The 72,089-nt window shown below is 44.0% G+C and overlaps 2 protein-coding genes and 1 long non-coding RNA gene across 3 annotated transcripts; 1 reads left to right on the plus strand and 2 right to left on the minus strand.

Moving 5' to 3' along the window:
• Nucleotides 1-21,381: 21,381 nt before the first annotated feature.
• On the minus strand, nt 21,382-23,966 carry rassf10.S (Ras association (RalGDS/AF-6) domain family (N-terminal) member 10 S homeolog). Its single transcript, XM_018260299.2, has one exon. The coding sequence runs from the start codon at nt 23,096-23,098 to the stop codon at nt 21,761-21,763; it is 1,338 nt and encodes a 445-aa protein (XP_018115788.1). The 5' UTR covers nt 23,099-23,966; the 3' UTR covers nt 21,382-21,760.
• A 60-nt stretch (nt 23,967-24,026) lies between these two features.
• On the plus strand, nt 24,027-44,752 carry LOC121393191. Its single transcript, XR_005960823.1, has 3 exons — nt 24,027-24,135; nt 43,381-43,435; nt 44,619-44,752. It is a non-coding gene; the product is annotated as an uncharacterized LOC121393191 (long non-coding RNA).
• On the minus strand, nt 43,795-47,289 carry mgat4g.S (MGAT4 family member G S homeolog). Its single transcript, XM_018260298.2, has 3 exons — nt 46,210-47,289; nt 45,763-45,910; nt 43,795-45,476 (listed from the first exon to the last, which is right to left on the minus strand). Exons 1-3 carry the CDS (start codon nt 46,318-46,320, stop codon nt 44,335-44,337), a joined length of 1,401 nt encoding a protein of 466 aa, XP_018115787.1. The 5' UTR covers nt 46,321-47,289; the 3' UTR covers nt 43,795-44,334.
• Between the last annotated feature and the right edge of the window lie 24,800 nt (nt 47,290-72,089).

Consider the following 72,089-nt stretch of genomic DNA (forward strand, 5'->3'; position numbering starts at 1 on the left):
GCGGCATAAAGGTGCACTCCTCGCTCCGTTGCCAGTCATTGTTATCCCAGTGCCACGCAAGCTGTCAAAATAAATGTCTGGGTCAGTCGAGAAGCAATGAGTCTCTGAAGGGAAAATGTATGCAGAATGGAAAGAAAAAAGCAGCGAGGACAAAAGATGTGCCTACTGCACAGTGAAATATAATGTACAGAACAATTACTGCATGAAGGTGGGGAGGGGGTAAGCAACCTGAACAGACGCTCTTTGTAGATAGTGCCCTGGCTGGGATCAAACTCAAGACTCCAGCATCCATTCAAATACAAACTTCAGTGCATCCCTAACACACTCTGGTTGCTATGAAAATAGGCAAAACATTACATGGATCACACAGAGATGGGCAAAGTAGAAAAGGAAATATTAAAAAAAAATCACACAGTTTTCCAATTTTCCTTTTATTCCTAGCAATAATATCACTGTATCCTCGCAGGGCAGTATCTGCTCATTTCCTAATCTTCCCGGCAAATCTGTTTCCAAGTTGCACAGGTCAGTGGCTTGTATTGGCACAAACCATTCCATTAGGATGGAAACGCATTCCGCCTGCAGGACTTCAGGGCAAGACTGGCCCCCGGCTCTGGGTGTTTCCTGCACAGGCTGCCGGAAAGCTGAGATAATAAAGAACATTTCTAAATTATATGGGATGTTGGGAGTTATATTAGATCTCTTTCATGTTTTTGTCTGGTGGAGAAAGTGACTGATACAGAACCAGACGGGAGCTACCCTATTTTTACTCTTAGACAGTACAGTATGAGGATAAAGCTTATTGTGTGCCCAGAACATTCCTTCTCTGTATATTTGTATTTATACATATGGGTAGGATTTAGGGATGCACCAAATCCACTATTTTGGATTCGGTCAAAACCCCCGAATCCTTTGTGAAACATTCGGCCGAATACCGAACCGAATCCTAATCCTAATTTGCATATGCACATTAGGGGTGGGAAGGGGAAAACATTTTTACTTACTTGTTTTGTGACTAAAAGTCACACAATTTCCCTCCCCGCCCCTAATTTGAATCCTGCTGAAAAAGGCTGAATCCTGGCCGAATCCCGATCCGAATCCTGGATTCGGTGCATCCCTAGTAGGAGGTGCCATATTGATTCCCTTAGTTATTGTGCTTATTGTGTGCCCAGAACATTCCTTCTCTGTATATTTGTATTTATACATATGGGTAGGAGGTGCCATATTGATTCCCTTAGACAGTACAGTATGAGGGTATAGCTTATTGTGTGCCCAGAACATTCCTTCTCTGTATATTTGTATTTATACATATGGGTAGGAGGTGCCATATTGATTCCCTTAGACAGTACAGTATGAAGGTATAGCTTATTGTGTGCCCAGAACATTCCTTATCTGTATATTTGTATTTATACATATGGGAGAGAGGGAGGTGCATATTGATTCCCTTAGACCAGTGACCCCCAACCAGTAGCCTGTGAGCAACATGTTGTTCACCAACCCCTTCGATGTTGCTCCTAGTGGACTCAAAGCAGGTGCTTATTTTTGAATTCCAGTCTTGGAATCAACTTTTGTTTGCATAAAAAACAGGTGTAGTACCAAATTGAGCCTCCTGTAGTCTGCCAGTCCACACAGGGTCCACCAAATAGCCAATCACAGCCCTTATATGGCACCCCCTGGAACTTTTTGCATACCTGTGTTGCTCCCCAACTTTTTTTTTTATTTTTGAATGTGGCTCAAGGGTAAAAAAAGGTTGGGGACCCCTGCCTTAGACAGTACAGTATGAGGGTATAGCTTATTCTGTGCATAGAACATTCATTCTCTGTATATTTGTATTTATATATATGGGAGGAGGTGCCATATTGATTCCCTTAGACAGTACAGTATAAGGGTATAGCTTATTGTGTGCCCAGAACATTCCTTCTCTGTATATTGTATTTATAAATATGGGAGGAGGTACCATATTTTTTCCCTTAGTACAGTATGAGGGTATAACTTGCTGTTTATACAGGCTATTTCTGCATATGTGTGGGTGATGCCATGTACCTGTAGTTGATTTTACAATTTAAAGATAAAGCTTATTGTATCCACACTGGAACTCACTCTAGTATAGGTGGAAGTGATTGGCCAAGCATTTACAGAACAATAAGTTCCATCTATTCAAAAGCCAATGGTGTAATTCAGGGGTGCCCAAAAGGTAGATCGGGATCTACCAGAAGACCTTTAGCTGTTGTTCAGTAGATCTCAAGACACTGTCAACAAATAACTGGTCTAAATCACCCTCCTGTTTCATGCTTTTCATTCAGATATTTATTACTGTATGTTAAGGTCACATAAGAAATAGTTGTTTGTTAAATAAAGCATTATACATTTGTGCCCCTCTGGCCCATCTATGTCTCCTATGCCCCCCCAGTCTATAGCTATACCCCCCTTTATTTTCATTTGTTTTTGTTGATCTGGATCTATTTTCTGCCTTTCTTTTTCTTGTCGGTCCTTGGTATTAATACCAAATGAATGGAATTACAAGGTATTTGCCCATGTGAGCCAGGGAAACAATTAGAGGTGGATAATGTTGTGATTTCCTTGATTGCACACTCATTTCCATGCCATTCTTTCTCCCATGATATCTGCCTATGCACATCCCCTGCCCAAACACTGCTCCTAAATTCCATATTGTCTGGTCGTCTCCCACTAGGAAGGATTAATTCCCCCCCCCCTCCATGGTCGGATTCACTCCATTGGACAGAGGATATGCTAAACTCCAAGCCATTAGCCAAACAAAATGCACATTTATTTATAGATCACTCTTTCTATAAATCACTCTTTAATTTGCAACGGACCAGGGAAGCTCAGTGTGTTTCATTTCCATCCTACAATAACTGTATTATATATATATATATCTGTCATAATAAAGAGGATAAAGGGGGATTCATTGATACAGCCTGTCTGGTCTTAAGGCTTTGTAGTGCAAACTCACCATGAATGTTTAAGGGGATGGAGGGGCTCAAAGAAAAAGAAAGTGGGGCAATGACCGGCTCACTGGAATACCGGGGAAAGTCCAGATGGGCCCTCCTGCTTGTAAACATTTGGCCTATTTCATGGTCATTTCTTAATTCTGTATGGGGACAAAGATGGATGGAAGAACAGAAACTAGGAGAATATAAAGGTTGAGTGGGGAGAGCGGGAAAATAGTTGAAGAAAGGGCCTATGTTGTAAGGTTTTCTGGTGGGTTCTTGGCATCCCACTCAAACACTGGACCCAGGTATCAGTGGAGTGCCCAACACTGGCTCTTTTAAAGGGTATTATTACATTGTAATAAGAAGTAAAAATTTGTCTCTTGTGTAGGTGGCCTGCCAATCACTGCTCTGCTTTCTGACATTGCCCCCCCCCCATAATTCCCTCATCCCCATTTATAGAACCCCCAGGAGGTCCCACAATGGCCACCAACTTTACTACTGCTGGCCTGTGAGCTGGAAAACTTTCCGCGTTGGTGGTCGGACTCATTTAAATCTAACCACATGCAATTGCCTGTCCACCACCCAACCCCTTTTGGCCCGCCATTTGTGTTTATTAAGATTGAAGACTTGCCTGGCTGTTTCATTGTGGGCACATTATTACTTTTCAAAGGCAACTTGTTCCTCTGCCGTGTCAAATGGCATCAGCCCAGCCTGACAGCGCTATTTATCCCAAAGCAAGTCAATGGTCTTGCACCAATTTATGGAGACCCCGGGCTTAGGAAAAGCCCAGAATCTCCTCTTTCATCCTTTTCATCTCACTGCCCATAAATAAAACAAATAATCTGGACTACAGCTTGAAATAAAAGCCCCCTCATTGTGCTCCCAGAAGCAGTCAGAGACCTTTTGTTATTTTATGGGAGACCATGTATCTTGGTGGGCTCCCATGTAGCCTTGGCGCACATACTCAGCTGTGTTGGTCGCACAATGCAAGACAATGGGCAAAAAAATCTGGTTTTTGGCCCTTCTAAAAAGGCAGGCACATCAACCCGTAGGATCATTCCTATAACCCTCTGGCCGTAGCCTGTGTGTAAATGTCCAAATCCATATAGATGGCCATTGTAATAGTCAGATCCAATGACCCAGAATTAATTAGGGAGTGTATCCAACCTCATATCCCTTTTAAACTTCATGTGTTCCATTGCTTCATCCCCTTGCTGACCCCTCTTCAAGGCTGGCAGGAAGCAGCAATATTTATATACCGACTGCCAAAATTCAATGCAGGTGCTTTTTCCCCTTGAATTCCTATCGCAGGAAGCACTCGGGAGAAACCAGGTTTTGCATACAAGCTGCCAAGTTGTCGGCACAATACGTTTCCATATCCATTGCCCAGGGCCGTCCTCTGGTCTTTATGCTGCAAAGAGTTAAATTATCCCAAAATGAGCTTAAAGCTGAATTTCTGAAGCAGACACAACAAATTCCTCTGTCTGGTTCTGTTGGGAATATCAGCAATAGGCAGAATATTTAACCTTGGGACAGAGAATATCCAAGTGTGTATTAACCAAAATAGGCAGCACTGGGCACAAATATGGATCCAGCAAGGCAATGACACAAAATCCTGGACATTTTGATGTTTTTGCAGAAAAAAAAGAATATCCTGCACACTCAGTAATATGTTCTGTGCAATGGTAATAAGAAGCATAACAGGCTTCCTGGCCCCAGAAGAGTTAAACACATATACATCATAAATACTGCATGTTAACATTTCCTGGCATGCAAGCAATCTCTCTGGCCTCTGGGATGAAGATTATTATATTACATATTTGCTATTACACGCCACGCGTTGTGGTTGTGTGAAACTTAATACTTAGTGCTATGATTGACTAATAATGCTTTGCTTGCTCCCCCCCAAGGGGTAACAGTAAATAGACACCCATCCATCCTCCCTACTATACTTGCTATACAACAGTCACACTCCCTTCCCAGAGACTATTATCCCACTGCTACTATAGGCACCATCTCTCCCTACTATACCTGCTATCCCACAGTCACACTCCCTTCCCAGAGACTATTATTCCACTGTTACTATAGGCACCATCTCTCCCTACTATACCTGCTATCCCACAGTCACACTCCCTTCCCAGAGAATATTATCCACTGTTACTATAGGCACCATCTCTCCCTACTATACCTGCTATCCCACAGTCACAGTCCCTTCCCAGAGACTATTATTACACTGTTACTATAGGCACCATCTCTCCCTACTATACCTGCTATCCCACAGTCACACTCCCTTCCCAGAGACTATTATCCACTGTTACTATAGGCACCATCTCTCCCTACTATACCTGCTATCCCACAGTCACAGTCCCTTCCCAGAGACTATTATCCCACTGTTACTATAGGCACCATCTCTCCCTACTATACCTGCTATCCCACAGTCACACTCCCTTCCCAGAGACTATTATCCCACTATTACTATAGGCACCATCTCTCCCTACTATACCTGCTATCCCACAGTCACAGTCCCTTCCCAGAGACTATTATCCACTGTTACTATAGGCACCATCTCTCCCTACTATACCTGCTATCCCACAGTCACACTCCCTTCCCAGAGACTGTTATGCCACTGCTACTATAGGCACCATCTCTCCCTACTATACCTTCTATCCAGGTCTGGACTGAGAGTCAAAATAGGCCCTGGCATTCCAAGTAAAGAGAGGCCCAATTAGCTCCCCCCAGGCCACTAAATAGTTACTTTTTATGGCATCATATGGCAGCCCCTTTGGCATTTGCCAGAACCCACAGATTGTCAGTCCGGGCCTGCTGCTATCCCACAGTCACACTCCCTTCCCAGAGACTATTATCCCACTGTTACTATAAGCACCATCTCTCCCTACTATACCTGCTATCCCACAGTCAAACTCCCTTCCCAGAGACTATTATCCCACTGTTACTATAGGCACCATCTCTCCCTACTATACCTGCTATCCCACAGTCACACTCCCTTCCCAGAGACTATTATCCACTGTTACTATAGGCACCATCTCTCCCTACTATACCTGCTATCTCACAGTCACACTCCCTTCCCAGAGACTATTATCCCACTGTTACTATAGGCACCATCTCTCCCTACTATACCTGCTATCCCACAGTCACACTCCCTTCTCAGAGACTATTATCCACTGTTACTATAGGCACCATCTCTCCCTACTATACCTGCTATCCCACAGTCACACTCCCTTCTCAGAGACTATTATCCACTGTTACTATAGGCACCATCTCTCCCTACTATACCTGCTATCCCACAGTCACACTCCCTTCCCAGAGACTATTATCCCACTGTTACTATAGTCACCATCTCTCCCTACTATACCTGCTATCCCACAGTCACACACCCTTCCCAGAGACTATTATCCCACTATTACTATAGGCACCATCTCTCCCTACTATACCTGCTATCCCACAGTCACAGTCCCTTCCCAGAGACTATTATCCACTGTTACTATAGGCACCATCTCTCCCTACTATACCTGCTATCCCACAGTCACACTCCCTTCCCAGAGACTGTTATGCCACTGCTACTATAGGCACCATCTCTCCCTACTTTACCTTCTATCCAGGTCTGGACTGAGAGTCAAAATAGGCCCTGGCATTCCAAGTAAAGAGAGGCCCAATTAGCTCCCCCCAGGCCACTAAATAGTTACTTTTTATGGCATCATATGGCAGCCCCTTTGGCATTTGCCAGAACCCACAGATTGTCAGTCCGGGCCTGCTGCTATCCCACAGTCACACTCCCTTCCCAGAGACTATTATCCCACTGTTACTATAAGCACCATCTCTCCCTACTATACCTGCTATCCCACAGTCACAGTCCCTTCCCAGAGACTATTATCCACTGTTACTATAGGCACCATCTCTCCATACTATACCTGCTATCCCACAGTCACACTCCCTTCCCAGAGTCTATTATTCCACTGTTACTATAGGCACCATCTCTCCCTACTATACCTGCTATCCCACAATCACACTCCCTTCCCAGAGACTATTATCCCACTGTTACTATAGACACCATATCTCCCTACTATACCTGCTATCCCACAGTCACACTCCCTTCCCAGAGACTATTATCCACTGTTACTATAGGCACCATCTCTCCCTACTATACCTGCTATCTCACAGTCACACTCCCTTCCCAGAGACTATTATCCCACTTTTGCAACTATTGCAATGCAAAATGTCTATTAAAAAATTTACGTAGAAGCAAATGTATTCTACCTTGAGTTACAGCCACAACAGTGGCAAAGGATACAAATGACAGCCTTTGGCCCCAACCCCGCACATTGCAAACATTTTTCTTTGGAACATTAAAAAGATTACAGAGTTGTATTGAAAACTGAATGGCGTGTGGTTATAGGGAGGAGCCTGTGCTTTGTGTTCATTACCAGACAAATGGCATGTTGTGGTACTTAGAAAGCATTTAGTGGCATATTTGCTGTCGAGACGTGAATGAGTATAAAGAAACAAATTCCTTCAACTGCTCATGTGGTTTGTACTGCAATTGCCTATATTCTGCACTGAAGGTTTTAGAACAAGTATGTTTTATTGGTTTCCAATGATATTTTAAGAGGAAAGTGTTGGAAGGGTTACTGCCTGCTCAACTCTCATTTCCCTACAGAAATAGGGATTGGTAGCACTAGATAGGTACCTAATATATAGGGACAGAGACAAGAGGAAAGTGTTGGAAGGGTTACTGCCTGCTCATTGGAAATAGTGCAAGATTTAATTGCCAGATTAACAGAATGGAAAATGTGATGCATGTCTGGGCCTGGCTACTGTGCAGTGAAGAATGTTTTATTCATTTAATTAATGATAATAAATGCAAAACATCTAATGAAAACATGCAGTGTTAATTACTGAGATGTCGGCCAGCATTTGCTACCTGTAACACTTAAAGAGATACTGACAACAGAAAATAACCTTTTTTTTTTTTATATCTATTATAACATTTTCTTTGAATGCTATTTATAATTTTGCCATAAAAGTATTTGCCTGATGCGTTTACATTTCCTTTCTTACCCCCATGTTCCTCTATGAGGGGGATGCCATATTTGTACAGCAGGGGTCCGTTAGCATTAAAAACTCCAACTGACATTCTGAGAAGAGACAGTCAGGTTGGCAAAACAGTCAGGTTTAGGAACTTCAAGTACTAATTACTTACAAAAGCAGAGCTATCAGCAAAAAATGATCAACATGACCTATATCTAACTTTTAATGTAGATTAATATTTTGAAAAGAAAATTATTAGTGTCAGTATCACTTTAAAGGGGATATTGTAATGAAATATCTGCAACTGGTTAAGAAACCCAAAGCAACCAATCAGGAAATATTTGATTGATTGCTACTAGGTTGGCCCTGTATAAGGCTTAATACCCCTATGGAGAGGTATTCCCACTATGTAAAAGGAATGAGGGTATAACGTGGGGGTGCCCAGAAGATAGCTCAGGGCCCCCTAGAACTTGAGAAGGTAGATTATAACATCAGAAGACCATCGAAAAACATCTTCACCATTTAAGCCTCCTAGCTACCTCTATGTGATACCCCACAGATACTTCGCTAAATTAGACCCCACTTCAATAAAGTCAAGGCACCCCAGATAAAAGCCTTCTAAGGCATTTAGTCAGCACAGGGAATAAAGAGTTAACCTTACAGTAACACCTGCTTTCCTGGAAGCTCAACCAATCGTTCTTTCAGTCCATCCAGTTCTGATCACACAGAGACATTTATTTATACCTGTTAATAATGGTGAAGGGTAACACACCCAGCACCAGAAGGAGGTAGAAGGGATGTTCAATGATTCCCACTAGTTACAAACTGGTTCCACCCAATGCCAATATGTCAACTTTGCTTTCCTTGATCTCTCCTCCATACAGATGGGACAGAACCTGGAGATGGGCACAGCACGTAAATAATAAAGAATAGGGTGTGCCTGGTGCTTCATTATGATTGGCTCCATTTATAGATTGGGAAGTGGCCATTAAGTCCCCCACCAAGTTTGACTTAAAATAGAGTAGGAGTTTAACAGCAAATATGTTAAAGATTTTCTAACAATTCAATTTCTTGTTGATACTTTTATCAGAAGAAGCATTATCAGCCCCTTCTGAGCATGCTCAGTAGTTTCCCTGGTCTCGCTGAGCTTTCTTATCTTAATGCCTTTGCTAATTAATTCTGTTAAATGTTCAGATTTCTGCAAACTGTCAGTTTAAAGTGACATATTATGGGTCATGTTGATCGTTAATTGCTACTTGAAGTTCCTAAACCTGACCGTCTCTTCTCAGAATGTCAGAGTTTCTTATGCTAACTGACTATTGCTGCACAAATATGACTGAGGGGTAAGAAAGGTAATGTAAAAGCATCACACAAATACCTTTATGGCAAAATTATAAATAGCATTCAAAAACAATGTTATGACACATACAAAAAAACATATTTTCTCATCAGGTCAATGTCAGTATCTCTTTAAGGCAAGATCCGTGTCCACTGCTTCCCCCGATATCAGTGCTCAAACAACTCCTGATGACAGAGGGGCCTTTAATTTGGGTTTTCCATCCCCTTGCCCTTCCATGCTTGCATGGACACTAAGGGCAGGCTCCTGATGGAATGACCTTTTGTAAGAGAGCAATACAAAGCAAGCCTTTATTCAAAATGCCATGACCCCATGTCCATTGAAGCAGGTAATGATTAGCAAACTTGGTGCATTTTGGCTTCTTGTAAAAGTCTGCAAAACAGCTGCCAATTTTATGAAATGGCAAATTTGAAGTCAATGGGAAGGTGAAATAACATTGGGGTCAAGCAATTTTTACCCCTACTATAGAGAATATATTGTATGACCTAGATAGAGAAGCTACTGGGCTTCATAAAAAAACAAGGTTCCCATGTTGCCAATATATTCCAAACATGGTGGCTTTGGTCCCATTGGTTGACATTGAAGGCAAGGAGAATTCTAGCACAGAGTTGCAATGGGAATGCTGGGCAAAAAAAGTTCACTCATTCCTAATGGCAAGGCAAGGTACAGACCATTGGGCAATATAGAAACAAGAGGACAAGTTAAGGAATGAAAGGCATTATAGAAACAAGAGGCAAGTTAGCTACAATAGGGCAACAGAAAAAGTAGGGCAGGATGGAAACTATAGAGAAGATGGAGACAGTAGGATGCAATAGAAATAGTAGGACATAATGGAGACAGTAGTTCATGCTGGAGATGATGGAGACAGTAGGACACGATAGAGATGATGGAGACAGTAGGACAAGATGGAGACAGGAAGAGAACATAGAGACAGTAGGGCAAGATTGAGATAGCACAACAAGATGGAGACAGTAGGGCAAGATGGTGACAGTAGGACAAGATGGAGAAAGGAAGACAACACGGAGACAGTAAGAGAACATAGAGACGGAATGGCAAGTTTGAGACAGCATGACAAGATGGAGACAATAGGGCAAGATGGAGAGAGAAGGACATAATGGAGAAAATAGGACATGATGGAAACAATAGGAGAATATGAAGACAGAAAGACAACATAGAGACAGTATGGCAAGATTGAGACAGCACAACAAGATGGAGACAGTAGGGCAAGTTGGAGACAGAAGGATACAATGGAGACAGTAGGACATGATGGAGGCAGTAGGACAAGATGGTGACAGGAAGACACATAGAGAGGGTATGGCAAGATCGAGATAGCACAACAAGATGGAGACAGTAGAGCAAGATGGAGACAGAAGAACACAACAGAGACAGGAAGACATGGTGGATAAGGAAGGACAACATAGAGATAGTAGGGCAAGATGGAGACATAATGACATGATGTTGAAGGGCAAAAACTAAGATGGGGATAGTTAGACAAGAATGACAAGAAAGGGCAATACGTTTATAGAGACAGTAGTGGCAATAACAATTTTTACCACTGTTGCACAAACAGCAAATTCCATCCAGTTTCTAGCAATGTTTTTGTCACCCCCACGTATGGGTTATTGTGTTGATGTCTCTGTGTATGTATTTATATCTGGCTGTTTGTAGAACTAGTTTGTTCCACTGCACTCGCGGAATGAATAGGTAAAGTTTTCCTATTGCAATAAGTGTCTCTTAGTTCATTTTGCAGAAATAGTTGCCTCTTCATACAGACACTGCCTATTCATTTATAGTTTTCATTCCATACCCAGAACATCCTGCTGCACATCTCTGTGTTTTAAAGTGTATTTAAATAGCTACTATATTCTATTTGTAAGTAGTGTTCCATTTCCATTTGTTTTCCCTTAAATAAACAGTAGTGTATGAGGATGTACCTTATTGGGTGTAGGGAGTGTTACTTTGATCTATTTGCATATATATTTATATACAGACAGAAGTGTATATATATATATTTCCGCAGTAGAAAGCTTGGGCATCGGTGAACACCGGCATCCACCTGTGCGTCTGAAGGTAACAATCACTGTGCAAGGTTCCCAATAACATGAATGTTACAGTGGCATGAAATTCTGTGGTGACTGTTGCATGAAATGCTGGGGACACGTGCCATGAAATTCTGGGGACGCTGTAGCATGAAAATTCTGGGGTGAGTATGCCATGAAATAATGGGGTTATTGTGGCAGAAAATGCTGGTAGCATTACTTTGTTACTTTGATCTATTTGCATATATATTTATATACAGACAGAAGTGTATATATACTGTATATATATATATATATTTCCGCAGTAGAAAGCTTGGGCATCGGTGAACACCAGGATCCACAGGGTCCACCTGTGCGTCTGAAGGTAACAATCACTGTGCAAGGTTCCCAATAACGTGAATGTTACAGTCAGCGCCGGATTTCAATAAGGGACACGTGCAATGAAATGCTGGGGACGCTGTAGCATGAAAATTCTGAGGTGAGTATGCCATGAAATAATGGGGTTATTGTGGCAGAAAATGCTGGTAGCATAAAATTCTGGGGTGACTGTGCCATGAAATGCTGGGGACACTGTTGCATGAAATGCTGGGGTCACTGTGCCACAAAATGCTAGGCTTGCCAAAAATGGTTGTGGTCAATACTTGCTGCAAAACGCCACATTTCCTGAGGGTCCTGTATTTGTAAATGGCCGAGGACCCATAGTTAACTTCATCTGCCCCTGGGCACAGAGATATACATCGCTTTGCAGGAACTGCCCATTAGAACAACCCAAATACTCTGTAGCCCTCCGTAACCAACTCCAGCCCTTCTCTAGACCAATTCTTGTTACCCAGACGTATATCATATCAGCCAACACCTAAAGGGGATGCTGGGAGTTTTGTATTGGCCAATAAGAGGCAAAATGCAACATCATTCATTTACACTAAGGGCAGAACAAAGGGCAAATTCCTGGCGGGTTATTGAGCGTTGATCCTATTGTCACCTCAGATGTTGGCTTTTGTGTCGCAGTCTCTATTTTCATCTCGCTCTTTATAGAACATCAATCTGTCTGCCCGTGCTCCCCGGACTTGTTCCACTGCACGGGCGGAATGAAAGGGTAACATTTTTTTAGTTCTTAGTTCATTTAGCTGAAATTGTTGCCTTATATAATCTCTTTATTTTTTTCTTTAAATTCACAGTAGTGTACTACTATTGGGAGCTGCAATATTGTTTGCTTTAAAGGGTTGGTTCACCTTTACGTTAACTTTTAACGTGTGTTATAGAATGGCTAATTCTAAGCAGCTTTTCAATTGGCCTCCATTTATTCTTGTATTATTGTTTTTAAATGATTTGCCTTTTTTTTCTGACTCTTTCCAGCTTTCAAATGGGGTTCCCTGACCCCATCTAAAAACAAATGCTCTGTAAAGCTACAAATATATAGTTATTGCTACTTTTTTATTACTCATCTTTCTATTCAGGCCTCTCCTATTCAAATTCCAGTCTGTTATTCATATTGATGCATGGTTGCTAGGGTAATGTTGTTTTCCAACAATGTGGACCCTAGCAAATAATAAAAAAATGAAAACCAATTGCAAATTGTCTCAGACTATCAATCTCTACATTATACTAATAAATTCATTTAAAGGTGAACAATCCCTTTAAATGAACATTTTCCCCAATGGGGGGAAAATGTGGTGCTGCTCCTTCTGGTTCTCGGCCTGAGAATCCCTGGTTGTGTTACTTTGTGGTTGTGTTGCTGGTGAGGGGGACAGTCACGCAATGTGAACATGTGAAGGATTTCTCAGCGCTTTCTTCTTTTCATGTTCTTTATTGCATAGAGACTTCACAGGAGCCCAAACCGGCATCTGCTCCCTGGGGCCGGGGACAATTATCCACCCACTTTCAGAGACAGATTCCGGCCCAAACAAATTCAAGGGTTTCTTATCCTTCTTAAAAACTTATAACAATCTCATTCCCTTCACTTTTTTTCTGCTAAATGCTTTTCCCTCTATTTTTGGCTCAGATAACGTGCCGCTGATTAGCCTTCAGGCATATCGGCCTGAGGGTTCTGCCATTAGGAATGTCTATGCCCTGACACTGTTAAAGGGAAACTACCAATGCTACGAATATCCATCTGCACAAAGGGGAAAAACTCAGTTATAAGCAGCGTTCCACTATATATTAAAGGGACTGTTCACCTTTAAATTAACTGTTAGTATGGGGCCCTCCGACAGGCTTCCCCTATTGATATCTGGCCAAATGTCGATTGGGCAGGGTTAAAAATCCTGTTGGATATGTGGCTGCATCTGTGTGTTGATATGGTCCCACGATCTGACAGCCCGTTTACCCTTCATTATTACCAGATCGTTGGGCTCTAGGGCCAGCGATCGGATCAGCCCGATATCGCCTCTCTCAGTGTATATTTTATTTTTAATTTTTTATGGTTTTTCTTTTTTTAGTTATTTAGCTTTTTGTTCAGCAGCTCTCCAGTTAGGTATATTAGCAGCTATCTGGTTGCTAGGGTTGCATTTACCTTAGGAACCAGGCATTGTTTCGAATTATAGACTGTAATATGAATAGGAGAGGCCTGGTTAGAAAGATGAGTACTAAAAATAATAACAGTTGATAGGAATAGGCCATTCTACAAAGGGGTTGTTCACCTTTAAATACATAGTAATTTAGGTTGAAAAAAAAACACACATCCATCAAGTTCAACATTTTGCCTCTATTTTAACCTGCCTAACTGCTAGATGATCCAGCAGTTCCACAGTTTGCAGTTTCAGCCATCTGATTGCTAGGGTCCAAATAACCGTAGCAACCAGGCATTGATTTGAATAAGAGACTGGAATATGAACAGGAGAGGCCTGAACAGAAAGAAGGGGAATAAAAAGTAGCAATAACAACACATTTGTAGCCTTACAGAACATTAATATATTAGATGGGGTCAGCGACCCCCCCCCCATTTTAAGGCTGAAGAGAGTCAAACGAAGGCAAATCATTTAAAAACTGTAAGAAAGAAAAAATAGAATTAGCCATTCTATAACATACTAAAAGTTAACTTTAAGGTGAATTACTCATTTTATTGTAAATTGTAGGTTAGATTCCCATGGCTCAAAGAAAAATGGAGTAGAATCTGGGAGAGTTCAACAGCAAGAGCAGTTGGCTGTACCAGGTGACAACCGTCAGTTGGTCACCCAAAAGAAGAGGTTATTAGTCACCAAGAGACTAAATCTCCCCGAATCTCCAGGTGTGTCCTTACCCTTAGAGAAGAAGTGGTCGAGATACAGGCAAAAGGATCAAGGCAGGCGGCAAGAATCGTAGTCAAAAAGTCAGGCAGGAGTCAAAAACCAGGTATTCAAAAGGCAGAATAAATGCTTGGGCAGGATCAGTAAACTGAAGCCAGCTTGGGCACTGGAGGACTGGGCCGGGAGGTATGAGACCTTGGCAATCTCCCGGCGCGTCTTCAGTTTTATTTTTCACATTCTAAAGCAGCTCTGTGGGGGGGGGGGTCGTCTACTCTATAACTGTTCTAAATTGATACATTTATTTGATACATTTTTTTTATCTCCATTCCTGCTGAGCAGAATCCCATGAGTAAAAAAATAAAAGATAAAGAGCAACTGAAAAAAGGGTTGGTTTATGGGGAACAATCTGAAAACAAATTAACTGGAAGTGGTAGGAAGGTGAAGAACCCCTTGGTCAGGTTCACTTATTTGGAGCGAATCCCTAAGCAAAGGGCATAAACAACCTCCATTGCTGTTCACCAGTAGCACAGGTGGAACTGAAACAAGAGACACGCAAATGTCACCCCTTTAATTACACCTGCGTTTCATGCTAACGAGCTGTTTCATCTACTCTCCAATTAAACAATAAAAAGTGTCATCTGGTCCCAGGCCAGCTGACTCTGCTCTGATATTCCTGGAACCCCCAGGTTCCACTGCTCTGATTCTCCAACTCCCTGCAGCCTTTAATTTATTCCCCTTGTCAGTAATGGATATGTTCGCTCTGCTGATATCACACGGCCGACATGTAATGACACGTTTCTTGTCAACATGTCAGTGTAAAGAGATGTCAGGTCCTTATCATTAGATCTACATGTACGGTGTGCAGAGATCTCAATCTTAAGGGAGAGTGAGGAGATACAGAATCGTTAGGCAGAGATAATTATAACTGATCTTATAAATGATCTTGTAGTATTGACAGGTACAGTTGTATTCATGGGCTGTTTTATTGCTGCTAATGATCCAACTTATTTTCTACTCTCATGTTGGACAAATTAGCTTATAAAGAACAGCAGGAATCTGTATAACAGAGCATTCTGTCCCAGTGGCTGCACAGATTCTATCTGATCCCCATTGGAAGCAGCAGTCCTGCCCTGCTTTATGGCTGAGATTCTAGCTATCTGTTTAACAGAGCATTCTGTCCCAGTGGCTGCACAGATTCTATCTGATCCCCATTGGAAGCAGCAGTCCTGTCCTGCTTTATGGCAGCTGAGAGTCTAGCTATCTGTATAACAGAGCATTCTATACCAGTGGCTGCACAAATCCTACCTGATCCCCATTGGAACAGCAATCCTGTCCTGCTTTATGATTGAGATTCTTCCCTAATTATTTATTGAGTTAATTATGGAATCACTTGCATGACCTACAGAGAACTTTAACATCTGTGAAATGACTGTTTGTGCTGAAAAACAATTATTATTTTCTCTTTACATTTTGTGAATTTGACTTCAGGAGTAACTGGGACAGTGATGTTTCTGGTTGAGGTGCCTTGGTTATCATTGACCTTAAAAGAAGGTCAAATGCCCCCAGTAATTGGCTGTAGTGACACATAACAACAAATACACAATTTAAGAGCTCAGTCCTGATTTTTTAAAGGTGCAGAATCAGTGCCGGGTCCCTATCTCGTTGGCCTGGGGTCTACATGGGAGGCTGGCCCTGAGCCCTTTAGTGCTAATGGGGTTAAGCAGCTGGATACTGATAAAAAGAATAGCTCTGTGCTCCACAAATGAACGAATTGTTGATAATCATTTGCCTCAATTCTGACTCATCCCCCCTTTTATTTCAGTTAAGCCAAAGGCATTTGAGGTTCCTGATTTTTAAACAAAACCATCAGGCCCCAGCCGGGGGCTTCTCACTCCCCCCCCCAATGTAACTGACTCACTGGCAGAATTGTTCCCTTTAAGGGTAAGGCCACACGAGGAGAATGGAGAATGCATTGTAGCCTATGGGGAAAAACGCTGAGGCAGTTCGGGGTGATAGTCACGCAAAAGACGAGGCGATTAGTCGCCAGGCGACAAAATCTCCTTGAATCTCCTCGTGTGGACTAGCCCTTAGTCATTTGCCATTATGTCTGCTAAATAATGATACACAGTCGGAGCGTTTTATTTCAGATTTAGTCTTTTCCACTGAGGTCTGTGGCACAAGGGGTCCTGCCTCCTCTTGATAATTGGCATAGGGGGATATAAAGCCAAAAAGAGTGCCCCCAACTCCTCCCATAACGTTGAATGGCAGTTACCACTTGTAAAGTTGCAGATACACTAGATAGGTTTAATTGCAACTGCCACCCTATTCTTGTACAGCACAACACCTGTACTGTATACCTGCTGGCATTTGTACCAGTGACTGTCATGTGATGGACTATATGGGTCTATATTCACGGAACCAGAGAAAAGCAATTAATGCAGAAAATAAAATAAAGATATTTCAAGCTGGGGGGGGGGGACTGTTTGTGCTGAAAAACAATTATTATTTTCTTTAAAGATATTTAAAGGGGAAGGGGGGGGGTTGGCATTCTCACTGCTTTCCAGGAAGTACAAAGACTCTCCCACTCCAGCACCCAGGGGTGCACTCTAGGAAGCTGCTCTGACAGATGTTGCAACAGGTTTGTATCTTTCTAGCGATCAGCAGACACTGCACAGACTGATTAGTACAAATTACTTTCATTTTGGAGAGCAAGTTGGGACAATCCCCAGTGTAGCAAACAGGTGAGTTTCACTCTATGGCAATATTCATAACCACAAAAGCAAATTGTCTCCCTGCTTAATGGCACCCGGGGCTCATGCCCATTGCAACTTGTTGCTTTCCCAGGAACAGCAGATTCTTGTCTTATTTTGTGATCTGTATTAATAACAATACTGGTTGCTAGGGTCACTGACCACTGAGCCTGAATTTTAAATTGCAGGAATTCATTCATAGAGGGTCTTGCTGATAGGACTCTTAGTTCATATTCTAGGGTCCCCCTTCAGGGCTTAAAGGGGAACTTGTTTTTTTTGCATGATAAAAGAAAATGCCATTCTAAGCAGGTCTGTTAATTAGCTGTCTTCTGCACGGTTTCAAGAGTCATATCTAGCAGTGCCAAGAACATCAACAGCGTTCAGCTGCAATTACCTTTACAAATATCTTAAAACCATTGAAATGTTTTCATAATATATATATATATATGGCATGACATTATGCAAATATTTGGGTGGAGTCCCCCTTTAATTGTTCCTAGGAACTCAGGGTGACATTAGTCAGCTATAATATTGTGCATTTTCCCCATCCAGACAGTGGCCTTGCCACTATACAGTTGTTTTTCTGCTGATGTGACTGCGAGACTTTTGTACAGATTCGCTGACCCGCACTTCCCTGAATGCTGCACTGCAGTCTCCATTCAGTAACAATAGTACACAGCTCAGCCAGGGTAACAGTGCAGAACGAGGCACAGCTCACCGACATGATTTGTAAGGCAGGAAAAGCAAATTGCCCTTTAAAGGGGTGTTTCATCTTTAGGTTATAATGACCAATTCTAAACAACTTTTCAATTGGTCTTCATTGTTTATTTATTTATTTTTTTATATAGTTTTTGAATTATTTTCCTTCTTCTTCTGACTCAGCTTTCAGATGGGGGTCACTGACCCCTTCTAAAAACCAATGCTCTGTAAGGATACACATTTATTATTAGTGCTACTTTTTATTACTTCTCTTTCTATTCAGACCCTCCCCTATTCCAGTCTTTTAGTTAAATCAGTGATTGGTTGCTAGGGTAATTTGGATCCTAGCAACCAGAGTGCTGAAATTGCAAACTGGGGAGCTGCTGAATAAAAAGGACAAATAATAGAAAAGTAAAACCAATTGCAAATTGTCTAAGAATATCACTCTCTAAATCATACTAACTGTTAACTCATACTGGACCCTGATTATAAGCAGGTTATGTTATATATGAGTGGGAGCTGCCATGTTGGTAGTCTGCACAGAAAAGAAACTCTTCTCCTCCTGTAGCATAATGAATAATAAAGTTTCGCTGTTGGCAGGGTCTGTAGGAAGCCGTGGTCATGCCAGTTTATACCAGTATGAAAGAAGAGCGGAGCAGCTGCCAAGGTCAGACACAGGATTGGCCTCGGTGTTTATAGGGCTGACTAAATCACCCTCTCGGGTTGGCTAAAGAAAGTAAACACTATATACAAACAGAGCGTGATTGCCCCAGACTGTGAGTCCCCGTCCCGCAGGGTACAATGCCTACACAATGGCAGCGTCCAAACCCCCTACCCTCCCTTTGATACTATCCCTTATGTTTATTGGCTTAGCACAGACTTATCTTTGTGCGGGGAGCAGGTGCTTTCCCCCGTTTAATCCATTCCCAGAAGGTGAGGCCTGCAACGCCATGCAAAGTCATGCTGCAGGGGCACCTCAGTCAGCAAAGGGTTAGAAGCTGGATATGGCTAGTACAGGGATAGGAATGTATCTTGGGGTTAATCCCAACATGGAGCCGCCAGCAGATTAATCTCTATGGCACTGTGTGAAAAACCACCAATAAAACACTATTCTTGCACCTGTTGCTTCCAGTGACCTTAAAATCAAATCCTCTGCCTCCCCAGATGTTTCATACAACACTGTGGTTTTGTTTGTTCTGCCTGTTCTTAGTTTTCACTCCATCTCCTACTTAATTCTGTTAATGTTTCCCTGGGCTGCAGCGCTGTGAACAATATACACCATAAAGAGGAAGAACATGACAGTCATCAGCCATAAGGTTTAACAAAGGGTCTTTGGCCAAACAAAACTTCACTATAATCTGTTGTCATCACTCAACTGCAGAACACATTCTGATTGGCTTATTCCTTCCCCCCTCTTATATTTATGGTGTTTACACTATATGTATACATGCAAAGGGTTATGTTAACATACAATAAGCTACAGTATACACAGGGGCCCTTCTTGGATTTTTGCTGCTCAATGCGTCCAACCCAATCACGCAATTGCATTGTCCTGCACGTAACAGAGTAACTACGCTCTAGGGGAGTCAATATGACAGCTCACACCTTTAGGTATAAATACAAATATACAGAGAAGGAATGTTCTGGGCACACAATAAGCTATACCCTCATACTGTACTGTCTAAGGCAGTGATCCCCAACCAGTAGCTCGTGAGCAACATGTTGCTCTCCAACCCCTCTGATGTTGCTCCCAGTGGCCTCAAAGCAGGTGCTTATTTTTGAATTCCAGGCTTGAAGGCAAGTTTTGGTTTCATGAAAACAAGGTGCACTGCCAAACAGAATCACAATGTAGGTTGACAATCCACATAGGGGCTACCAAATGGCCAATCACAGCACTTATTGATACCCCACAAAGATTTGTCATGCTATTGTTGCTCCCCAACTCATCTTACTGCTGAATGTTACTCATGGGTTCAAAAGGTTGGGGATCCATGGTCTAAGCCTAGGGAATCAATATGACACTTACTGCAATATGTATAAATACAAATATACAGAGAAGGCATGTTCTGGGCACACAATAACTGTACTGTCTAAGGGAATCCATATGGCACCTCCTACCCATATGTATAGATACAAATATACAGAGAAGGAATGTTCTGGGCACACAATAAGCTATACCCTCATACTGTACTGTCTAAGGGAATCAATATGGCACCTCCTCCCATATGTATAAATACAAATATACAGAGAAGGAATGTTCTGGGCACACAATAAGCTATACCCTCATACTGTACTGTCTAAGGGAATCCATATGGCACCCCCTACCCATATTTATAAATACAAATATATAGAGAAGGAATGTTCTGGGCACAACTATACCCTTATACTGTACTGTCTAAGGGAATCAATAGGCACCTCCTACCCATATGTATAAATACAAATAAACAGAGAAGGAATGTTCTAGGCAGTTCATACATCTGGATTCTACAGCCAAGCAGTGTGAGGGTTACAGGTAGAACTGATGCACCCAAACCTGCTGGCTCAGAGAACAGCACCTGTGCACATTCACCTAAAGGGTTACAAGGGAGCGCCTTGGCATTCACCTGCCTTAATGGCAGTTTGCATTGACAGTTCATGTGACAGCTTAAAAACCTGCACCCTTAGTTACAGAACAAGCAATGCTGGCCAAGTGTGAGCTCTCATTGTACATCAAACCCAGCCAAAATCTGATCCAACTCATTTTGCCAATACTTTTTACCACTAGGGACAGTTTCCTAAGTACAATGATGCAGATAAGCAGGGGACTTATTTACTACATGGTGCAGTAACCCATAGCAACCATTCAGCATTTGATTCTGATCAGTCTACTGCATGCATTATAATAGAAAAACTGCTGGTATTGGCTGCAATTAATTACTGTACTACTTTTGCTGATTGGTTGCTGAGCAGAAAGAACCCTGGGAAGAAAACCAGGTTTCGCTTCTTAAATTTTAATGGCAAAATAATGCATGCGTATAGAAGAAGGCAGATTTTGTTTTAATGGGGAACCTCACCCAAAAACTTTTGTTGTGGCCTAATCAAAATAACTATAAGTCTAAGCAACTTCCCAATATAGATCCATCCCTCATGCTCACTGGTTTTACAGTTATCTGTAAATGTCATTGCTTTTAAAAAACAATGTCTGTCTGGGCTCTTTATATTCACTGTTGGTACAGGTTACAGCACTGCTGCAATTTAACCCATATTTCTGCAGGGTCTAGCATTCTATTCTCAGAGCCTAGTAAATAAAAAAATAAATCAAATATATAGTTATAATCACATTTAATTCAGCTAAAGGTTTATTAAAAAAAATACAAATGTACAAGCAAATCAAGTTTCAGTAGTCGTAACCCAAAGACAGTGAATTCTGGGGTCTGTGTCGGGAGGACAATGTATCAAAGCAGATAAACTACAGTAACAGGCTTTCCATTATTCACTGTTCTCACCTATAAAGAAAAGGTTAAACATGTAAAACCTCAACATGCAAAGCCAAGGATACTTAATGAGGTGCAACTAGAACTCCCACAAGCCACATGGTTGGAAGCAGATTATGGGATCTGTAACTGTTTTAACCCTTCCGGTGCCAGATTAGAGGGCAACCAAACACTGTTTAGATATCCCAGGGAACAAACAGGTGTCCATGTAAAGTGAATATTTATACCAGAGATTCACATACTGGTCCAGAGTCCGAATCCTGACTGTGCATAGAACTCAGTCCAGTGTCTGAATCCTCATCGTTTGCTTCACAGTTTGTTTGTCGCCCCAAGTCTTTCTCTACCCAACTGTCTGTGGGTGACCCACTAGTTGTCACCCCCAGACTTGTGTCTTCGCATGGCATCTCAGCCAAATCCTGACACTCGTCGGTGTCCAGGTCATTAAGACTGTGCAACAGGCTCTGCAGTTCCTGCTCTTTATCGTCCCACATTTTTTGGGTATAATCCAGATCAGCCTTGATAGCCTCCAAGTCTGTGTTCAGCCTCAATCCGATGTAGAGACTGGCGCTGAGTTCTGTTTTAACCCTTTCCTGTTCTAAAAGTAACTGAGGCTCGTCACCCCCTTGATCTGCCCCTGAGTCCGACAAGCATGACTCCTGCTCTTTAGCGCTGAGCTCCTCCTGACGCCTCTCCATCCACCTTTTGTTGAGCTCCTCTTGGATCTGTACGGTGATGTGCTCCATGGCCTCCTCCTGTTGGCTGATCTGTTCTTGCAACAACAAGACCTCGTCACACTTCTGTGCATAGTCAGCAAAGAGTTCCTCCTGGGAGGACTGATCACTCAGTGGGTTGCTGTCACTGGCCGAACCCTTGTCAGACGCCATGCCCACCAAGTAGGTTTCTTGGACGTAGTTGACCCCGTGCCGTTTCATCCTGTCAAAGTGGGTTCTGGCCTCAAACCTCTCAATCTCTCTGTCCAGCTCCATAATTCTCTGGACCTGTTGGCGGATGGTATGGTCCTGAGAAAGAACAAGATGCACCAACGTTTCCATTTTCTCCACTGAGGAAGACTCCTTGGGTAAGGTCTCGTACCTCTTTCTGTTTATTTTAGCCAGTTTCCTGAAAGCTTTCCTGACCACTCTGCGCTGTTTGTCTTGGGTCAGTCCTGTGCTGGTCTTGCTGAGCGTCCTCTGGTGGCAGGGGCTCTCCTTGCTTAGGACCACCTTGGCTTCTGCACTCCTTGGCCCAATGTTGGGCAGAGAAGCCTCGCTCCGGACCAAGACAAACCTGACATTGTCTTGTTCCTCTCCCCATGCTGTCCATAATCGGAGGATTTTAGTTTTGTTGGGTAAAATCCTCTCAAATCCCCTCCACTTTTCCACAATACAATAACACTGTGGTGGTCCCAGCAGCATGGACCCCTCCTCAGCCTGCTTCTGGTTGTGGTCTTCCAGCAGGACCCTGACCACATCAGCACAAGTGGTGCGCCTGGTAAGCCCTGAGACCAGCTTCTCCTCCTGGCAAATCCACACAGACACTTTCCACTCCTCATTTTCCATGGTGGTGTGTGCAGGTCAGAACTTCAAAGCAGCACTGGTTGGTTGTCACTGCTGCTTTACCCTGCACAGTACTCACTTGTTCATAAAGACATGACACCAAAGAGTTAAATCCAGAATGTTTGAACCTTCTGCACTCCAGTAGGTAAATTGAGACCCCCAGAGAGAGTTAGGAAAGCCTAAAAATCTCCAAGAGCAGAAAAACCAAACAGCCGCTGGGGGAGCAGGGTAACTAGTGCCCAGATTTATAGAAGACAAAAATAACGTTATTCCTGGAACAAATCCTCATGCAGGGCTGCAGGTTTGGGTAGAGACCCACTAGCATCAGAATCTCCACTTGTAGAGTGTAAGCTCCCAAGGTGCAAAAGTGAGACACCCTGTCTCTGGGTGACAGATGTCCAGCTGCAGCGTAAATACCCCACAATCAAGAGTTTCAGGGGTTCCAAGAAAAGAGAATCAAGTCCGTATATTAAAGTTTAGAAAAAGTCCAGTTCTGGGGTGCAAGACCCCTAAATTCATAGGTAACAGATTCTCATTAGCAGTGGAGGGACAAGTCCAGTCTCTGAAGCAGAAACCCCAAATTCTAAACTTGGAGGGGTCCTTGTTCCAAGAGCGAGAGGAAAGTCCAACTGTAACCCCTAAAGTCCGGGGGAACAAACTTCCAGTCTCAGGCGAGGGAGAAGCCCCCTTTCCTAGTTGTCTGTTGACCCCCCAATTAAAAGGGAAGGAGAAGTCCAGTCGCAGCGGCAGAGCCTCAGTTGCAGACTATGAGAATAAGGCAGGAGCGAAGCCAAAATAAACCTGCTCCTTCCCCTGTTCCTCTGTGTCTGAGCCTGCACCGCTCAGTCTGACTGCTGCACCCCCAGGCACACGTGACTCCAGCAGCCCCGCCCCCTGATTTAGGATTCGCACAGCTGAGCCATTAGACACTGAGAGGTGCTGCGCAGCGCAATAATCACCGGCCTCCCAGGCGCTAAAATAACACAATCGGCGCCACTGCTTTCACTTTAGGGGAGCAGTGAGAATTGTTTTATAATCAGGTCAGTATAGTGTGTGGCCAATGGGGCTGCAGTTATATTTGTTGGGCTCTTCTGGGGTGTTACTGTGTTCTTCTGAGCAGGAGATTGTAAGCTCTTCTGTTCCTTCTTTTCCACTATGATATTGCATTGCTTCATAGGGGGAGATTTGGGGTGAGTGCTTATTTGTGCCCTGGGTACCCCTGAAACTATAGCAGGATGACTGTTACCCCAATGTTTCTATATATCTGTATCCTTGTTATGAGCTAAGGGGGCCCAGCCTGAAGGCCAGTTAGGAGGAGATTTGGGGTGAGTGCTTATTTGTGCCCTGGGTACCCCTGGAACTATAGCAGTGTGACTGTTACCCCAATGTTTCTATATATCTGTAACCTTGTTATGAGCTAAGGGGGCCCAGCCTGAAGGCCAGTTATGTGGAGATGTGGAGTGAGTGCTTATTTGCTGCCATGAATACCCCCAGGCTGAAGTTTCGGGTGGTGGTAAGTCTTGCAGTAAACCTCACCCTTCAATGACTACACAGATAAACGTTTAAATAAAATATCAGTGTATATCAGTTCTTATTACATACATTATATAAAACAGTCGCTGTCATTTACAGTTATATGAGCTATTTTGTAAAACTGAAAGGTGTATAAATCAATTCACATTCATACTGTTGAAAACAGAATATAACAGAACATTCGGTGTTGCACAGATCCTATCTGATCCCCATTGGAAGCAGCAGTCCTTCCCTGCTTTATGGCAGCTGAGATTCTAGCTATCTGTATAACAGAGCATTCTGTCCCAGCAGCTGTACAGATCCTATCTGATCCCCATTGATTATATTACACTTTAAGATCCCCAGGCTACGTTGCTGGTGTTAATGGATCTTCGGATTTGTCCCAATAAATAATTCTAGTATTCTGTATTCATGGCTGGGAGTAAGAAAGCATAAAGCTCTCACGTAATTATTGCAAGCTGCGCACCCTGCATTCTTGATGCAGAATGTGCGAGGAGATAAGCTGACAAGAGTTGCACTTGGATTACCAACAATACTGATCTGCTGAAATTTCACTTACCCTCCAGCTTATAAATATTTCAACCAGATGAATAATATATAATGAGGGCTCACTGCAAAAAAAAAAAGAAAAAAAGACTTTGTTTTGAGCCCTTGTATCTGGGGGTGTGGCTAACGGCACAGTCATTACTAAAAGGGGGCGCTCAATTTCACTGGTTTTAAAGTTATTTGTAAATGTAATTGCTGTTAAAAACCAGTATAGGTCTATTGTCTGCACTGCCGGTCCTGACTACATGTCCTTTTGTAAAAGTAGCCTGCTCTCCTCCAGGAAAGACTACATTTCCCACAATGCTTCTGTGTGTGTGTGTGCCTTTGCTCCAGCTCCCACACGCAAAGCACTGTGGGAACTGGAGCACTAACTGGCAGGGAGCTGACAATTCGTTACAATGGTATTTGCAGCCAGAACCAGCAGTGCTGAGAATAGAGAAGGGCCAGATGCTGCTTTCAATAGCAAAATAACATTTAGAAATAAACAGTGAAATTGCTTAGAGTTTAAGATATTTTCTTAAAGCAACATTTTGCATTTGGGTTTACATCCCCTTTAATTAAGTGTAAATGGCCTTTAATTGCTTTTTCTTTTGTGGCTTTTGCTCTATTTATGTTTCATGTTCCTTGGCTGTCTTGTTTGAAACTGAAACTCTTTTTCTGTTGCTATTGTCCCACCAATCCTAGCAACCAGGCAAAAAGAGGAAATATATCTTCATAATGATCAATGTTTTTTCTTCCAAATATACAGAGAGGAGCGATGATCTTGACATGCAAACGTCCTTAATACCAGTATAGCATTATTTAAATGATATATCTGCTTTTAAAAAGACCCTGCTTAAGCTCTGACCCGTCACCGGGCGACAATGCGACTTCGGAATCAGGATTTTTTGTTTTGTTCTTTTAATGACAATCTATAGCTGCCTTGGTAATGATTCACTGTGCCAGGTGACTCACATTTACCACCAAGATCCAATGCAAGGTCCCTTTAATTCCCCTGGGAATCATGGGAAATGGCCATTGAGTAAAAGAGGCCTCAAAGTGGAACATTTGCGTCACTGAGCCAGAGCCATAAATGATTTCTTTGAGGCTCAATATCCATGGTAACCCCCTAGATTACTATGCATTCTGCACTCTTTTCTTTAAAGGGGAAACCCACCCAAAAACTGTTTTATTTTTTTTGCCCAATTCCAAAACTTCCAAATATCCCATTCATTCCTGATTCTATAGGCTCGTGTAAATGCCAAAGCAGTGTTTGTCTATCCCTTTCCGTTCTTTGGTTCTGACTCTTGATTTTGTGTAGTTTTGTTAATCAGCCACTTTCTGCTACATAGTTTCAGGAGTTGGAACTGTTGGTGCGGAGAAAGTGAACAGCCATATTCTGCTTTCAAAAGCCATTATATTGACTGCTGATTCGCTTTTGGGTGGAGTTCTCCTTTAACAGAGTTCATGTCGGTGCGAACCCGGCACCAAGTTTCAGGGAGATTTATTAATTGGGTATTTTCTAATACAGCCCACGCCCTTGTGGAAATGAGAATCATGCATCAAATTTCAGTTCGATATCCTTACAGCTCCCTCGCCAGTTATTTACTTGGCTGCTAATCACTTTTCAGGGTTCAATTGGCAGCCTTTCCAGTGCACCCGGGGGCATTCTTATTGAACCGACTCCTGGATGCCTTGAATATTAACCCTTAGCGTTACCTGGTATGTAAGTCGGCAAATTCGGCAGGTAGAGTGAAACACAGGCTTAGTACCCTAAGGGGGTTCTGCCATCACTTTAATGGAACAGGCAGTGGGGCAACAACTGCCACCCTCACCCGCACATGCTGCTTTTCTCGTGCCCAGATGTATTGGGGTGCAGTGGGAATCACTAATAACTTAGCAGGGTCCACTGCGTCCAAAAGTGTCCAGTGGAGGACTGGGGTTTTTTAAAGCTTTTTTCTATATAGGTCCCCCAAAGCTGCCACCCTTGGCACAGAGGTGAGTTGTCTATATATGGATACGACCCTAGTCAGGAATCCTTAAAGGGCCCCTTCTGTCTTTGAGCTCCCCTGTGGTCTGCTCGCCCGGTAGATATACCCCCCAATGGCTTGATATGCCTTTAGGGTCGGACTGGAGCATTGGGGGCCCACCGGGACTGCAACCCAAAGGGCCCTCCTGGCAGTCACTGGGCCTCCCCCCCCCCCATTTTTACACTATGGCTCCCACTCATGTGCATGAGCACTGCGCTTATCAGGGGAGCAGGTCCACCGGGATTTTTCCTGGTGTCCCGCAGGCCCAGTCGGACCCTGGATGCCTTGCTCCATATACACTTAAAGATCAGAGCATTAAGCTGGCCATAGACGCAAAGATCCGATCGTATGAATTCTGGAACGATCGAACTTCCCCATCTCCCGACCTGCAACTAACTATTCAGATCAAATAAAGTAGAAAAAGAACAGATCAGCCGATGTGCTGCCCCTGACAGCAATCGCATGAAAGTTATGTCCGACAAAAGCTAGTGACAGTCTCCCACTGAAAATCGTCAGATCGGCAATACATGCAGAAGTTTTCTAACCTGATCGACCAAACGACTGATCTCCGCCGGACGAAAAATGTTGGGACTCTCCACACACAGTCCGAAAATTGTACGAATCCTTAATTCGTACGATCGGATCTTTGCGTCTATGGCCAGCTTTAGTCTCACATGACAGGGAAGGATTAGTTCCCTTTATCTGGAAGGCTCATTTGCATTTGCTACCCTGCTTGGGGGGGATCTTAGCTGTGAGAGTGGCTGGGTCAGGACAAACAAACCCATATATCCTTTGAATTACACCAAAGTCTGAAATCTGAACCTTTAATACGACAGAAGACAGAACTATTAAGACCCAAGCTGGACCCAGTCTCCCAGCCTTTCGGGGACGAGTGTTAGAAGATAAATCTGATCCGTTACAGACGCATTGTGAGCCGGCCAGCTCTTGAGATCTGTGAATGGAGAGGGGAGCACTCAAGTTCACAGAAGCGCCTTTTGTTCTATGTGTTGAGTCCCATGAAAGTCCGGCGTTCTCACCAAAACGGGGACACTCTATGGGAGTCAGATGGGTGCTGCTGGCAGTGAGAGTGTGCGCTCTCTTTCTCTCTCCCTTTGTTCCCAAAGCTCGGAACAAAACGGGTTCTTTCAGGATCTCTCGCATAACACGGCCCCCTCTCTCCGCTGGACACTGAGAAGGAAATGAGCTCTTTGGCACAGGTTGTCTAAGTGGGTAACACAATCTGCTTTAAAGAGGCGGCAGCTACAACAATTGTGGGAGGAAAGAAAATGCCTGTTAAGCCATTGGTAGTTTTATTGCCGAGTGATTAGTCCCATCAGAGGCTCTTAAGGGGCCACCCGGTTCTTTCCACAGATCCCAGCCTTTGGCTATTGTTAAAGGACAAGTAACTCTGCATTAGCCCTGTCTTACAGGACATATGGGAGGAAAACCTTGTTGATAAGAAAGCTTAGCAAAAGCCAGAGCTAACAAAACCACTGCACTTTTTAAAATTCAAATGTGACCCTCTAATGGGAGAGGAAAAGCTGCTGTAGGAGGCCTGACAATGGGATATATTGTTTGCCCCAAGAAGACAACACCATTGCCCGCAAATATTTTCCATAAATTACTAAGAATATTGCACACCAGGTACATTTTAATTACTGAAGAATTCCTCCCCCCCTCCACAAACCACACATAGTACAAGCCTCTATACGTTTTCTCTATGAAATAATGGACTTTTTTTTCATTATGACTTTAATTAATGAAATTTGCCTAAAACACAACGTTCCCCTCCCCCCCGGGCGGTTGAGCTCTTCCCTTGTTCTTTGTCAGTATCTTAATCTTTAGTGCATAGAATCAAAGAAAAATATAATTTATGCAAAATGGTATTTGAAAATGGGCCACAAAAGTCACAGCCTGACACTGCTTATAAAGTGGGGTACAGAGCCCCTTGTGGTTGCACCTTTCTTTCTGGCGTTAATCTTGCTTTATGGCAGTGATGTTCATTCAGGATCAAGTCTGTCGAGGCACGTGGCAGCTTAAGTTACCCTTAGCTGGGAGAGAAGAACTACAGAGACTCAGCAGTGACAGAGCCAACAAAACCACCGAACCTTTAAAACAAAGCAAATCGTAAACCCGTATGAGACTGAATATAACATCCCAGTTAAAGATTATGTTAAGCAGGGTGGTTATGTGATAAAATGATCCCCATCTGGACTGGATTTTGTTTATTGGAACGGCACAAGGGCAGCTTGATTTACACATTAACATAGGGATAATAGGGAGTTTATCCCCACATGTCGGCCCTCCCCATCCATCAGCCGCTCAATCCAGCGGAGCCCTTGTCCCTTCATGGCCCTCTGCAATGTGATCTTGTTGTTATTTAAAAGAGCTTTCCTGGTCTGAGAGCTGCATTGAGTCCCAGGGAAGTGCCTGCGGGGCCCATTCTTTCTCTTGGTGTCGGGGTGGCTCTGATGGATCAGGGATTATTTTCTTTCCCCCAGGAATGAATGTTTTTTCATGATAGATGGAATCCGCAGGGGTTTTAAAGATTTACCCCCTCCTGCTGTGTGGGTTCTGCTGACTTGAGAGTTGTATGGACTGCTGAGGGCCCCTGTACCATGCAGGGCCCCTGGGCATCTACACAGACTATATATGTACCCATGCTCACAGATGCAGAAATGAATTACCAACATCCAATGAGGAGCAGACATGAAACTCATTGGCGGTTTCAGTCACCGAATCTCCGTCACCCAATGGAGGCAGGTAATGGTGATTTGCTGTATTGTAATAAGCAAGTAGGGCAATTTGTCCCAGCAAGACACATTCAGGTGAACGTGATGAGTCTGATAGCGTCTTCACTTTCCTGATCCACCAGTCACTTGATACCCTGGCGATAAAATATTTAGATGCCCAGGAACGATGCCTGCCAACTGTGTGATGCCGCCCTTTGTTACAGCCAATCTGTGGGTGAATATCAGTCACTCCTACTGTGTGATTAGCACGAGTTACTCTCTGTCTGCTTCAGCATTGTTGTATTAGAGGAAGAGATGGAATGGGCCCTTGGCATGGTAGTAAATTGGGGTCCCATCATTTGCATGCCAATGCAGTATCCCTCTTGTATAGAAATACACTGCTCTCTGCGGGGAGTTTATTGGCTCTCCATAGAGCTGCTGCTGTTGGTAGGGGAATGATAATAGCAGGTACGGCAAGATGAAGACAGTAGGGCAAGATGGAGACAGTAGGGCAAGATGGAGACAGTAGGGAAAGATGGAGACAGTAGGACAATATGGAGGCAGTAGGGAAAGATGGATACAGCAGGGCAAGGTGGGGACAGCAGGGCAAGCTGGAGACAGCAGGGCAAGATGGAGACAGCAAGACAAGAAGGAGACAGCAGGGCAAGATGGAGACAGTAGGACAAGATGGAGACAGCTGGGCAAGATGGAGACAGTAGGACAAGATGGAGACAGCAGGGCAAGGGGGGACAGTAGCGCAAGATGGAAACAGTAGGCAAGAGGGAGACTGTAGGACCTAGATAGTTTGTGAGCTCTTGTGAGTAAATCCTACTGTAACCCTTGGCTGCCCCATGGCTCATCCAACTCCAGGTGTAACTTGTCCTGTGATGTCTCCAGGGATAAGTCACCGGCTGGTTCCACAGAACAGTTACTCATTGTGTTTGTAGTCAGGGAATTTAAGGAGGGCTCCTTGGATCCCACTTCCCTATGGGGGCAATTAATGACTCATCGTTGTAACCGTCACTGTTTTCTTTTTATGGAGATCAAAGGCCAAAGAAACAGAAGTTGTCAGTGAGGTGTCACTGTGCCTTTAAGTGCAACTAAATATCATATTATTGGCATTTCCCAGGCTTGGGACTTCCCCCCCCGTCTGTGTCTATTCTATGCCACCCCTTGCTGAAGCCTGGAACCCAAAGGCAAAATCAGCACCCAAGTTAAATGATTATAGAGCCTCATAATACCCCAATACCTATGAGCCCCCAAATTGATACAGCACCGGGAATACCAGACTGTCCCAATCAGATCCAGACAGGTGGCAGTTCCTTAACACAGAGCAGGAAGTTGGGATATAAAAAGTGACCTTGGATGAGATAACAACTCTCAGACTTTATCTCATTTCCCAGTTGTTGAGAAAATAAGCCCAGTCCCAGGCTGATAAATGGATTATTCCACCTAAACTCCCTGGGTGCAAGTTAAATCCATGCGGTGTCCCTCTTTTTTTATCCGATTCCTAAGTAGCCGGGAGTTGTACCTTCCACACCTCGATTGAATTATTAGACACGTCTGTCACCTAGTGGGCATTTGATAATATTGCCAATGGGGAATAAAGGTGTAACTTTTAGCTTGACCTGTAAGTGGAGCAGACACTGTGTGAAACAGTAAAAATAGTAGAAAGAAAACAGCTGATCCCAAAAAAGATAGTGTCCCTTTGAATATAAAGTATTTGTGTCCCTCCAAGTGTCTGGTGTCACTTTAAACATAGGGAATTCTCGGTAGTTATTATTAATAACAAGATGTGCACTCGTAGTGCTTCTTTATGACCACCCCCCTCATTGTAACCAGTTTCTAGAACTCCACAATGAATGTTTTGTTTTTTTTTTGTTATAATGAGATTTTCAAGTTATAAAAAAATAATAACAGTGCCCATATCTGTATTATATTCCCATGAACTCCTTTATTGTCACATAAGACATAACAAGGCACAGAGATGAGGAGAGGGGAGAAGATGCAGGGGGCACAGAAATTGGGAAAGGAGCTTGGAGAAGATAGGACACTGGGATTGGGAAAGGAGAGGGGAGGGGGCATGGGGATTGGGAAAGGAGCTGGGAGAAGATAGGACACTGGGATTGAAAAAGGAGAGGGGAGAGGGCATGGGGATTGGGAAAGGAGAGGGTAGAAGATTGAGGGGGCACTGGGATTGGGAAGGAGAGGGGAGAAGATTGAGGGGGCACTGGGATTGGGAAAGGGGAGAAGATGGAGAGGGCACGGGGATTGGGAAAGGAGAGGGGGGAGAACATTGAGGGGGCACTGGGATTGGGAAAGGAGAGGGTAGAAAATTGAGGGGGCACTGGAATTAGGAGAGGGGAGAAAATGGACAGGACACTGGGATTAAGAAAGGAGAGGGGAGAAGATTGAGGGGGCACTGGGATTAGGAGAGGGGAGAAGATGGAGAGGGCACTGGGGTTAGGAGAGGGGAGAAAATGGACAGGGCATTAGGATTAGGATGGAGAGGGCACGGGGATTGGGAAAGGAGAGGGGGAGAAGATTGAGGGGGCACTGGGATGGGGAAAGGAGAGGGAACAAGATGGAGAGAGCACAGGGATTGGGAGAGGGGAGAAGATGGAGGGGGCACTGGAATTGGGAAAGAAGAGGGGAGAAGATGAAGAGGGCATGGGGATTGGAAAAACGGGAGAAGATGGCGGGGGCACAGATTTTTGGAAAGGCAAGAAGATGGAGGGTTTAGGACTGTAGGCGCTTCCTGTAATAAAAATTCCACCAAATTCTAAGTCCCTCTTTGTCAGAACACCTTTGATGTCTCTTAGATCAAGTGCCTCTCAGCTAGTAAATCGGTTGCCGTTCTCTCCCTCCGGACACACAGCACCTTGCCGCTCAACCTCCGAGACACAAGACAAAAAAGAGAGCAAATTGTACACTGCTGCAATATAGACACAGGTTCCCCGCTTAGTTACTACTTAATAGCATGTAGGTGCTTATTCACAGTGCAGCCCAGTTTGTGGTCCTTTCGGTGGCCTCCTATTCCACATGCGTCTATACACTTCCTGGATCCTCTGTCGCGACTACGGAATGTTACTTGGTACAGCGAACAGCGAAGTCCAGATGCTCTGGACTGGGAAACCGTTTCGGGAAAACAGGAAGAAGGCTCAATAATACGGTTTATCTTTCATTACAATAAATAATACACACTCTTGAAATCAAAGTTTCTGGCCCAACGCGTTTCGTGATTATTTCAATTCATCAGAGGCTGTAATTTACCTCACTAGATTGCTCCAATTAAAATACATATATCAGCGAATCAGAATATATGTTACATATTAAATATAAATCCATAAGTATTAAATAAAACAATTAATATCCAATTCTATATTTAAACCACAAGGCTGTAGTGTTTTTAAGGATATTATCCACCGAGTTTCCTCCTTGGAAATTATTTGAACATTATTCCCACCTCTCCAATTCCTTGTCTTTTTTTGAAAATACAACATCCAAAAATTCCGGATATATATATATGTATTGACAAAATGCAGGGATTGACAGCACTCCAAGGAAATACATCAAGTCAATAATTCAAATGAAAGTGGAGATTTATTGGTGATCCAACGTTTGGGCTTCGCACAGAAGCCTTCGTCAGGGAAAGAAAAGCAGTGCACAAGTGTTTGGGGCTTTAAATAGGGTAAAAAATGACTCCAAGACACCTGTATACGATGCCTGTCACTCATCGTTTGTTATGCAAAGCAGTATATACATGTGGATACAAAGGCAAATGTTGTTATCCATGTTAGGTATGCCCCTTTGTATGGGAGAGTTCTGCTTATACACAGGGTGCGTCCTACTATTACCCCACTCTGTCACATTATTCTGATGTGTAGCGAGCTACCCGTCCTATGCCCTGTATAGATGGGCCGGAAATGCACCAGAAACCCACAGTGAGCGGCGTTGTACCGTTGCTAGGCAATCCATGTCCGTCGCCGAGCACTCAACTGCTAGCAACTGCAAAGGGGAGCCAGCAGAGACAGCGCTTGTGGGCGAATGTTAGTGGAGGGTTTTGCGGAGTGTGCAGTCACTGAAACCAACGGCTGCCTACTGCCAGCGGTTCTACCCAGCCACATCATTAGGGTTACATGGGTGCCACCGGCCTTCGTACTGCTTGTGCTCAGCTCACCTTGGTATAGGGACCCACATGCAGGGCAGGGTAGTACAAACACGTTAGGGCCATGCAGAGTTATGTTAGGGGAATTGACTAAAGCACCACCGCGTCCTTAAGCCAATTAACCTCCCAGTGGTCATCAGTGGGACAGACAGACAGGGCAAATATGGATACATAACAGTAGTAAAAGTCAATATTGTTTCACAAAAAGCAACCCAAAGGCAGGGTCTCATTGAGATCTCGGGGATCAACTGTGTCCAGTTTCAAAATCCAGCGGGACTCCATTCTCAGTAGGGCCTGGTCCCTATCACCCCCTCTTACCAAGGGGGGTTGATGGTCAATTGCTATGCACCTGAAGGTAGGGAGAGAGTGTCCTTTGTTGAGAAAATGTTTTGCCACTGGTTGTAGAGCCTTACCCTCTTTAAGAGCCCTGCTGATGGCAGAACGATCGTTTGCTATTCTCTCCCTTAGAGTCGTACAAGTTTTTCCCACGTAATATAGTCCACATGGGCAAGTAATGATGTATATAAGATAAGATGAGGTACAGGTAACCAAAAATACACAAGTCCTTATCCTCCCCACCTGGCAGACCCATAATATCAGCAGTTGGCTCTCTATACCAACCAATTTCCACTTCCATTGACCACCACCTGCAACCATTGGTCCACGCAAATGCCCTCCTATACGCAAGATTCTAGTCACGTCATCAGGAGACTAAAGGAACTGGGGGATATACCCACCAAAGGCATACTTGCCACAATGGATGTAAAAAGTCTCTATACAGTGATACCACATGACCAAGGAATTGTATCCTGCAGGAAGGCACTGCCATCTACACCACCTGGAACAGTACCTATAGAATTCTTACTGCATCTGTTAGAACTCACCCTCACCAGTAACTTTTTTAGATTTGAGAACTCTTTTTATCTACAAGTGGCTGGGACCGCAATGGGCAGTGCCCTCGCACCCTCATATGCCAACTTGTTTATGTTGGACTTTGAGAACACCCACATAATTCCACGACTGGGGAACTCCATATTGACATACTTTCGTTATATTGACGATCTGTTCTTCATTTGGACAGATACAGAACCAGCACTGTTGGCATATCATCAGCACTTGAACTGTTTAGACACACCAATCAAACTCACCTTGAATTATGATATGACAAATATCGATTTTCTTGACCTAAACATTTTTATCCTGGACTCCAAACTGGAGACTAGACTATACAGGAAACCCACGGATCGGAATTCAATACTGCACGCTGCCAGCAACCATCCACCGTCAACAATTAGAGGCATCCCTTACTCGCAGTTCCTCAGGGTGATCCGTAACAACAGTACAAAGAACACAACAGAGACACAATTACAGGAAATGTTTATTCGGTTTAAGGAGAGGGGATATTCGGATGACCTCCTTCAGGGGCAATTAAACAGAGTGCGTCAGAACTCACAATCCGACCTCCTGACAAGTGTACACAGAAAAAAATCATCAGCTTACCCCTTGATATTCACTACAACTTTTTCTTCAGCCTCACGACAACTTTCATCTAGCATCAGAGAACATTGGCCCATGCTGAGTATGGACGATTCGCTGTCTCTCCATTTAGCCCCAAGGCCCATGATGGGATACAAGAAAGACAAAAGCTTAAGGGACTTATTGGTTCGCAACAGATTTCAAGGGACATGATCATAAAGAAACCAATTGGTGTGACGTGTAGATGCCTGTTAATTGGACCTGATTTTCCGCACCCCCATACTGGCAAAAGGTTCAAAATCCATCATAGACTTACCTGTACCTCATCTTATCTTATATACATCATTACTTGCCCATGTGGACTATATTACGTGGGAAAAACTTGTACGACTCTAAGGGAGAGAATAGCAAACGATCGTTCTGCCATCAGCAGGGCTCTTAAAGAGGGTAAGGCTCTACAACCAGTGGCAAAACATTTTCTCAACAAAGGACACTCTCTCCCTACCTTCAGGTGCATGGCAATTGACCATCAACCCCCCTTGGTAAGAGGGGGTGATAGGGACCAGGCCCTACTGAGAATGGAGTCCTGCTGGATTTTGAAACTGGACACAGTTGCCCCCCGAGATCTCAATGAGACCCTGCCTTTGGGTTGCTTTTTGTGAAACAATATTGACTTTTACTACCTTGTATCCTGTTTTGTTGCCATATAGCTTGCTACAAATGTTGCTTTTTTGTCCAATTATGTTTATTGTCATTTTGGTTTACCCATTTGTCCTCCCCTTCTTATGTAAACAGAGCGCAGTTCACTTTGACTATATGCATCTGTTATGTATCCATATTTGCCCTTTCTGTCTGTCCCACTGATGACCACTGGGAGGTTAATTGGCTTAAGGACGCGGTGGTGCTTTAGTCAATTCCCCTAACATAACTCTGCATGGCCCTAACGTGTTTGTACTACCCTGCCCTGCATGTGGGTCCCTATACCAAGGTGAGCTGAGCACATGCAGTACGAAGGTCGGTGGCACCCATGTAACCCTAATGATGTGGCTGGGTAGAACTGCTGGCAGTAGGCAGCCGTTGGTTTCAGTGACTGCACACTCCACAAAACCCTCCACTAACATTCGCCCACAAGCGCTGTCTCTGCTGGCTCCCCTTTGCGGTTGCTAGCAGTTGAGTGCTCGGCGACGGACATGGATTGCCTAGCAACGGCACAACGCCGCTCACTGTGGGTTTCTGGTGCATTTCCAGCCCATCTATACAGGGCATAGGACGGGTAGCTCGCTACACATCAGAATAATGTGACAGAGTGGGGTAATAGTAGGACGCACCCTGTGTATAAGCAGAACTCTCCCATACAAAGGGGCATACCTAACATGGATAACAACATTTGCCTTTGTATCCACATGTATATACTGCTTTGCATAACAAACGATGAGTGACAGGCATCGTATACAGGTGTCTTGGAGCAATTTTTTACCCTATTTAAACCCCCAAACACTTGTGCACTGCTTTTCTTTCCCTGACGAAGGCTTCTGTGCGGAGCCGAAAAGTTGGATCACCAATAAATCTCCACTTTCATTTGAATTATTGACTTATGATGTATTTCCTTGGAGTGCTGTCAATCCCTGCATTTTGTCTACATACTTCTCTACATACTTCTCAGACTAGCACCCAGGTTTCTGCATACTAATGGTTGTGCATTCCATTCTGTTTGATTATATATATATATATATATATATTGCCCAATAAAAATTTAAAAACCCTCTGGGAAGACCGATTACAGAGATTGGGTCACTTACAAGTAATTTGGCTAAATATATTGATATATTGATAAGTTTCCTATAAAAATATGTTTGTGAAAAATAGAGAGAGACGGATATGTGGGTTTAGGTCAAATCAAACAAATAAAGAGTATAAGATAAACCAATGAATAACGTGTGATACATCAAGGGTTTTTCTTCTAATTTACTTAGAATTCGATTTGAAGTAAAAAATAGTTTGAATATTCGACCATTCGATAATCAAAGTACTGTCTCTTTAAAAAAACTTCTTTGCACATTCGAATTAAAATCCTTCGATCGATCGCTGAAATCCTTTGAATCGTTCGAACGACTTTAATTCGATCGAACGATTGCCAAATTCGCTGAAAAAACGTTGAATTCGAAGTATTTAAATTCGATGGTCGAATTTCGAAGTATTTTCAAGTTCGAAATTCAACCCTTGATAAATCTGCCCCTTAATGTAGTATATCTGTTAGAATGCCCCTGTAAAAAAACAATATGTTGATAGAACCACCAGAAAATTAAAAGTACGGATAGGAGAGCATATAAGGAACATAAAAAAGTGATTAAGTGTTTCTGAACATTTTCTCCAGTACCAAAATAATGATCCAAGTGTATTGAGAAATATGGGAATTTCACATAAGACAAGGCATTGGAGAGGTGGAAATAATGTTCAAATTCAATATGTAACATATATTTATTCCGAATCGCTGATATATGTATTTTAATGGGATATCTTATGAACTTTTACTAATTCATTTATTTAACATTAACCCGATGACTCTTTTAATCTGTTAGCCAATGAGAAGTGGCAATGTAATGAAGAGGGGTATAATTGGAGCAATCTATTGAGGTAAATTAGAGCCTCTGATGAAGGGAAATAATCATGAAACGCGTTAAGCCAGAAACTTTGATTTTAAGAGTGTGTGCATTATTTAATGTAATAAAATCCAAACTGTATTATTGAGCCATCTTCCTGTTTGCCCAAAACAGTTTCCCAGTCCAAAGAGGCTGTTTGTGCAAAGTGAGATTCCGTAGTCAAGACAGAGGATCCAGGAAGTGTATCGACGCATGTGGAACAGGAGGCCACCGAAAGGACCGCAAACTGGGCTGCACTGTGAATAAGCGCCCACACACGATTAAGTCTGGGAGGATCCTGTAAGTAGTAACTAAGCAGGGAACTTGTGCAGGTCCGGACTGAGAATTAAAATAGGCCCTGGCATTTCAGGTTCACAGAGGCCGAATCAGTCCCCACCAGCCCACTAAATACTGACTTTCTATTGGACTTTATAGCCAGTCCAGGCCTAAACCTGTGTCTGTATCGCGGCAGTGTACAATTGCTCTCTTGTCTTGTGTCTCGGAGGTTGAGTGGCGAGGTGCTGTGTGTTTGGAGGGAGAGAACGGCAACCACTTTACTAGCTGAGAGTCACATGTTCATTTGAAATAAGAGACATCAAAGGTATTCTGACGAAAGAGGGACTTAGAATTTGGTGACATTTTTATTACAGGAAGCACATACAGTCCTAAGATTTCTATTTCCTCTAGGTTTTGAAACCTTTGTTGTATTGCGCATCAGATTGACATCAAGAAGAAGGAGGGGGCAGAGAAATGGAAGCAGGGAGGGCACAGGGAAAGAGCCGTTCATTTAAGGTGCTAATTGGGCCCCTTTAGAATATGTAGCTCTGCCTGTTTGCCGGATTATAACTACCTGCATTGGCGCAATTATAACCTGGTTGTTGGCCTGGGGGGCAAACAGTGGCAGAACTACCAGGGGTGGGTGTGATTGCACCAGGGCCTGCACCCCCTCAGGGCCCTGGTGCACCCGGGCCCTGCATGACATAGTTACGTTACAGAGGGCAAATGATCGCCTATAATATAGGTGGCCAAATTGTGCATAATCCACTCATCAAACGGGGGAATTTGATTTTATTTGGGCAGCTTTAGTCTTCATAATGAGATTTGTGGCAACAGTCACCCCTAGACAAAATGTAATGTATAAAGTGCCCAAACTACCAGGGCAACTCTGTGCATCACTGGCTGAGCTTAGACTATGGCGGGGAGCAGCAAATCATTTAGTAACACTGCTGTTTCCAGATCCAGCCCTGGACTTTCTATAATGTACCGTCCCTTCCTCTGTTTCATCACTAGATGACGCTGTTATACTGTCTTTTGTAATGTTTGCATCATACAACAGGGTTGTTACAATAGGAGAGAAAAGGAAGGAAAGAGAAATGTTTCTTGTACAGAGAAACTGTGAAGTTGGGGTCTTTTGATAAGAAGCAGGCTATAATGGGGTCTAGTCTGTGCCAAAAATGGGGGACTTGCTCTCTCTATGGCAAACTCATGGCAACCAAGCAACTGACCAACTGCAACTCTTATTATCCCCTATGGACTGAGGCATCAGGAGAGATTTGGCAGAATTTTATAGCTAGTGGAAAGCATTTGTGCTCCATAGTTACAGATAAACCAGAATTGCCCTCATGTGACTCCTGTATGACCAGCATCAAACAGTAGCTCTCTCCCCTGATACCATATTCCTGACTCAATGGATCCGAATGAAAAAATGGGCTTCCTGATCCTCTGAGGCTTAAGGGAGAGTGAGAGCCAATGTGCAAGAGAGATCAGATGAGGAGACGCAAATGGGGGAATGGGGCAGTTTTAGGGTCAGGATGGGGTTTGGGCAATAGACAAGGGCAGAATGTACAGGCAGGAGGGGACAGTAGGAGGGGTACAGCATATGGCAATGAGTAATAGCCAATTTATATTTATAGTTAATAAAGCAGAATTGTTTGCTTTCTACCCATAATTTAGAATTATATTTACTCTGATTTATTATTAGGGTTACAGACACAACACCAGTCTAGCAGTAAAATAAAAAATAAAACCTTTTAAAATATGCACTCAGGCTAACACACTCTGATGCAAGGTTACAGGGAGGGGCAGGGAGCCTGTGACTCAAACAGTGGGCAGGATCAGACCACTCTGGTGGAGCATACAAGGGGAGGAGCAGGGAAACTGTAACTCAAGCAGTGGGAGGGACCAGAACACTCTGATGGAAACTTTAAAGGGGGTGGGGACAGGGAGCATATGACTCAAACAATGGGTGGGACTAGAACACTCTGATGGAAGTGTAGGGACCTATAGGTTCTGCTAGTCCCTATAGAGTTAATCCCCTACCTTTCCTTAAATTTCTCTTATCCCTTGTTATTGGGCAAAGCCCTTGCAACTGGTTAAGTGTAACATCCTCACCTATTGGACAAAGAGTGTAATGACACTCCCCTGCCACACTGCTATATAGTGTTGTGCAGGGAGTGGCCTCTTCCTCTTTGGCTCCTGGTGTCTGTGCTGCTGGGTGTTTCCCATTGAGCCTGGGATCACCAAGGCCCCAGTAAGTCATTTACCCCAAAGGGACATGTACCTTTGGTGCTGAAGTCGGGAACTAGGCTCTCCCGTGAATGAGGATTAGCTATCATTAGGGCAGATCTGTAATAGTCTCTCTAGGAGAGAGAGATTTAGGTAGTATGAGCAGTTGTGTGCTCCATCAAGGAGAATAGCAGGGAGTAGCCTCCCAAAGGCTTCTAGGGTTGCCTTTAGTGTAGGGAACTCAGAGATAGGGAATTCAGGTTAGCAGAGGACTGCCTGGTCTCTACCTGATTGATCCTGTTTCACACTGGTGATTGGTCTTTGAGAGTGAGATATTCTGCCTACTATTTGACTATGGGAGTGACATCTGTGCATGCTGCATCATCATCATGCTATCCTTCCTCCTCTGTGATATGCTAAGTACCTGCTACAGCTCCTGCATGAGTAAACCTGTTGTCAATTGCCTTTGCATATTTGTTCAATAAACCATATCACCTGTTTTACTGCATAAAGAACCTCCTGGCGTCCAATTCATCTATTTTACATTAATTAGCCTCTGGGTTGTAGTTCTGCAACATCTTAAAGGGGAAGCTTCCATTTAGCGAAGGCTCTGCCCTGAGTGTAGTTTTGCAGTGTAACCCATGCTCATACACTAGCTGGACACCTTTAACTATTTATGTGCTAAAAAAAGCGTTACAGAAGTTTACAGGGGGTGGAGACTTGGAGTATATGACTCAAGTAATGGGTGGAGCTTGACCACTGATGCTATCAAGGTTAAAACTCCCAAACTTGGCTCCCCTTTTATTAGACACCAGTTGGATCACCTGACTATAGTTGGGAAGGGTGGGAGCTACAACATGGAGCTGGTCACTGCTCCTGTATAACTATAACAAACAAGTGCATCTAGCATCAGATTATTAAATTCTGATGCTAGTTGCACTGGTTTCTGTGCTGCCATGTAGTAATTATCTTTATTAATTACTAATCAGCCTTATATTGTGACATTTCTATTCTATATGTACTGTATATTGTGAGTGGGTCCCTAAGCTCAGTAAGTGGCAGCAGCACAGAGCATGTGCAGTGAATCAGCAGAAAAGAAGATGGGGAGCTACTGGGGCATCTTTGGAGACACAGATTTTTACTGCTAAAGGGCTGTGGTTGCCTTGGGCTGGTACAGAAGCACAAAACATAATGTACAACATATCTAGCCACTTCTTTAGTTAATCTTTAGTTCTCCTTTAAATAAATTGATAATGGGTTGAGTGCAGAGGACTTCTTGTATTAGTCTATATGTATTCTGAGGTCACAGCCCCATTGCCCCCCCCCGCCTAATGGTTTTAAAAATTAGTGGTGAGCACAACTTTCCCTTGTTTGTTATAGTCTGTGACTCAAGCATAGGGTGGGACTAGAACACTCTGGAAGCTAACAAGTGGAGGGGACTTCGCAGTCTGTGATTCAAGCAATGGGTCGGACTAGAACTCTGATGGAAGATTATAGGGGGAGTAGCAGGAAACTTTGGATGGGAAAAGAACACTCTGATGGAAGCATACAAGTGAAGGGGACTTGGAGTCTGTGACTCAAGCAATGGGTGGGACTAGAAGACTCTGATAGAAGATTACAGGGGGAGGAGCAGGGAGTATTTTACTCAATCAATGGGTGGGACCAGAACACTCTAATGGCAGTTTTCAAGGGCAGGGAAAGTCAAGCAGTGGGTCAATGTACAATATGTAGAACAAGCCCAGAGGCACTCGAACACCCTGTATTTCACCAAAAACGATCCCCTGGTGCACAGCAAAATGGAGGAAACGGCAACCTCACTATCCAGTAGCAGCAAAAATTCACTAGCACACAGGTAATGCAAGCAGGTTATACCTTGCTTAAGATTTATTGCAGCATGCAACGTTTCGGGAGTTACCCCCTTTGTCAAGCATACAATCACAGACTGCACAAAATAATTTATAGCTTAAACAAATCACATGGTATAATGCGTGGGCGTGAAATTAATTAACAACAAAGTTAGAAAAAGGTAATATTGTGCAATAGCCGATAAGGAAACCTTTTGTTACATCTTTTGACTAAATTTTATCGTAATGTTATTTGGAAACATTGGAGAATTTTAAGCACTGATATTAAATATGGACACCTGTTCAAGGCTCCTCCCCTTTTTTCCTATAGAAGGGGAAGGAATGTAGGTGAACTTATCAAACGCAAGGCATTGCCCCCTAAGGGAAGACGTAACATCCTGGGCACATAGAGAACTGACACGAGATTAAAGATTTAATCAACACGAAGGACGTTATCTATTGTATTAAATGTCCATGTGGCTTAGCATTCATTGGACAGACAAGCCGGGCCATTAAACTAAGACTTAATGAACACAAATCTAACACTCGGAATTATCGGCCGTTGCCCCTTATGCCACGAACTTTGACTAAAAAATCTATGGATAAACCAGATAAATCAAAAGTTGAAACCCTATTGGCGAAACATTTTTTTTTACACAAGGACATCAATTATCCCAATTGAGATGGCAGATTTTAGAAAGAAACATTTACTACAAAGGGAATGTTTTTTGGATTTGGTTCCTTCAATCTCGTCACCCTAAGGGTTTAAATGAAGAATTTAATATGACCTGTTTTCTTTAATTGTGCTAATACTTTTTTTCTCCCTTTTTCAGATAAGTAGTTTTGCCTGGATCTGCCTCAGGAATAGATTCCTTTTCTCCTTATAGGGTAAGATAGCCTTTTGTTCCTGCCATTGATTAGTAACTAGATTGTTACAATGTTACAATGTTACAATTGTTACCTTTTAACTTGTTGCTTTGTTTCATTCTTCCTGGATATTTTAACTTAGGACATTTTTGATACTCTTATTGATATTTCTTTGACACTTTTGGATACATTTTTTAACACCAAGGATTTTGTGAAATGTATTGTCTTTTACAGGACGGATTATCTACAATGGATATTCATTTCTATGGACATTGTCCATAGAGGCTAAATAGATGGAATAATTGATTATAGTATGTAAAGAAAACAGACTAGAAGAATAGAGGTTGATTGAGGAGATGAAGAATAATAGTACTGAGAGTGGGCCCCTGGTCTAAGGTGTTATGGTGGGCCCCTGGTATAAGGTTTTTGGGTTGGCCCCTGGTATCCCAGTCTGACACTGATTGCATAAGATGACCTTTTTCTAACTTTGATTATTTTCACTTTCACTTTTGTCCACGCCCACGCATTATACCATGTGATTTGTTTAATCTATAAATTATTTTGTGCAGTCTGTGATTGGTTGCTTGACAAAGGGGGTAACCCCGAATCGTTGCATGCTGAAATAAATCTTAAGCAAGGTATAACCTGCTTGCATTACCTGTGTGCCGGTGAATTTTTGCTGTCAATGTACAATACGGTCACTTGTAGTGTAGATGTTATTAATCAAATAAACAAACCAGAATGTGTTAAAATACTTTTGTACATTAAATACAAAAATACATTTTAGTCTTCACAAATCCCCCCCCCCACACAAAACTCCCATTCCCCAAAATACCATTTCCATCAGGGGCCCAAGGTTTGATCAGAACTGACCCAATAAACCCTGACAGTGCAGTCTTTCCTTAAACGTTATGTGAGTTTTACTTTCTTATCCAAACACCAACTTTCTGTATTAAAAGCCAGTGTTCTTGAGTGGCAGAAACGTGTACCTTCAAGCAGTCAATGTTCCCCCCCATTGGGTTGTTTATATTATTGTTGCTAAATACCCCACTATGAAAGTCCCCAATGTTTGTGAAGTCTTTGCAAGTCTGGTGACCATTGTCAGTAACCTTCTGTTGTCCCAGTTGTACGTACCCTGATCTCAGCACATCGCCTGGATGATCCGCCGATCCTGTGATAATAGTGACCTTCTCTATGTTAATAGGTTTCTGGAAGACCATGGTGAAGTGACTAGAAGGAGTCAAATCCTTACCCCAGAAGAAATTAGGACCTACAAAGCAAACATTATCTGCCACATGATCTAAATACGCTTCTATATTGGTGAAACAAGAGGCCGGTGGGCTGTCTCCAAACTTTTCTACCACTTCCATAAATTCTTTGTCCTTCAACTTGTTATGGCTATTTTGAAAGGAAGAATACGTCCCCATGTGCTGGAAGAGCGATGGTTTGATCCGAATCATCTCCTGTTGGGCTTTTGATCTGTAGAAATGGTCCAACAACCAATCACATGGCATTTCATCATAAAACAGCAGCAAGAAACGGGCGAGTTTGGGAAGGTCTACGCTGTGATAGAGCTTCCCAATGTATCCCAGGCTTGAGAAGGTGATGGTGGTCCAAGAGGTCCTCTGAGACTCTATGCTCATTTTAATCTTGGTCAGGAAATTGTGGGCGCAAGAGACGTCATCCTCTAGCATGAGGTAGAACTTGGACAAATTAGCACAGAAATTCACCAGAAAAGCATAATCCACATTCTGCTTTGACCTAAACTTGACCCGGTCCGGCAGATCATTGTAATTCCTTTTCAAGTTGTCCAACGGTGGATAATTTTGGAAAGAGGTACTGATGACAATCAAGAGCCCGGCATTAATAGCAGAAGCAAATTTCTCTTGAATCTTCCGGGCCATGTTTAAATTTAGGGATTGATCTTGGTTGGCCAAAAATACAACAAGACAGACCTCTTCCAGTTCCTCGGGGTTCAGGTGACTGAAAACGGAGTCAATGGTTTCCAGCAAGTAGTTCTGCTTTTTTCTCTCCACAGACGAAATCCCGACGGTCAAGAACCCTTTATGGAAACAGAGGAATGATTAAAATACGTAATTGCAAGACTAATAGAGAGCTATGCACAGCATGACTTTGGCCACGAAAGAGATACCAGAGAATTTCTATTGGCAACACTATAACAATGAACCATCTTATGATGTTAGGGGATTTGTATTGCCAACATCATCTTTGTGGTTATTTCAGTGGCATCAGGGGAGTTTGTATTTCCAGCAATATCTAAATGAGTCTTCCTGTAATATTAAGGTAATTTTATTTCTACCACCAACCCATAGGGAATAAATACTAACGTTTTCCAGTGCCGGAAGTTCCCAGAAGATAATTGTATGGAATGTGAAGGACACCCAACACGTCTTGCCTCACAGAAAAGCTTTGGGGGGAACATGTGTTCGATCCTTTACTCCTTTGCAATAACTGTTCCTCGAAGTCTTCTCTCTTCTAAAGGCACAGAAGTGAAAAGCACGGTAAAGCATGGATAGGTGCTGCCATATTGATTCCCTTAGACAATACAGTATGAGGGTATAGCTTATTGTGTGCCTAGAACATTCCTTCTCTGTATATTTGTATTTATACATATGGGAGGTGGTGTCATATTGCTTCCCTTAGACAGTACAGTATGAGGGTATAGCTTATTGTGTGCCCAGAACATTCCTTCTCTGTATATTTGTATTTATACATATTTATTTATTATTTTTTTTTAAAAAAATAATTTTTAAATGTAAATTCCCATTACTTACCTGGACAGAATCCACGCAGTTACACTCCATCCCCTCTTTCTTTAACAAGACGGTCAGGCAGAGTATAAACGTCACCACGAAGAATAATTGAGAAAAGTGCCAAATTCTCATCTTCCAAAAAATAAAAAAAAAAACAAAGCGATTGTGGGAAACTGAAATATAGAGCTGATCCCAGGCAGGTCCTAACAAGAACAATAAAAAAACCAGCAGGGGAAATTAAAGTTAAACCTAATCAGGGCGTGTCTTTCCTGCACGTGGGTGGGTAGGTGGGTGGGACATCGTTTGTGCAACCTAAACCTTATACGCTTATGGACGAGACATTAGTGCAATATGTTCTCACTTGCTAATCACACGGAAGTCGGGGTAATTTACAGGTATTAGGGCGACTCCCTTTTATTTTTACAGTTCAAACAGTGAGGCAATGACAATCCTTAATTTTAATCCATAGCTGAAGCTACTGCTCATTTATAAGTGGATATTGCACCTTCCTGTCTGAAACAAGGTTATTTGAACTGGGGGTGGCGCTGGACCCCATCTCAGTGCTTCAGCTTAACAAATGACCCGGTGTTTTGGTGCCTGTCACTTACAGATTAGTGGGTTTGGTGGCACCTATTGGATTTTTGACAATCCAGAACAATTTTCTTTTTCCTGGGGGCAGCTGTTGCCGCTTTCACACCAAGCAAGTGTCCCTTATGCATTTCAGGTTTGGCTTACTGCAAAGAAGTCGATCTATACATAAGTTATAGAATCACATGATCTAATCATGTCTAATCAATGCACCTCACATAAAATTAACCGCCCCAATGACAATAAGAGTGGAAATTTAAAGGGGAAATACACCTAAAAAAAAACCTGGACACTCGGTGTTGGTGTGATATTGAAACATATTTTTTTCTGTTTCTTTCTCTGTTGCTGTAGGCGCTGATCTGCATATACATTTTTGGATACAATCTATGGTCCCTATCAAATTCCCATCAGCCTATGTCACATTCATCTTACAATCTATGGTCCTTATCACATTCCCATCAGTCCCTGTCCCAGTGAGTTTACAATCTAAGGTCCCTGTCACATTCCCATCAGCCGCTTCCCCATTGAGCTTACAGTCTGAGGTCCCTATCACATTCCCATTAGCCTATGTCACATTGAGCTTACAATCTATGGTCCCTGTCACATTCCCATCAGCCCCTGCCCCAGTGAGTTTACAATCTTAGTTCCCTATCACATTCCCATCAGCCCCTGCCCCAGTGAGCTTACAGTCTAAGACCCTTATTACATTCCCATCAGTCTCTGCCTCAGTGAGCTTACACTCTAAGGTCCTTATCACATTGCCATCAGCCCCTGCCCCAGTGAGTTTACAATCTGAGGTCCCTATCACATTCCCATCAGCCCCTGTCCCAGTGAGCTTACAATCTAAGGTCCCTATTACATTCCCATCAGCCCCTGTCCAAGTGATCTTACAATCTACGGACCCTATCATATTCCCATCAGCCCCTGCCCCAGTGAACCTCCAGTCTAAGGTCCTTATCACATTCCCATCTGTCCCTGCCCCAGTGAGCTTACAGTCTAAGGTCCTTATCACATTCCCATCAGTCCCTGCCTCAGTGAGCTTACAATCTAAAGGTCACTATCACATTTCCATCAGCCCCTGTCCAAGTGAGCTTACAATCTAAGGTCCCTATGATATTCCCATCAGCCCCTGCCCCAGTGAACCTCCAGTCCAAGGTCCTTTTCACATTCCCATCAGTCCCTGCCCCAGTGAGCTTACAGTCTAAGGTCCTTATCACATTCCCATCAGTCCCTGCCCCAGTAAACTTCCAGTCTAAGATCCTTATCACATTCCCATCAGCCCCTGCCCCAGTGAGCTTAAAGGTGGCCATAGACACAAAGATCCGCTCGTTTGACGACATCGCCAAACAAGCGGATCTTTCCCCAATATGCCATTAACGAACATGGCTATATCGGGGGTAATCTGATTGTTCGGCAATATGGCCGAACGATCCGATTACGATGTGCAATGGGCTCCGGCGGGATCGGTCGGGTCAAAATCAAACCTGACCGATCGACCAAACGACGATCTCCGCCGGATGAAAACTGTCGGCACTCTCCACACACGATCCGAAAATCGTACGAATCCTCGATTCATACGATAGGATCTGTTTGTCTATGGCCATCTTAAGTCTTAGGCCCTTATCGCATTCCCATCACACACCTTAGAATCTTAGATTGTAAGCTTATGGGGGTGTCCAAACTTTTTGCAACGAGGGCCATATTTGGTGAGGTGAAAATGTGTGGAGATGGACGTGTACACGGCGTTTAGCAAGTGGAGTCTGTTTGGACTTATTCTCTGCGCCTCGTTTAAACAAGGAATTGTGTAGCCGTAGTTGTAATATTTGGGCACATTAGTGAAATGATCTGCCACTTGGTCTATACTGCTGCCTGTGTGCTGAAGGTGTTAGTAATAGACACGTACTGACACATAGTGACGCCATACTTCTTTAGTTTACTGTACTGGCACGTCAGTATGTCTATTGCACCTTCAGCCCAAAAGAAGTATGTCAGAGCAGTGCATCACTATGTGCCAGTACATGTCTATTACTAACACCTTCAGCACACAGGCAGCAGTATAGACCAAGTGGCAGATCATTTCACTAATGTGCCCAAATATTACGACTACGTGATTCCTGATTGCACTGTGCTAGCGGGCCACATTATTATTAATATCATGATGGAGTCTGTGGGCCGGTGTAAACTTGAAAAAGCAGCAATTGGCCCTGGTCCAGACTTTGGACATGCCTGCCTTAGATAAAAGCAAGCTGAGCTTAGATACAAGTCGGCCGTGCCCCATATCTAGGGATGTTAACTCTCATGAAAAAGAGAATAGTGATTGGAGGTGCAACTCCCTCTTCTGGCCTGAATGACAATGGAATTGTGGGTAAAAAAACATTGCTAAATGATCCCCCAACTGAGTTAAACAATTTTATCCCCCCAAGTTAACAAAATGCACTGACCTTTCTATCCCTCTGCTGCCGCAATGGATGTGGGTGTTTCTAGTTCCCCCAGTAAACCCCCCCCCCTCGTACGCTGGAGCAGTTGGTGCTACAGTTTCACTCCCCAACACTAACCAGTCAGTTGGTTAATGAGTTACCTGTCAGGGGTTCCTCCCTGTGGTGCTGATAATGGAGCCACCCTGCTGGGAATAGGGTGCACTCACCTGGGCTACAGTGATCACAATCGTAACACACAGGTGTTAGTGCTAAACAATATGAGTCTCAGTGTTACCTGCACCTTCAGTGTCAAGCCTAAAGGCAGAGACAAGTGTGTGACTTTGTCTGTCCTAAAATTAGTATTAGTACAATATATACATTTGTATATGATTCTTGTTACAACCAGCACATTCTGCAGCACTGTATAGAGATTAAACATTCCCATCAGTCCCTTCCACAACAGAGCTTATAATATAAGGTTAATATCACATTACCATCAGTCTCTGTTCAGTTGAGCTTACAATCTAAGGTTTTATCACTTTCCCTTCAGCACCTACCCCAATGAGCTTACAGTCTAAGGTCCCTATTACCTCTCCATCAGCCCCTGTCCCAGTGAGCATACACTTTAAGGGCCCTATCACATTCCCATCAGTCACTGCCCCAGTGAGCTTACAATCTAAAGTAGCAATCACATTCCCATCAGTCCCTGTCCCATTAAGCTTACAATCTAAGGTACCAATCACATTCCCATCAGTCTCTGTTCCATTAAGCTTACAATCTAAAGTCCCTATCACATTCCCATCAGTCTCTGTTCTGTTGAGTTTACAATCTAAGTTCCTTATCACAATCCCATCCATCCTGGCCCCAGTAATTTTACAATCTAAAGTCACTATCACATTTCCACCAGTCTCTGCTCTAGCAGAGCTTACAATCTAAGGACCTTATTACCCTATCCCATTAAGCTTACAATCAAAGCGCCCTATCCCATTCCCATCGGTAACCTGCCCCAGTGAGCTTACAATTGAATGTACCAATCACATTCCTATTAGTCCCTGTCCCATTAAGCCTACAATCTAAGGTACCTATTACATTCCGATCAGTTCCTGTCCCATTAAGCTTACAATCTAAAGGCACTATCACATTCCCATCAGTCCCTGCTCCAGCAGAGCTTACAAACTAAGGACCCTATCACATTCTCACACACACTAGAGGCAGTTTTATCAGGAGCCAATTAACCTGCCTGTATGTATTAGGGGTGTGGGAGTGTAGTACTGAATTTTGGATATTCAACAATAAGCCCATACAAGCAATGGGTTAACAGATATTTGCCTTTCCATCAATGGCAACTGTGAAGGTGCAAGCCTGGACAAAAGTCATCCTGCCATAAAACAATCCTTGTAGCTACAGTAATGTCCATATCAAAGAGATGCAAATAACTGGACATACTGGTGTGGGTGCAGGGATAGCAAGAGTTCCCAAGGGAATGACACTCTGCTGGATCAACAAAGGGACACCTGGATAGGGATGTAGCGAACGTCGGAAAAAAAGTTCGCGAACATATTCGCGAACTTGCGCAAAAACGCGAGCGGTTCGCGAACGGTTCGCGAACCCCATAGACTTCAATGGGAAGGCGAACTTTAACATCTAGAAAAGACATTTCTGGCCAGAAAAATGATTTTAAAGTTGTTTAAAGGGTGCAACGACCTGGACAGTGGCATGCCAGAGGGGGATCAAGGGCAAAAATGTATCTGAAAAATCTGCCTGTGTGTGCTTGGAAGAGATAGTGTAGGGGGAGAGCTGTTAGTGATTTCAGGGACAGATGATAGTAAGTTTGCTGGCTAGTAATCTGCTTGATACTGCTCTGTATTGGAGGGACAGAAGTCTGCAGGGATTTGAGGGACATTTTAGCTTAGGTAGCTTTGCTGGCTAGTAATCTACTGTTCTCTTTAAACAACTGCCATACGTTGACCTTGTAGGCATTGTTTGCCCAGTTTTTTTGGACGCAGCCACTGAAGCACAGTTGCCAGAAAAAATATGCCATATAAATGCTGAAAATAGTCATTTTTCGCCATACGTTGACCTTGTAGACATTGTTTGCCCAGTTTTTTTGGACGCAGCCACTGAAGCACAGTTGCCAGAAAAATTATGCCATATAAATGCTGAAAATATAAATTTTTTTGGTTGCAGCCACTGAAGCACAGAGGCCAGAAAAATTATGCCATATAAATGCAGAAAATATGCATTTATTTGGTCGCAGCCACTGAAGCACAGTTGACAGAAAAATTATGCCATATAAATGCTGAAAATATAAACTTTTTTGGTTGCAGCCACTGAAGCACAGAGGCCAGAAAAATTATGCCATATAAATGCAGAAAACATGCATTTTTTTGGTCGCAGCCACTGAAGCACAGTTGACAGAAAAATTATGCCATATAAATGCAGAAAATATAAATTTTTTTGGTTGCAGCCACTGAAGCACAGAGGCCAGAAAAATTATGCCATATAAATGCAGAAAATATGCATTTTTTTGGTCGCAGCCACTGAAGCACAGTTGCCAGAAAAAATATGCCATATAAATGCTGAAAATAGTCATTTTTTGCCATATACGTTGAGTCAACGTATGGCAAAAAATGACTATTTTCAGCATTTATATGGCATATTTTTTCTGGCCTCTGTGCTTCAGTGGCTGCGGCCAAAAAAACTGGGCAAACAATGCCTACAAGGTCAACGTCGTTGACCTTGTAGGCATTGTTTGCCCAGTTTTTTTGGCCGCAGCCACTGAAGCACAGAGGCCAGAAAAAATATGCCATATAAATGCTGAAAATAGTCATTTTTTTGGTCGCAGCCACTGAAGCACAGTTGCCAGAAAAATTATGCCATATAAATGCTGAAAATATAAATTTTTTTGGTTGCAGCCACTGAAGCACAGAGGCCAGAAAAATTATGCCATATAAATGCAGAAAATATGCATTTTTTTGGTTGCAGCCACTGAAGCACAGAGGCCAGAAAAATTATGCCATATAAATGCAGAAAATATGCATTTTTTTGGATGCAGCCACTGAAGCACAGTTGCCAGAAAAAATATGCCATATAAATGCTGAAAATAGTCATTTTTTGCCATACGTTGACCTTGTAGACATTGTTTGCCCAGTTTTTTTGGTTGCAGCCACTGAAGCACAGAGGCCAGAAAAAATTAAACCAGTAGGGTTTGCACCCTAGTTTGTAACGGTGGCGGAGGGAGGAGGAGGACGCTAAAGGACAGCTGTGTGTGGAGTCATGAGGCTTGAAGAGAAGGACAGCTGCATAGAAGTCAGAACAAGTCTTCCGGCGTGCAGTAACCCTCCGAGATCCACCCCTCATTCATTTTAATAAAGGTCAGGTAATCGACACTTTTGTGACCTAGGCGAGTTCTCTTCTCAGTTACAATCCCTCCTGCTGCACTGAAGGTCCTTTCTGAGAGCACACTTGAGGCTGGGCAAGACAAGAGGTTCATGGCAAATTGTGACAGCTCTGGCCACAGATCAAGCCTGCGCACCCAGTAGTCCAGGGGTTCATCGCTCCTCAGAGTGTCGATATCTGCAGTTAATGCCAGGTAGTCCGCTACCTGCCGGTCGAGGCGTTCTTTGAGGGTGGATCCAGAAGGGTTGTGGCGCTGCCTTGGACAGAAAAACATTTGCATGTCTGACGTTACAGACTGGCCAAAGGGCTTTGTCCTTGCAGGTGTGCTCGTGGCAGGATTACTGGCACCTCTGCCCCTGGAATGTTGATGAGTTCCTGAAGTGACATCACCCTTAAAAGCATTGTACAACATGTTTTGCAGGCTGGTTTGTAAATGCCGCATCTTTTCGGACTTGTGGTATGTTGGTAACATTTCTGACACTTTATGCTTGTACCGAGGGTCTAGTAGCGTTGCGACCCAGTACAGGTCCTTCTCCTTAAGCCTCTTGATACGGGGGTCCTTCAACAGGCATGACAGCATGAAAGACCCCATTCTCACAAGGTTGGATGCAGAGCTATCCATCTCCGCTTCCTCATTATCAAGGACTGCATCATCCACGGTCTCCTCCCCCCAGCCACGTACAAGACCAGGGGTCCCCAAAAGGTCACCACTAGCCCCCTGGGAAGCCTGCTCCTGTTGGTCCTCCTCCTCCTCCTCCTCCACAAAGCCACCTTCCTCCTCTGACTCCACTTCTGGCACCTCTCCCTGCGTTGCAGCAGGTGCCTGGGTTCGTTCTGGTGATTCCGACCAGAAATCGTGCGCTTCCAGCTCCTCGTCACGCTGGTCTACAGCCTCATCTGTCACTCGTCGCACGGCACGCTCCAGGAAGAAAGCGAAGGGTATTAGGTCGCTGATGGTGCCTTCGGTGCGACTGACCATATTTGTCACCTCTTCAAAAGGTCGCATGAGCCTGCAGGCATCGCGCATAAGCACCCAGTAACGGGGGAAAAAAATCCCCAGCTGTGCAGATCCAGTCCTACCACCCAGTTCAAAAAGGTACTCGTTGACGGCCCTTTGTTGTTGCAGCAGACGTTCCAACATAAGGAGCGTTGAATTCCAGCGAGTCTGGCTGTCAGAAATCAAACGCCTGACTGGCATGTTGTAGCGCTGCTGAATGTCAGCAAGGCGTGCCATGGCTGTGTAGGAACGTCTGAAATGGGCCGACACCTTTCTGGACTGGGTGAGAACGTCCTGGAATCCTGGGTACTTGGAGACAAAACGTTGGACTATTAAATTTAACACATGTGCCATGCAGGGCACATGTGTTAAATTGCCTAGTCTCAACGCTGCCAACAGATTGCTTCCATTGTCACACACCACTTTTCCGATCTGCAGTTGGTGTGGGGTCAGCCACCGATCGGCCTGTGACTGCAGAGATGACAGGAGTACAGATCCGGTATGGTTTTTGCTTTCCAGGCACGTCATCCCCAAGACAGCGTGACAACGGCGTACCTGGCACGTCGAATAGCCTAGGGGGAGCTGGGGGTGCACAGGTGTGGAGGAGGAGAAGGAGGACCCAGCAGCAGAGTAAGAAGAAGAAGAAGACGAGGTAGAGAGCGATGGAGGAGTAGAGGTGGTGGCAGAACCGCGTGCAATCCGTGGCGGTGACACCAACTCCACTGTTGTTGTTGAGCTACCCATTCCCTGCTTCCCAGCCATTACCAAGTTCACCCAGTGGGCAGTGTAGGTGACATACCTGCCCTGACCATGCTTGGAGGACCATGCGTCAGTAGTCATATGGACCTTTGGCCCAACACTAAGTGACAGAGATGCGGTAACTTGGCTCTGCACATGTTGGTACAGGTGTGGTATTCCCTTTTTAGAAAAAAAATTGCGGCTGGGTACCTTCCACTGCGGTGTCCCAATTGCTACAAATTTGCGGAAGGCCTCAGAGTCCACCAGCTGGTATGGTAAAAGCTGGCGGGCTAAGAGTGCAGACAAGCCAGCTGTCAGACGCCGGGCAAGGGGGTGACAGTCAGACATTGGCTTCTTACGCTCAAACATGGCCTTCACAGAAACTTGGCTGGTGGCAGATGACTGGGAATGGGAACAGGTGGTCAAGGTGGAAGGCGGAGTGGAGGGTGGTTCAGACGGGTCAAGGAGAGCAGAGGTAGAGCAGTAAGATGCTGGACCAGAAGGAGTGTGGCTTTTAGTTTGCCTGTTGCCTTTGAGGTGTTGCTCCCAAAGTGCTTTGTGCTTGCCGCTCATGTGCCTTCGCATAGAAGTTGTACCTATGTGGCTGTTGGGCTTACCAAGGCTCAGTTTCTGACTGCACTCATTGCAAATTACAATGCTTTTGTCAGAGGCACACACATTAAAAAAATCCCACACTGCTGACTTTTTGGAAGTGTGCGATCTGGCGGTAACAGTAGAAGTTGGCGGAGTTGGCGGTATTGGCGGCAATGGCGGGTGCGTTGGCCGGCTGAACACAGGTGCCGATACATGTTGTTGCCCTGCTGATCCCTGCGGGCTGTCCTCCCTGCTTCTTCTAAGTCTTATTCTCCTACTGCCTCTCTGACTCTCCGTCTCTCCATCTGAACTACCCTCCTCTTGCTCTCTTCTACTAGGCACCCACAAAACATCAATCTCCTCATCATCATTCTCCTCAGATGCATCAATTTCTTCTGACACATCACAGAAGGAAGCAGCAGCGGGGACCTCCTCCTCATCACTCATTATGTCCATCTCTATCGTGTTCTCTGCCAGAATTAAATCTGGTGTAAGGTCCTCATCTCCTTCATCTTCTTCTGGCAATAATGGTTGCGCATTACTCAGTTCAAGAAACTCATTGGAAAATAACTCCTCTGACCCCAGTGAAGAAGGGGCACCGGTGGTGGAGGAAGTGTTACGTGGGGTGGCCATAGCAGTGGAGGATGAGGAGGATGTTGTGGTAAAGTTAGAAACGGTAGAGGATGGGGTGTGCTGTGTAAGCCAGTCAACTACCTCTTCAGCATTTTGGGAGTTCAGGGTCATTGGCTTTTTAAAACTGGGCAATTTGCTAGGGCCACAGGATTGCATAGCAGCACGGCCCCTAGCACGGCCTCTGCGTGGCGGCCTGCCTTTGCCTGGCATTATTTTTAAAAAAACAACAACAACAACAAAAACTCAGTTGGTTTTTCTGGAAACGATAATACACACAGCTAGATGGCGGGTTGAAGAAAACACTGTGCAAATAATGCCTACAAAGTCAACGTATACACTACTACAGCGGTGGATACGGATTACGTAAAATATATGAATGCTGCTTGAAAAAAGTGACTCCGGTGTTTTTTCTGGAGACGGTAATATTATGGATATTTAGACAGAATGTGAACAAGGTCACACAGCTCGATGGCGGGTTGAAGAAAACAGTGTGCAAATAATGCCTACAAGGCCAACGTATACACTACTACAGCGGTGGATACGGATTACGTAAAATATATGAATGCTGCTTGAAAAAAAGTAACTCAAGTGGTTTTTCTAGAGACGATAATATTATCAATATTTAGACAAAATGTGAACAAGGTCACACAGCTCGATGGCGGGTTGAAGAAAACACTGTGCAAATAATGCCTACAAGGCCAACGTATACACTACTACAGCGGTGGATACGGATTACGTAAAATATATGAATGCTGCTTGAAAAAAGTGACTCCGGTGTTTTTTCTGGAGACGGTAATATTATGGATATTTAGACAGAATGTGAACAAGGTCACACAGCTCGATGGCGGGTTGAAGAAAACAGTGTGCAAATAATGCCTACAAGGCCAACGTATACACTACTACAGCGGTGGATACGGATTACGTAAAATATATGAATGCTGCTTGAAAAAAAGTAACTCAAGTGGTTTTTCTAGAGACGATAATATTATCAATATTTAGACAAAATGTGAACAAGGTCACACAGCTCGATGGCGGGTTGAAGAAAACACTGTGCAAATAATGCCTACAAGGCCAACGTATACACTACTACAGCGGTGGATACGGATTACGTAAAATATATGAATGCTGCTTGAAAAAAAGTAACTCAAGTGGTTTTTCTAGAGACGATAATATTATCAATATTTAGACAAAATGTGAACAAGGTCACACAGCTCGATGGCGGGTTGAAGAAAACAGTGTGCAAATAATGCCTACAAGGTCAACGTATACACTACTACAGCGGTGGATACGGATTACGTAAAATATATGAATGCTGCTTGAAAAAAAGTAACTCAAGTGGTTTTTCTAGAGACGATAATATTATCAATATTTAGACAAAATGTGAACAAGGTCACACAGCTCGATGGCGGGTTGAAGAAAACACTGTGCAAATAATGCCTACAAGGCCAACGTATACACTACTACAGCGGTGGATACGGATTACGTAAAATATATGAATGCTGCTTGAAAAAAGTGACTCCGGTGTTTTTTCTGGAGACGGTAATATTATGGATATTTAGACAGAATGTGAACAAGGTCACACAGCTCGATGGCGGGTTGAAGAAAACAGTGTGCAAATAATGCCTACAAGGCCAACGTATACACTACTACAGCGGTGGATACGGATTACGTAAAATATATGAATGCTGCTTGAAAAAAGTGACTCCGGTGTTTTTTCTGGAGACGGTAATATTATGGATATTTAGACAGAATGGGAACAAGGTCACACAGCTCGATGGCGGGTTGAAGAAAACAGTGTGCAAATAATGCCTACAAGGCCAACGTATACACTACTACAGCGGTGGATACGGATTACGTAAAATATATTATGGCTGCTTGAAAAAAGTGACTCCGGTGTTTTTTCTGGAGACGGTAATATTATGGATATTTAGACAGAATGTGAACAAGGTCACACAGCTCGATGGCGGGTTGAAGAAAACAGTGTGCAAATAATGCCTACAGGGCAAATAATGCCTAAAAGGTCAACTTATACACTACTACAGCGGTAGTAAAATAAAAAAAAAATGAATATTAAAAAAAAAATTAAAGTTGGTGCTGCTGAACTACTAGGAGCAGCAGATTAGCACACCAGTCCCACTCCCCAACACTGCTAGACTAATAGCACTGGGCTCTTATAGTAGTAGTAGTAGTAGTAGTAGTAAAACAACAAAAAAATAAATAAAAGCAGTCCTTACAAGGACTACTGTTATTGCAGCAGTCAGCAGATGAGATCAGAAGCAGGACAGCTGCCCACTGCAGCTACATACAGAGCACTGCAGTAGAAGGTAGATTACTAGCCAGCAAAGCTACCTAAGCTTAAATGTCCCTCAAACCCCTGCAGACTTCTGTCCCTCCAATAACAGAGCAGTATCAAAACGATTACTAGCCAGCAAACTTTCAACTGTCCCTGAAATCACTAACAGGCAGCAGCTCTCTCCCTACACTATCTCTTCAGCACACACAGGCAGAGTGAAAAAACGCTGCAGGGCTTCGGTTTTTATAGGGAAGGGGAGTGGTCCAGGGGAGAGCTTCCTGATTGGCTGCCATGTACCTGCTGGTCTGGGGTGAGAGGGCAAAAAAAAAGCGCCAACAATGGCGAACCCAAAATGGCGAACGTCGCGCGACGTTCGCGAACTTCCGGCGAGCGCGAACACCCGATGTTCGCGCGAACAAGTTCGCCGGCGAACAGTTCGCGACATCTCTACACCTGGAGCATTGGGTTATGGGATTTCTTTCACAATGCATCCTAACTTGATTTCAGTCCCTTGTCTATCTAAGAAGAGATGAACCATCTTCAAGAAAAGCTAACATCGACCTGATTGGCTGGGACTGTCTTTTGGGTGTGGCTGTTTTGGGAACAGGGTAGTATGTTTGTTTGAATGGTCTTCCTTATGTGTATATAAAGAGCATTGTAAATACTTTATTAGTTAGTCACTTTCCACTCCCTTCCATTGCATCCTTCCCTATCCCTTTCTACCTCACTCCATGTTAGTTAGTTCCCTTTTTATGTTATACCTTTTAGTTCCTTTGTAAATAAATACCACTCATTTAAAGATCAGTCTGCCTCAAGTCATTAGCCTGGCACCTCAAAATAGAGCAGATCCAACAGGGAGGAAACAGGGGTACCCACAGGAACCCCATCCAGACACCAGAGCAAACACAGGTAGTGCCCTGGCTGGAATTGAACCTGGGAGCCCAACTGGTCACCCTCTTAGAAAAAAAAGACTCATTTGCAAACACATCTCATTGTGCAAAGTGCTCTCTTCAGACTGAAATGTCACAATTCCAATGTCACTAAATGAGTGAAATGAGTTACCTCCACTGCAACTGCCCCTGATGTTCCAAATCTTTTTGTGAATAGTGCGCAAGTTGTTACTTTGTATCTTCTTGAAACAAATGAGAGGAAGAGCGACCCATGACCTTGTACTATAATAAGCAATGCGATTACTACTATAACTCACACATAGAATAGCGCTGTCTGTAGCCTTTATTTGTACAGCCGGACACATTTCACTGCCCTTTAGCATTTAATCAACCCTATTATTCTCATTCATCACATTGTAATTTCCATAATTACGACACTCACTAACTTCCTGGGTCTTGCGAGGTTAAAATTCCTATTCCCAGTGCACAGAAATTCATATTAACAGTATATGTATCCCTTAGTATCTTGAAACTACTAGAAAATAAATGAATGTAAATGTCGAAAGTGCTTAGAATAGCCCCCTCATTCATTTTACATTCACTTATTTTAAAGGTTTACTTATCCTTTAACCTTATTTACTAGCAGTATGGCCGACCCAGTTCTACTCACTGATCACAGATTCAAATTAAAGGGGATATAAACCCAAAGTGTTATCTAATGAAAAAGAATATAATTCTGTGCAACTTTGTGTCATTGCTATTGACATTCCTGTCCGTTTCTATTCTCTGCACTGGGAATTCCACTGAAACAATGACGCGGAAGCCAGTTGATCAGTCTTAAAATATAATTATACTGACAGTTTGTGTGTTTCCTTCCTCTTTATATAGTTCCCCATTCTTTACCCTTGTACTGCCCTGTCCACATCCCCTTGCACTGCCCCACTCACATCCCGTGAGAACCTTGCATCAGACGGCTGCAAGAGTTACAAGGGACCAGTTACAAGGGACCAGTTACAAGAGGCCAGTTACAAGAGGCCAGTTACAAGAGGCCAGTTACAAGGGACCAGTTACAAGGGACCAGTTACAAGAGGCCAGTTACAAGGGACCAGTTACAAGAGGCCAGTTAAAAGGGACCAGTTACAAGAGGCCAGTTACAAGAGGCCAGTTACAAGGGACCAGTTACAAGAGGCCAGTTACAAGAGGCCAGTTACAAGGGGCCAGTTACAAGGGGCCAGTTACAAGGGACCAGTTACAAGAGGCCAGTTACAAGAGGCCAGTTACAAAGGGCCAGTTACAAGAGGCCAGTTACAAGGGGCCAGTTACAAGGGACCAGTTACAAGGGAAAAGTTACAAGGGGCCAGTTACAAGAGGCCAGTTACAAGGGACCAGTTACAAGAGGCCAGTTACAAGAGGCCAGTTACAAGAGGCCAGTTACAAGGGTCCAGTTACAAGAGGCCAGTTACAAGGGACCAGTTACAAGAGGCCAGTTAAAAGGGACCAGTTACAAGAGGCCAGTTACAAGGGGCCAGTTACAAGGGACCAGTTACAAGAGGCCAGTTACAAGAGGCCAGTTACAAGGGGCCAGTTACAAGGGACCAGCAAGGGGCCAGTTACAAGGGGCCAGTTACAAGGGGCCAGTTACAAGGGGCCAGTTACAAAGGGCCAGTTACAAGAGGCCAGTTACAAAGGGCCAGTTACAAGGGGCCAGTTACAAGGGGCCAGTTACAAGGGGCCAGTTACAAGGGACCAGTTACAAGGGGCCAGTTACAAGGGAAAAGTTACAAGAGGCCAGTTACAAGGGACCAGTTACAAGAGGCCAGTTACAAGGGGCCAGTTACAAGGGACCAGATACAAGGGGCCAGTTACTAGGGGCCAGTTACAAGGGGCCAGTTACAAGGGGCCAGTTACAAAGGGAAAGTTACAAGGGGCCAGTTACAAGGGGCCAGTTACAAGGGGCCAGTTACAAGGGGCCAGTTACAAAGGGCCAGTTACAAGGGGCCAGTTACAAGGGGCAAGTTACAAGAGGCCAGTTACAAGGGACCAGTTACAAGAGGCCAGTTACAAGAGGCCAGTTACAAGGGACCAGTTACAAGGGACCAGTTACAAGAGGCCAGTTACAAGAGGCCAGTTACAAGGGACCAGTTACAAGGGACCAGTTACAAGAGGCCAGTTACAAGAGGCCAGTTACAAGAGGCCAGTTACAAGGGACCAGTTACAAGAGGCCAGTTACAAGAGGCCAGTTACAAGGGACCAGTTACAAGAGGCCAGTTACAAGGGACCAGTTAAAAGAGGCCAGTTACAAGGGACCAGTTACAAGGGACCAGTTACAAGAGGCCAGTTAAAAGGGACCAGTTACAAGAGGCATGTTACAAGGGGCCAGTTACAAGGGACCAGTTACAAGAGGCCAGTTACAAGAGGCCAGTTACAAGGGGCCAGTTACAAGGGACCAGTTAAAAGAGGCCAGTTACAAGGGACCAGTTACAAGAGGCCAGTTAAAAGGGACCAGTTACAAGAGGCCAGTTACAAGGGGCCAGTTACAAGGGACCAGTTACAAGAGGCCAGTTACAAGAGGCCAGTTACAAGGGGCCAGTTACAAGGGGCCAGTTACAAGGGACCAGCAAGGGGCCAGTTACAAGGGACCAGTTACAAGAGGCCAGTTACAAGAGGCCAGTTACAAAGGGCCAGTTACAAGAGGCCAGTTACAAGGGGCCAGTTACAAGGGGCCAGTTACAAGGGGCCAGTTACAAGGGAAAAGTTACAAGGGGCCAGTTACAAGAGGCCAGTTACAAGGGACCAGTTACAAGAGGCCAGTTACAAGAGGCCAGTTACAAGAGGCCAGTTACAAGGGACCAGTTACAAGAGGCCAGTTACAAGAGGCCAGTTAAAAGGGACCAGTTACAAGAGGCCAGTTACAAGGGACCAGTTACAAGAGCCCAGTTAAAAGGGACCAGTTACAAGAGGCCAGTTACAAGGGGCCAGTTACAAGAGGACAGTTACAAGGGGCCAGTCACAAGGGACCAGCAAGGGGCCAGTTACAAGGGGCCAGTTACAAAGGGCCAGTTACAAAGGGCCAGTTGCAAGAGGCCAGTTACAAGGGGCCAGTTACAAGGGACCAGTTACAAGGGACCAGTTACAAGGGACCAGTTACAAGGGGCCAGTTACAAGGGGCCAGTTACAAGGGACCAGTTACAAGAGACCAGTTACAAGAGGCCAGTTAAAAGGGACCAGTTACAAGGGACCAGTTACAAGGGACCAGTTACAAGAGGCCAGTTACAAGAGGCCAGTTACAAGGGACCAGTTACAAGAGGCCAGTTACAAGGGACCAATTACAAGAGGCCAGTTACAAGGGACCAGTTACAAGAGGCCAGTTAAAAGGGACCAGTTACAAGAGGCCAGTTACAAGGGGCCAGTTACAAGGGACCAGTTACAAGAGGCCAGTTACAAGAGGCCAGTTACAAGGGGCCAGTTACAAGGGACCAGCAAGGGACCAGTTACAAGGGGCCAGTTACAAGGGGCCAGTTACAAGGGGCCAGTTACAAGGGGCCAGTTACAAGGGGCCAGTTACAAGAGGCCAGTTACAAGAGGCCAGTTACAAAGGGCCAGTTACAAGAGGCCAGTTACAAGGGGCCAGTTACAAGGGACCAGTTACAAGGGGCCAGTTACAAGGGGCCAGTTACAAGGGGCCAGTTACAAGGGGCCAGTTACAAGAGGCCAGTTACAAGGGTCCAGTTACAAGAGGCCAGTTACAAGAGGCCAGTTACAAGGGACCAGGTACAAAGGGCCAGTTACAAGGGGCCAGTTACAAGGGGCCAGTTACAAGCGGCCAGTTACAAGAGGCCAGTTACAAGGGGCCAGTTACAAGGGACCAGTTACAAGGGACCAGTTACAAGGGGCCAGTTACAAGGGACCAGTTACAAGAGGCCAGTTACAAGAGGCCAGTTACAAGAGGCCAGTTACAAGGGACCAGTTACAAGAGCCCAGTTAAAAGGGACCAGTTACAAGAGGCCAGTTACAAGGGGCCAGTTACAAGGGACCAGTTACAAGAGGCCAGTTACAAGAGGACAGTTACAAGGGGCCAGTCACAAGGGACCAGCAAGGGGCCAGTTATAAGGGGCCAGTTACAAGGGGCCAGTTACAAAGGGCCAGTTACAAGAGGCCAGTTACAAGAGGCCAGTTACAAGGGACCAGTTACAAGAGGCCAGTTACAAGAGGCCAGTTACAAGGGACCAGTTACAAGAGGCCAGTTACAAGGGACCAGTTACAAGAGGCCAGTTACAAAGGGCCAGTAACAAGAGGCCAGTTACAAGGGGCCAGTTACAAGGGGCCAGTTACAAGGGAAAAGTTACAAGGGGCCAGTTACAAGAGGCCAGTTACAAGGGACCAGTTACAAGAGGCCAGTTACAAGAGGCCAGTTACAAGAGGCCAGTTACAAGAGGCCAGTTACAAGAGGCCAGTTACAAGGGACCAGTTTCAAGAGGCCAGTTACAAGGGACCAGTTACAAGAACCCAGTTAAAAGGGACCAGTTACAAGAGGCCAGTTACAAAGGGCCAGTTACAAGGGACCATTTACAAGGGACCAGTTACAAGAGGACAGTTACAAGGGGCCAGTCACAAGGGACCAGCAAGGGGCCAGTTACAAGGGGCCAGTTACAAAGGGCCAGTTACAAAGGGCCAGTTACAAGAGGCCAGTTACAAGGGGCCAGTTACAAGGGACCAGTTACAAGGGACCAGTTACAAGGGACCAGTTACAAGGGGCCAGTTACAAGGGGCCAGTTACAAGGGACCAGTTACAAGAGGCCAGTTAAAAGGGACCAGTTACAAGGGACCAGTTACAAGGGACCAGTTACAAGAGGCCAGTTACAAGAGGCCAGTTACAAGAGGCCAGTTACAAGGGACCAGTTACAAGAGGCCAGTTACAAGGGACCAATTACAAGAGGCCAGTTACAAGGGACCAGTTACAAGAGGCCAGTTAAAAGGGACCAGTTACAAGAGGCCAGTTACAAGGGGCCAGTTACAAGAGGCCAGTTACAAGAGGCCAGTTACAAGAGGCCAGTTACAAGGGGCCAGTTACAAGGGACCAGCAAGGGGCCAGTTACAAGGGGCCAGTTACAAGGGGCCAGTTACAAGGGGCCAGTTACAAGAGGCCAGTTACAAGAGGCCAGTTACAAAGGGCCAGTTACAAGAGGCCAGTTACAAGGGGCCAGTTACAAGGGACCAGTTACAAGGGGCCAGTTACAAGGGAAAAGTTACAAGGGGCCAGTTACAAGGGGCCAGTTACAAGGGGCCAGTTACAAGAGGCCAGTTACAAGGGTCCAGTTACATGAGGCCAGTTACAAGAGGCCAGTTACAAGGGACCAGGTACAAAGGGCCAGTTACAAGGGGCCAGTTACAAGGGGCCAGTTACATGCGGCCAGTTACAAGAGGCCAGTTACAAGGGGCCAGTTACAAGGGACCAGTTACAAGGGACCAGTTACAAGAGGCCAGTTACAAGAGGCCAGTTACAAGAGGCCAGTTACAAGGGACCAGTTACAAGAGCCCAGTTAAAAGGGACCAGTTACAAGAGGCCAGTTACAAGGGGCCAGTTACAAGGGACCAGTTACAAGAGGCCAGTTACAAGAGGACAGTTACAAGGGGCCAGTCACAAGGGACCAGCAAGGGGCCAGTTACAAGGGGCCAGTTACAAGGGGCCAGTTACAAGAGGCCAGTTACAAGAGGCCAGTTACAAGGGACCAGTTACAAGAGGCCAGTTACAAGAGGCCAGTTACAAGGGACCAGTTACAAGAGGCCAGTTACAAGGGACCAGTTACAAGAGCCCAGTTACAAGGGACCAGTTACAAGGGGCCAGTTACAAGGGACCAGTTACAAGGGACCAGTTACAAGAGGCCAGTTACAAGAGGACAGTTACAAGGGGCCAGTCACAAGGGACTAGCAAGGGGCCAGTTACAAGGGGCCAGTTACAAGGGGCCAGTTACAAAGGGCCAGTTACAAGAGGCCAGTTACAAAGGGCCAGTTACAAGAGGCCAGTTACAAGTGGCCAGGTACAAGGGGCCAGTTACAAGGGACCAGTTACAAGGGGCCAGTTACAAGGGAAAAGTTACAAGAGGCCAGTTACAAGGGGCCAGTTACAAGGGGCCAGTTACAAGGGACCAGTTACAAGGGACCAGTTACAAGAGGCCAGTTACAAGGGACCAGTTACAAGAGGCCAGTTAAAAGGGACCAGTTACAAGAGGCCAGTTACAAGATTCCAGTTACAAGAGGCCAGTTACAAGAGGCCAGTTACAAGGGGCCAGTTACAAGAGGCCAGTTACAAGAGGCCAGTTACAAGAGGCCAGTTACAAGAGGCCAGTTACAAGAGGCCAGTTACAAGAGGCCAGTTACAAGGGACCAGTTACAAGAGGCCAGTTACAAGAGGCCAGTTACAAGGGACGAGTTACAAGAGGCCAGTTACAAGAGGCCAGTTACAAGGGACCAGTTACAAGAGGAAAGTTACAAGGGACCAATTACAAGAGGCCAGTTACAAGGGACCAGTTACAAGAGGCCAGTTAAAAGGGACCAGTTACAAGAGGCCAGTTACAAGGGGCCAGTTACAAGGGACCAGTTACAAGAGGCCAGTTACAAGAGGCCAGTTACAAAGGGCCAATTACAAGAGGCCAGTTACAAGAGGCCAGTTACAAGGGACCAATTACAAGAGGCCAGTTACAAGGGACCAGTTACAAGAGGCCAGTTAAAAGGGACCAGTTACAAGAGGCCAGTTACAAGGGGCCAGTTACAAGGGACCAGTTACAAGAGGCCAGTTACAAGAGGCCAGTTACAAAGGGCCAATTACAAGAGGCCAGTTACAAGGGGCCAGTTACAAGGGACCAGTTACAAGGGGCCAGTTACAAGGGAAAAGTTACAAGAGGCCAGTTACAAGGGGCCAGTTACAAGGGGAAACTTGATTGTGTGCGAGGGGCCAATGAAGCAGGACGTCGGGGAAACCAAACTTGACTTGAAGTAAAACGTTGAATCTTTATTAACTCTGGTTAAAATACAATAGGAAACTGCGGGCAGAGGAACCAGCTTAACGCGTTTCGTGACCAAAGTCACTTCATCAGAAGCTTAAGCGCCCCCTACAGGTACACAGCTTATAAAATCAGTCCAATTAAAAATGCATATTAGTATAAAATCAAGTGATCACTATACAGAAATGAAAATACGTATAATGAGTATAATAATGGCATATATCATGCATATCATAGATATACATATACAAACAGCGGATGAAACTTGGTACAGCCCACAGAACATGCTTACAAATGTATAATATATAAGTAACTAAATAAAGACATAAATTGTTACAATCAAGTACAGCTCGGTTACACAAAACCAAAATAGATAATGATACTTAGTATTTAATTTGTGTCATTGGTCACGTAATATAGAAATAAATATAAATATTAAAACCTAACCGAGATGTAAGAGGTAAACAATATACAGTGGGGATGTATCCAAATACATGATCAAAAGTTATGCAAAATGCCGGTTCAAGTAGTGAATATCGCAATGCCGAAATATCCAAATTTACTAAATTATCATACTTAGAACCGAAAGCATCCAAAAGGGGACATACAGGAACTCAAGAAAGCACCAAAAGGAATATATATATATATATATATATATATATATATAATTAGTGAAAAATATATATCAAAAATCAAAAAACATAAATCAAAAAACCCCCAAACTCAAAAATTTCAAAAGTTCAAAAAATTCGAAAAAATGACCAGAAAACAAATGTTAGGACACAGACATAGCACGAAGGCCACCAAGGGGCCACTTATTGATGATTATTGGTCAATAAAGCAGCTCAACTCCCACTCTCTGTTCAAGCCATGCGGTGCTATGGTATCTAGAGTATAGATCCAATACGCCTCTCTTCTCAAAAGGGCGGTCTCTAGATTACCCTTACGAACATCGGGCACCACTCTATCTATAATTTGAAAGTATATACATAAGTTACCTGCATGCTGATCTAGTAGATGGTTAGCTACTGCTGAGCTGTTATCTCTTCTAGAGACACTACTCAAATGTTCAGATAAGTGCTTTCTGGCCGGTCTATTGGTCTTGCCTACATATTGGAGTCCGCACACACAGGTTATTAAATAAATCACCGATTTAGTACCACAATTGGCATAGAAATTGATTTTATGACGTCTGGGATTATCCCTTCCTACAAAATCCTTGGAGGGTTTTAAATATCTGCATGAACCGCACCGTGAAACACCACACTTATAACAACCCTTAGTCTCCAACCAATGAGTTGGTCGGGTAGTGGAGTCCTTAAAAAGACTGGGAGATAGTCTAGACCCCAGACTACGTCCTTTCTTATAGGTAAAATTGGGTTGGTGTGGAATGACATTTTTTAAAAGTGGGTCCTGAGTCAGAATTTTCCAATGCTTGTGGATAATTTTACGAACAAAAGGGCTGTCGCTCGAATAGGTGGTAATAATACGGGGAAATTCTCTAACAAGGGGCCTCCTCTCAGTCCTAAAGCGTCTACACCTTGTGTGTCCCATCTTGGGCTTTAACAAATCCTCACGACTTGTCCCCACTGCCCTATCATAGGCCAGTTTAATATCCGTAACAGAATAACCCCGTTCAACAAAACGATCCCATAACAACATGGCTTGATTATTAAAAGAGTCCCAGGTGGTACATAATCTACGTAGCCTCAAAAATTGACTGACCGGAACGCTCTTTAAGGTACTTATCGGATGGCAACTATTGGCATGGAGTAGGGTGTTGCGGGTTATCGGTTTTCGAAACAAATCTGTGATGATATTCACACCATCAACTGTAAACCTGATGTCCAAAAACGAAATTTCATATCTATTCATTTCGCTGGTAAACGAAATACCCCAATCGCTATCGTTGAGATAATTAACAAAGGGTATAACTGAAGATTCATCACCATTCCAAATCAAAATCAAATCATCTATGTAACGAAAATAACAAATTATACATGAACGAAAAGGGCCAGTTACAAGGGGCCAGTTACAAGAGGCCAGTTACAAGGGACCAGTTACAAGAGGCCAGTTACAAGAGGCCAGTTACAAGGGACCAGGTACAAGAGGCCAGTTACAAGAGGCCAGTTACAAGGGACCAGTTACAAGAGGCCAGTTACAAGGGACCAGTTACAAGAGGCCAGTTACAAGAGGCCAGTTACAAGGGGCCAGTTACAAGGGACCAGCAAGGGGCCAGTTACAAGGGGCCAGTTACAAGGGACCAGTTACAATGGGCCAGTTACAAGAGGCCAGTTACAAGGGGCCAGTTACAAGGGGCCAGTTACAAGGGAAAAGATACAAGAGGCCAGTTACAAGGGGCCAGTTACAAGGGGCCAGTTACAAGGGGCCAGTTACAAGGGGCCAGTTACAAGGGGCCAGTTACAAGGGGCCAGTTACAAGAGGCCAGTTACAAGGGGCCAGTTACAAGGGACCAGTTACAAGGGGCCAGTTACAAGGGGCCAGTTACAAGGGGCCAGTTACAAGGGGCCAGTTACAAAGGGCCAGTTACAAGGGGCCAGTTACAAGGGGCCAGTTACAAGGGGCCAGTTGCAAGAGGCCAGTTACAAGGGGCCAGTTACAAGGGGCCAGTTACAAGGGGCCAGTTACAAGAGGCCAGTTACAAGGGGCCAGTTACAAGGGGCCAGTTACAAGGGACCAGTTACAAGAGGCCAGTTACAAGAGACCAGTTACAAGGGGCCAGTTACAAGAGGCCAGTTACAAGAGGCCAGTTACAAGAGGCCAGTTACAAGGGACCAGTTACAAGAGGCCAGTTACAAGAGGCCAGTTACAAGAGGCCAGTTACAAGAGACCAGTTACAAGGGGCCAGTTACAAGAGGCCAGTTACAAGAGGCCAGTTACAAGAGGCCAGTTACAAGGGGCCAGTTACAAGGGACCAGTTACAAAAGGCCAGTTACAAGGAATCAGTTACAAGAGTCCAGTTACAAGGGACCAGTTACAAGAGGCCAGTTACAAGAGGCCAGAGAGGGGGTCTATGTAGGGTAGGGGGGGGCAGGTTTTTTTTTTAACTTTATAGTTGAATTCTCCTTTAAATGTTTCCCTAAATGACCCTTAGCCTGAGGCCCCCCCACACACACACCTTCAGGTCCAGCAAGATGGCAAGTCGCAAAGTTTTTAAGGTAAGGTCACACTGGGAGAATCGGGGAGATTTAGTCGCCGAAAGTTTCCGCGTGAGGAAACTTCGGGCGACTTTGGAAAACGAAGCACCACGAGGGCCATGCCGCAGTCGGTTTTTCATTCTAGCAGGCGGAAGACAGGGGGAAGCAGTTCGGGGAGATTAGTCGCCCCAAAGCAGAGGCGATTTATTCGCCAGGCAACTAAATCTCCCCGAATCTCCCAGTGTGACCTTACCCTTAAAGTGACAATGCTGTTTCCATTACAGATACGTCTCTATAAACGACCCTTACAAAAGCCTGGTGTGACAATAGTAAAATCTGGCTTCAGTATTTACCAGTTTGAGCTCCTCTATATTTATTCTGTATATATAATATATGCAAAGTCTTTCCTCTCCTATAACTCGTTCAGTGGCTTTTATATCAGTCCTGGCTGGGAGCGCCATGTACATGACTGTTTCTGGTTAAATGTATGTAAAAGACATTCATGTTGTAGTTGAACTGCACCCTAGGGGATGCTAGCATTGAAAAAATGTGATGCTCTCAATTATCTGTGCTTTCTTAAAAAACGATTGTGCTGCCCCTGGAGCGCTGTTGTGCTGCCCCTGGATATTCAGTAGGGGGGTTGTCATCTTTGGCCAGAGACCCCTGTCCTATGTAATAAATGTATGTGATATTGGCATAGCAGAGACTTGCTGACATGTAACCCCCCCTCAGGTACTGTACTTGGGCTCAGGCAGAGAACACAGGGGGCTGTCGGCTGATGACTTTGCCCTACATGGAACACAGTGAGTATCCCTGAGCAACACTGAATAGAGATATCGGGTTCAGCTCAGCTCCCCTACAGCACCCACATGCCTCACTATAAAATCTCTCCCCAAATCCTCAATCCACTTACCTCATCCAACAGATTGTGATGTCACTGCCCCCCAATTAACATTTTCCAGGGGGAAAAAAGGCAAAGAATTTGCCTTCAGTTTCATGCGACCAGAGATGCAAAACTGAAACTTTTGAAACCACTTCCTATGGAACCCACTAGTTCCTTTGTACTCATCATCTGCACACCCAGATGCACGCTCAGTTGCACACTCGGATGCACATTATATATTGTGTCAGACTAGTGAGTATCTATACTGTACACTAGTGAGCAGGCTGTACCGCACAACTATATAAAGCTGACAGGTATCTATACAATGATAGCAAACAGGCTGCTCTGCCTGTACCATAGTGTTGAGTGTCGATTCACTGATTGGCTGCCCCGTGAATCTGTATGGTAGTAGTGAGTATCAATACACTATCAGTGAACAGGCTGCTCTGTGGAGCTGAATGATATAAGTGAATATCTAAATACTAAGGGGCAGCTTTATCATGGGTCGAAGTAAAAATTCGAGGTAAACAAATTCGAATTTCTAGCTATTTTTGTGTACTCTGACTACCGAATAGGCCAAAATTCAATTCAAATTTGAAAAAATGTTAATATTGAAATTTATCATGTACTGTCTCTTTAAAACTTCGACTTCAACCATTCGCCATCTAAAACCTGCTGAATTTCTGTTTTAGCCTATGGGGGACCTCCTAGAACCATTTGGAGTCATTTGGTGGACTTTGAAAAATCAAAGTTTCTTTTTTTTTTAAACTTTGAATAGAAGTAGATCGAATACGATTTACTTCAATTCAGACGATTCAGATACAGCCTATTTATGTATTATATTTTAATAAATTTCAGTTGGTCTTTTTTTCTTCAAATTTCTAAGTTATGGAGTTCAAAAAACTTCCATTACTTTGAAATTCGACCCTTGATAAATCGGCCCCTAAGGGTCAGATTTATCAAGGGTCGAATAGTAAATTTGAATTCGAATTTCCGGCGCCAAAATTCACACATTCGAATTTTACTCACGCTATTCTAATGTAAATTTGAATGTGAGATTTATCACACCTCGACCATCGAAACAGTCCTAATTTGAGTATTCGCAACCTGCCGAGTTCATTTACAAGTCAATGGCAAAGGTCTGTTCAGCCTTATGGAGATGTTAACAGTCTTCCTGACATTCGTACGAATCGAATACGATTCGCATTTTCGGTCAGAACCATTAGACATTTTTTCTTATGTAACCTCCCAGTCAAATTGTGAGTATATTTGAATTAAAAAAAAATTCACATGAATTCAAATTTGACCTTTAATAAATGAGCCATTAAGAGTGAACAGGCTTAAAATTTCTACTTGTCTAGTCAATGTTGGACTGGACCTGTATATACATTTTTTTCTCTATCACTACAGTGAGGCTTTGGGAGACACATTGGGTGGACTCTTCAACCTGCAGAGTGTGTTTTACAGAACTGTAGTATCATGTAGGTGGACATTGCTGAAAAGGATCACCTTCACCAAAGAACTTCAGCTGTAGCTAGTTGGGCTTCCTGAAGTCTGTATTCTATACTTGTCTTCCCAACTTCTGAATATGATTAATTATATTATATATGAGGCAAGCAAGGATACATGGCATGATCTGATCTTTATGGAATTGGTGGAGCTTGCCTTAACATTACTATCACATCTTCCACATCTAAAATAATATTAAACTATTCTCAGCACTTGATGACTCCTCAAAGCAGAATGAACCTCACATTCTATAAGATACATTCTATCAACACAAAGCTGAAGCTACTAGACAGATGATCAGACCATATGACTTGCAAGCCTCATCAAATGCTTAGAGAACCTTTTTCATTGGACCTACCAACTGAGCATATACAGAAGAATAGACCATATGACTTATGAGCAGTTTAGAGAACCAACCACTAACTTCCACCAGAAAAGCTACCACCAGTGAGCATACCACTCATCTTCAACAGAAGAATAGACCATATCACTACAAATACTATCAACGACTTATTAAACCTTTAAGGTGTACTTGCCAGCTGAAACTAGAGAGAAGAAACACCATATGACTTACAACCACCATCACACACTTGGAGAACCTTTTAGATTGGAGCTATCAGTTGAAACAACAGGTCATGTGACCTACAAGCATTGTCAAACATAGACAGAAGAACAGAACATGTGACTGACAACCACCATCAAACACTTGGAGATCCTTTTAGATTGGACCTTCAAGCTGAACATAGGCAGAAGAACAGGCCATATGACTTGCAAGCACTCTCAAACAATAAAAGCTTCTTA

This window comes from Xenopus laevis, chromosome 4S (genome assembly GCF_017654675.1).
Source record: "Xenopus laevis strain J_2021 chromosome 4S, Xenopus_laevis_v10.1, whole genome shotgun sequence".
Taxonomy (NCBI): Eukaryota; Metazoa; Chordata; class Amphibia; order Anura; family Pipidae; genus Xenopus; species Xenopus laevis.

Excerpts from the sequence above, each read along its gene's own strand:
- rassf10.S (XM_018260299.2), bottom strand. The coding sequence starts at position 23,098 with ATGGAAAATGAGGAGTGGAAAGTGTCTGTGTGGATTTGCCAGGAGGAG.
- mgat4g.S (XM_018260298.2), bottom strand. The coding sequence starts at position 46,320 with ATGAGAATTTGGCACTTTTCTCAATTATTCTTCGTGGTGACGTTTATA. Across the intron at positions 45,911-46,209 it reads ACTGCGTGGATTCTGTCCAG|AAGAGAGAAGACTTCGAGGA; the intron begins GTAAGTAATGGG and ends CTGTGCCTTTAG. Across the intron at positions 45,477-45,762 it reads AACTTCCGGCACTGGAAAAC|GGTTCTTGACCGTCGGGATT; the intron begins GTTAGTATTTAT and ends GTTTCCATAAAG.